The sequence below is a fragment of the Sparus aurata genome, chromosome 4 (genome assembly GCF_900880675.1).
Source record: "Sparus aurata chromosome 4, fSpaAur1.1, whole genome shotgun sequence".
NCBI lineage: Eukaryota > Metazoa > Chordata > Actinopteri > Spariformes > Sparidae > Sparus > Sparus aurata.
In genome coordinates this window covers 35432654-35504742 of record NC_044190.1, presented here as the reverse complement: position 1 = coordinate 35504742, position 72089 = coordinate 35432654, and the positions used below count along the sequence as shown (strand labels likewise).

Below are 72089 nucleotides of genomic sequence, written 5' to 3'. Positions count from 1 at the left end.
GTATTATCATGTTTTGGGGAAATGCATCAAAGTAACACGACCACTGATGGAAAAAATAGTCTGGATTGTTGTGCGGGTTTAATTTTCCTGCTCAACATCTTGTGTCATTTCAGACCTGAATGTAGAATTTTGTCTTGGGTTGGGACGCACTGACACTTTCATCCCACTCCCGATTTAGTTTCATGGCTCTGTTTTGAGCAGGTGCAAAGAAAAAATGAAAAGAAAATAGTTCTGGTAACACACACATGCAGGACAATATAATACATCTCTGTGCATGTACACTGTCTCTGTGTAGGAGGGGGTGACCAGAGGGTTCAGTGGCCTTCTGTTTATCTGCTTATATGTTGGAGCTTCGATCCCAGCTGAGATACACTTCACAGTCTGTTCAGTAAATGTCATGAAAAAGCCTTTTGTGGTTTTGCCTTTCAACGGGCGAAAAGACAAAGTGCAGTTCTGCGCCACACAATTATTGTTCTGGCCGAAAACAAAAGATAAAGGGCAGATTAATAAACCTCAGCGGAAGTGCTGTCACCGTAGAGGCTAATTAATCTGCCCTTTATCTTTTCATGTACAGTATTTGAACTTGTTAACAGGGTTGAGGACATTATCATCCTGATGACAAGCAACATGCTGTTATTTAGTCTTACTGCACTCTATTTGTGAAGCGATAACATGAAGCAAAATTTAGAAGCCCAACAAAGTCTAACTCATCATATTCAGCTGCTTGGTCAGTGGCTTTAAGCTTCAAACTATGATGCTCTAACTACATCTCCAGCATCTGATTTGGTCAAGTTAGCAGTGTGACGTTCACAACGTCGTTAGACTCTCAAAATATAGGTTCCTCAGTTAGGTCTGCAACAATACGTTATTCACAATGTCCAGTTATACTTGCTTTGAATGTTATTACCATTGTCAAACACTTGGGGTTTGGTCAGGTTTCTACTTGATTAAAAGAACACAGGTTAGAAAAAGATCATTATTTGGGTCAAAGTAACAAAAGTGACATATGTCATGTTACATACGTGAAATTGACATCACTTATGTCATTTACCTATGTTCACTTTGCTGATATTGCAGGAATTAAAAACAAATCACTCTTGACTCTGAGTCATAAATGGAATGCAAACTCTAGTCTCTGGAGAGAAAGTCCTATTAATAACCCATCCAACTCCCATGTTACCTCCTGACCCTCCTCTAGCGTTACTTCAAGAAGTAACACAAGAGGGGGGTAACTATAGGAGTAAAACTAGAATAGCACTCAGTAGAGCGCATAATTCAATCAAGCCTAAGCCAATATCAAACTCAACAGCTCTGTATCACTCTGAATTTAAAACCACCCAGAACTGCTTAACCATCGTTTAAGCTCAACAGATCTAGGACCAGAATCAAGTTGCACTCACCCGTGTAATCCTGCTGACAAACCAACCAAAAACAAAACAATGACAAAGCTGAAAGAAAACATGTATATTCGGTTGAGACTCGAACAAATGTTACATCAAGATTTAAATCGTGTTGCGATGAAATGAAATGAAAATTGTGAGTCAAAAATAATCATTCCCACCAATCGCAATGTGATTTTTTTCTTGCCGTAATTTTGCATCTCTAGTTACGACTAGAACATTTTATTATTTCAACATATCTTATGGATCATGCCCGTTTGATGAGGTTGACAAACAATCGGTTGGTTGGATGGTTAAAACAAGGTGTCCTGGGAATACCGGCCAGAATATCCATCAAATCGCTGCTGATATTCATGTTCTCCAGAGGGTAATTATGAATGTTTTCTGTTACCTCTCTGACCTTCGGAACCACTTTCAGGTCAGAATTTCCCCTCGGCTAACACTGAGTAAACTAAAGGCTGGATTTATGGTTTGGAGACTGAATCCTAATGATTCTGGTGAAACTAACACTTTTTACTATTTTTTTTAGCCCGACCATCAGGCCGAAGGTTCTGCTTGTGAACACGAAATATAAAAAAATCTAATGTCAATAATAATCCCCATAGCCTTTTCATATTAATTCACAGCAAGGTCACAGCAGACGTGTAATGCTTCCAGAATAGTAACATTTGCAGAACATATATATTTACTTTATCCTGTAATTCAGTAAGGATGTGACCGATGGAGCAGATATCACATTATTACTATCTAATGGTTGTGGTTGCTGTGGCTTTAAGCTTTATTCAAACTGTTAAAGAGCATCAACCCTGGTCCCTAAAATCTTAACAAACATGGTCTTGTGTTGCCAGGCAACAGACAAATGTATCAATGGATTTAAGCATACCCAGACACACTATTATAAATGGAGGGACTTGTTTGGCATGACATCAGCTCAGTCACGACGGTTCCCAGTGCTGTATCCTTAAGTTCTCTCCTTAAGCAGAGCAGGCAGAGCGAAAATGTATTGCAAATAGGGTGTTATGTAGTGTGCTCATCTCTCTGTTTACACCTCAGGCGACACAACATTTTGCTTTTTAGTGTGCGACTGCAGTAAACATGTTCACTCGACCCAGTTTTGCCATCCAATACTTGTTGATAGATGTAAGAGGTGGCATAAGGTGCCGAAATAATCTGGACGTGTTAAGAACGGGTCGAGCAACTCGGTGACCGGTGTGGGAGAACGGTCAGGATTCTTTTGTCCTCTGAAGTTATGTGCCGTGCTTTCATTAAGCGCTTCTGTTCCTTTTCTTCACTTGTCCCAGTAAATCTAATTTGACCGACTGTGATCGTTACAGAAGACTCGTGAAAACAGTCAGAGGCAGGGTCGGGACCTAATGAAAAAAAAAAGGATTTGTACTGGCATTTTCCCACTCCAGACACAAGTTAACATCTAAATAACACACGGATACACTCTGCAAAACACAGAAGTTCAAGTTCAATCTGCTTTTCATACAGCGGAGCATTCAGTAAGATTTCCTGGCCGAGCAAGAGGCTTGAAACGTAATGTTGTGATGTTTAGCACCCCGTGCAGTTTAGCAGTCGTGCAGAAAGCCAGTGAGGGCAGAGAGGCTGAGTGAGTCAATAAGTAGCAGCCTGGATTCAAGAGGTAGAATTTATTTGTCATATATGATAAGAATCTAACATTATGCTGCATATAGTGCCCTAAAATCATCTGTGGAATAACTTCATAATGCTTCTTTCTTTTGGGCCTCTGTTGTCAGATTGGATCAGGTTATAATTTGCCATAATTGCCGACGACCTGGGGTTTAAAATAACCCCAGCCTGGAGAGACATCCTGTTTCACTGTGTTATTCATGAACTTACCTACACACAAGAGGAAATGTGGATAAAACCATGAGTTGTAATCTACCGTATATTGTTACCACCAAATACAGCTTCCAGAGCACATGCAGCTAAATAATTACTATGTGGATGACTTCAAGTGGAGATTGAAAATAAGATTATATATTACCCGGGACAGGTGTGAAATGCAATTACCAAACCTTGCCTTGCACATACAAGACAATACATAATATACAGACCTGTACTTACCATTTACAGCATACTGTCAGACAATACCATTGTGTATGTTAAAGGTTTTCAGTTACAATTCAGTAGTTGATGAAGACATTGTTGTTGTTTTTTTGAGTGTCCTTACGTTGTTTTGAGGTGCGCGTGTGACTTAACGCTGCAATCCAATTCATAAAATAAACTACTGAAAGTGAAAGGTGAAGCAAACATAAGCAATATTAGCTGACTAGAGTGCATGGAGAGTGACTTTGGATCACCAATGGACTTCAGACCGGGACTGATAACAGCTACCGATGTCACTTAGATGACAAAGGATGGAGGTGATTTACAGCGGCTGTGACCAGGACTTTGAGTCTAGGAATGTGAATACGCGGCAAGTGGTGACAGGAGAGGCATGAAATGTGGGAGAGGTGCAAGAGAGATGGTCAGGCATCATCAGGAGAGAAAACAGTGTGTAGAGCCAGATTATTAAATATGTTACTCTGTGTATTTAGGACTTATTCCAACCAACCAAAGTTGAATGTGGAAAGACGAACCGCCACTGTTTTGGGGAATTTTATTTAGTTTATGTCAAGTTTAAATCTAGCAGGCTTTGTGATGAGGCAGTTAAGGTAAAACAGAGAAACTTAAGTTAATACAGTGTGCAATTGTATGGTTTGGCTGTTTAACAAAGAAAATATGCGTGAAAATACTTCCTTCCGTGACATTTTATGAGATCTCCAAGCAGAACAGCAGAATAAAGTGGTATTCAGAGACAGGACAGGCTAAGGCTAGCTGGTTAGCATGCTAAGTTTGTTGACATCTCTACAAAACAATAAATAGAGGTCTTTGACAAAGTGTCAACACTGTTTGTTTCTTCACATTCTTGACAATGTTTGTTTGTTGAATGTTTTAATGACAATGTTAGCCATATCGCTCGTATTTTGACTTCCTTTGACCAACTTTTCCTTCGTCCTGTTTAAAAGTCATGATGACTTACTGCTGTGAGTGGTTTAACATCACCATGATTTGATAGCTACAAGTGGACATCCTACTACGAAAGCAGATAGTTTGTCCACATTGTCGGAGTGTTTCGCAGATGCCTTCAGCGGGAACATTATACATTGTGGCAGAAATGTTCATAAGAAAAACATTTAGCTTCGACTCTGATTAAAAAGTAACCCAGACTTTACATTTCCCTGAGAGTGTATCTGCTGTTGCACATTAGTCACAGAGAAAAACACGATATTTCAGGAGAAACCAAATTGCTTCTCAGGATAATTGATCTGTCACTTTTCAGACAGCAGTCCTAACATTTGATTTAAGACTCAGAGTTGTGGTGAATGAGAGCTGCAGCTGTACCGTGTTGACAAAAACAAAGCTGACTAGAAAAGACTTGTAATTTCATTCAAACTATGCAGAATCATCCGTCCCTGTAAGAAGAGCACTGCAGTCATACGGTCCCTTTCAAGTATGCATTCATTGGCTTTTATAACTTTTTATCATTCACACTAAGAAGGCATCTATTTACCTACAGTGCAGTGAAGAGAAAAAGCAGGGGCCGGTGAAGCAATGGAAATGAGGTTTCCATAAACACTGCTCACAGTGAACTATTTATTGGCTGAGGAGGAAGGTATGAGCACGGTGTTCAGAGGTGCACACTGTGGGCGCAAGGTCCTACAAATACCATGTCATCAATCCAGAATAGATGAGTTCAACAGCTGTGAGAAAACTTAAGCAACTAATAATGTGATGACATGCTCGCATCGGATTTTGATATAATAGACCCAGAGGGACGCTTCGTCAGATATCAACGTTTCCCCAGCCTTGCTACTGCAAAATCAGCTGTTAACCCTTAACAGTGTTACTTTTGTGAATATAAATTATTTTCATACGTTTATCGATATCAATGAATAATAAGCTCGTGCTCAGCTGCTTCCCGAAATTAACAATAACCCATCTTGTCGCCGATGTGCTGCCATTTCCCCGCAGCAGATGGACGGTGAGCCCAGGGAGAGCCAGTGAAGCATGCAGGAGTCGGGCCTCATGATACAGTAGAACATGCAGTAGCGAGAAAGAGGAGCAGAGAGCGAACAGAGAGGGCTCGGGCTCAGCACGTGTTCTTGCTATTCTCCGCTCCAGATGTGCGGCTTTGCTCTTTCAGCATTTTTTTTTTTTACCTAAATCCTGCGTATTAGAAAAAAACAAGGATTCCATTTGTTCTCCGCACATAAAAACGTCTGTTTATCACCACTGTTCAGCTCGTAATGTAAGCTTGGCTCATGAGGCAGCCATTCATGCATTCATCATTGGGTTTTTTTTTTGAATGTTTACATTTCCTTTCTGTCTGTTCCTCACTGTTGGGGAAAAGCTACCAGCTTGTAGTTCATTTTATTTTTATGACCTTTAGCTTTTTCCTCAAGTCTTGTGCTAACTTTCCAGAGTTTGTACATCCACAATGTTATATAGTGCATTGCTCTGCGGAGACGTGAAGCACGATTAGATGAGATAAAATCATGCTAGATGGAGCGAGATGAGACTGAATGACACAAACAGAGATATAATAAATGTTAACGAGATTATCGTTGATTAGATGAATTTAAGTGACATTAAATTAGATCAAGTGAATACTTGTGAGAGCAGTGTTCACAGACCAGAGGTTGCAATGTGTGACCGAAATTGTTGCGATTCTATTAATGCTTTTTCAGAGTAATAATTCGTCAGATTACATTCCTGGTTCATACATCTACAGTTATCGGTGGTAAATGTAAAGAGAAAATTGATTTCTGGGTACTAAACACGCAGGAAGTATCACTTTTCCTGAAAAAACATCATTATGATTGTGAAATATTAATTTGCAAAATGTTGTCGGCATATAACACTGATAGTATCATGTGTTTTCGTCAGCATCGAGTCTTGGAAGTTTGTGGAGTTGTACAGAATGTGTCCAGCATATTGTGCCGCCTAACGTTAGCTAGCTAGCTTAAGCAACATCAACATTAGCTTTTAAATAGTAAAGCAAACAAGTGTGATGTGAGAGGGATCACTCACAGCGACGAGCCAGCAGAGAATTACCACCTGATTGCTGCTTTCCCCCCTCAGGTCTGCAGAGCTCTTTAGCTTCTTTTAGCTCATTGTTTTGGTATAATTGCATGTATCTTTATCTTTACTCTTGCAGAATACAAGCAGCCCAGCAGCAAACAATATCAGCAAAAGAGCCAGTTATGTCCCTCAGGGGTTTGAGGAGACTTATTAAGATGCATTGTAATCATTGATCAGTGTCTATGTTAACTTGTAAGACAGATACGTTGCGTTTTCCTGTGATTTCTTCACAATAAAGCTGCGAGAGATTTAGCTGTCAAGAGTGACGCTGGATCACATGCATGCATCGTCTCCTATGAATCCATCTGCGTCAGTTGGCTATCTGAATTCAGCACAGGAATGGCGGACCACGCCAGTAATCAAATGACCACAAATAGTGTAATAAATCGTGTTTTTTTTTGATGAAATCCTTTTAATGGTTGAAGCAGCTTCATGGTTCCAATCTGATGTTTGATTAAAATAAAATGTATGCATCATTAAATTAAAGCCAATCAAATGCAGATATCAGCATTTTAACCTGAGGATGTCCAGGTAACGAATTAATCAACAGGGATCATCTAACTTTCCGTCAACATGCCAGGATGTCCTACAGGACCGCCTTCGTGTAAACTGGCATCCTGATTGTCTTTGTTAATTGAACACCTCTTTACAAGCCAGCAGAGCCGAGCTCAGCCTCCATCAAACCGACCACATCACAACAGAAACTTCTCGCGAAGGATCAAATGAGTGATGTAACGTGACAATAAAAGACACTGCCCACCCCTTGTTTTTCCTCGCTGGCCTACTTTTTGTCAAACGGCACCGAGGGAGACTAGAGGTAGTGTTGCAGTAATTCAAGCTCTTATCCACGAGTGAGGAGGGGAAGAGGAAACACTTTGAACTCAGCAGGAACAGCAAACAGATGCTAATGAACATGATGTTCTAGTACAGGCCCCTGGCAACAGGATTAAAACAATTTAAAGGGAAGTGAAGAAGGGAAGATACTCACATGAGCGAGGATGAACACTGACAACACTGTACCGGTGATGACTCACACTGAGGCTGGTTAGTGTAGCCATCAAAATAGTTTTCCTTATTAACTGCTTTCATCAACAGCGATCCACTTCCAGTTACTATTAGATGTTTTTTTCCACAATTTAAAAATGAAATAGACGTCAGAGTATTTCTGCAAGCAATAATACTTCTGAGGTCAGGCAGTGAATACAGGATAAATCAAAAATGAAGCTTCGGGTTTCAGGTCACTCCAACTTTTCAAGCGCTTAATGACCTTTTTTTTTCTTCTCTCTCTCCATGCATTTCCAACTAGGACTAATCTAATGAGTTTCAAATGGTCTTTTATCTCAAGCCTTGAGAAATAAATGGAAAATATTAAGTTGTAACATCATGATGTCAGATGTGAATTTTATGTTTGATTTAATCTGTGCACGGCCCTGAGGAAAGAATCACACTTTCTTTTTTTTTCCACCTTGTTTTTCCTGACATGATGTCAAGTGTCAGAGTTTTTTGTCTATCGTTACAGTGAGTCGACCACCGCGGTCCCCGTAACAGGAGAGCCAGGTGTAATTGGTTATTTGCCCAGCGCAGTTTATCTGCGATGGACTGTGATGGATGCCACAGTGAAAGATGAGGCATGAACAAAAAAAAAAAAAAATTACATATACGGAGACAGCCAGCCAGCTAGTCGTGGTACAAAAGGTTGGAAAATGTCATGAGCTGCGTCTCGGTGTGGCAATAACAAGCAGTAGCATGGCACAAAACAGAGGCATGAATAATGTATTTACATTTACGCACACATGCCCCTCACACACACACACACACACGTTCACACACACAAGAACAAATCACGTCAAATAAATGCTTGATTATAATGTATGAAATGTTTCTGATCAGTCAGCTGAAAAACTAATTTCATTTTCTCATTAGAAGTCTCTGCCTGAGGCTCATTCTCATGTCAGTGTTTATTACTCTGAAAACAGAAAATTAAAATCATCAGCTTGGTCGGAATCAGAGCTGTGAATCACTATTTATGACTGAGGGAGAGACAGAGAGGCAGAGGAAAAATATTAAAGACTGGACAACAATTGAAGGAACCCATCTCATTTTACTGAGGCGGAGGATTTATTGCCCACATGACCTTTTCCTTCTCCAGAGATTTGTTGCTACGCAGTCGTCCATCATGTTTCTAATTTGGCATAAGGTACAGGAGGTTAAAGAAGAGTTTCTATTAAGTCAGTAATATTTTGGCAAGTTAACAGAAGGGTTTTAATGATGAATTGATAACAGTAAGAGTAAGAGGCATTTTTACGACCAGCGAAAATATTTCCATTTTTGTCCAGAGAGACTTTCAAATGCAGTTCTATGTTTGTACATCACATATTTTAGTTTAGCCTCAGCCACTATAAACACAACCAATCCACCTCTGGTGACTGTGTAACTGTAACATATCGGCAGGGGAGTAGACTCATTGCAAGAAAAAATATACTAGTTTATAAATCCCAAAGCAGGATGGGAACAGAATGTTTGAGAATATCAGAGCTGCTGCAAGTGATTAATTTTTATTAAAATAAGTGTTAAATTGCTTTTAATTCCAATGTTGGTGTTATAGGGTGTTTGGTCAGTAACGCATGTCTCGCCTCCCTGCGCTCATGCAGTAAAAGAGAATGTTTTTCTAGTTTCCCTGCTCACTTTATCCAATCAGGATAGAGAACTCCACAAAGAGGTCCTCTCTTTAAATAATGCCGACACCTCAGCTTGGAGGGAATTCAACGCAATATCTACGATTGATTAAATATGTAATATCATATGTGAAGTGAAGTGAAGAGGTCTCTCATAATGACCAACCTACATAAAACCCGACCAGCCAACTCACCATAGTAAACTGTCGGCGTTAAGCGTTCTGCAAAACACGGATACGTTAAAATTCAAATGTAACAACACTGACTTAACTGCAAAGCCAGAGACCACTGAGAGAGTTTTATCATTTGTCAATGTGTAAATATTTTTAAGACGTCGTGACATTTCCAGCCATGGTTTCTACAAGCAACATCATTTAGATGAGCTCTGAGACATTTTCCAGCTGTACTAACGGCAAAAAAGGATATTTTTGACGACACGTCATGATAATTTCCAGTAGTGTTTGTGGTGACAGAACCACGAAAGCCAATCATGATCTTTTGTCCAACACTAAGCAATTGGTTGTTGTGCCTGAACCTAACCAGACCTTAAATACAGCATTGTCAGAACATAAGATTGAAAAGTGAACGGAAAGAAACCAAGTATTTGTCTTTCCTTATCTTAACCAAGTCATGTTTTTCTGGGCCCAAACCTAACCAAACTGTGCGATGAAGGTCCGGTACATGTGTCACTGTTATTGAGAATGTGTTGAGCAAAGGCCACAGGTTGAATTCATGTTTATAGTCACAAACAAAGGTATTTTAAGCCAAAAAAACGATAATTTCCTAACCCTAACCAGCTGGTTTCTGTGCCTAAACCTAACCAGACCTTAAGCAAAGCATTGTGATCCTAAAGAAACTTAAAGTTGCATACATAGCCAAAAATCGGCATTGTGGAAGCCTTTTCAGCTAAACCTGCAACTTTCAGCATTGTTTAGTAGCTATTTTCGATGAAAAAACTCTGTAACACATACAAAGTTAGCAACCAGGTAATTAACCTTACCATGTAACAGCTACAGGGTCATGTGGTTTCAACAGCAGATGGTAGAGACCAAAATAGAGCTAAAAACAAAGTGAATGTTGGACCTAAATTGATCTGTGGCTTGAAAAACAATATTTCTTCATGTCAGCTCAGTGAGTAAATTAGCAACCACCTGCTATAATGGGCCAGTGTTGTGTTTACAACTTCAAGCTAAAGAAGCTAATCAATGTGTAAAAATAGGCCTAGGTGTCACCTTTTAAAAAGCCTGACATGTATCATTTTCTATCTGTTTCTCATAAATTCACCTGGCAGCAAACCTTGGCTTATGTTTTTATTCCCTCCCCTTGGATCTCAGTTCAGTGTAAGACAGTCTCCAGTCTCCATCTTGTGCCAAACGGCGTGCCGCAGTGGTGTGAACTTCTGTAACAGTTTCAGCACACATTCGACAGGCATATGGTGTCTTCTTTTATGGCTCTCAGATTTTTCTCCAGACACCGCAAGCCTCCCAAATAATTTTGATCTGATTAAATAAAGATCAAGCCATGTGTTCCTCCCAAGGGGGTTGATTAATCAGAGTGTTTGTTTTTTAACAAGGTTTGTCTGACCTTACACATGAAAACACAGGCTGTACATGTGCACTTCATATGACTAAATAAATATCAGGCTACATTTATTTTACAGAGTAAAGCTGAACCTGATTTAACTAACACCAAACACTTCCTCTCCCTGTTGTTTATCTTATTCTGTTCTGCAAAAGTGACATTTACGCAATGAATCAAATGAACCGGTCATGAATCAACTTAGTTCTGTCTCAGTTACTGTAGTTAAAAGAATCAGGTTTGTCTCCATGAAGCGATTGTTACACTCACTAACGACTGCTAATGTCTTGGACTTGAAGGCACAGTGTGTAACTTGGGGCGTCTCTCAATCAAAACAATGAAAACCGAAGACCTAGTTTGATGACATGCGTTGCATCAGGTTGTCTACATTGTTAAAAACACACCACTGCCTGTGAAGAACTATCTCAGAAATGTTCATGGACGAGGTAATGTATTCAAGTCTTATCATATTCATGTTTAGGCTCTTCCTCAGACTTCAATCCTCAAATTCTGATGTATCATCTCATGTCTTCCTGGAAGTCATAGCAACAGGCAGCTACACGAAAGACACTGTTACCTTTACTAAAATTTCGCATTCCTCTGGGTTTGAACATTGCTGGAAAATCTTTGATAAGATAAGAACACAAATCATCAAAATACACAATAAAGGTCAACTTAATGTAGCACCATAAGCACCTACTTGTCTTGCACTACTTACCACTTCTACCTCCGCCATCTTGTGCAATTATCCTGTGCAATAATACTATTTTATTTTCTTACATATTCTTATTCGTACACTGAGTCTGTTTAATTCAAACACTGTAGTTATTTATGTATCAAACCTTCAACAGGGCAATACTCTGACACTTTATTTAAATGTATATAATGCCCATTTATTGCCTCCTGTATCTAATGCACATAGAGTATAGTCCTTTCTATATTGTATCATTTCTCTTTTATCTTAATCTTTTTTTGTAATTTTTTTTTTTGTATTTTCAAGTCTTGTACTTATTGTATGTCTGTATGTCTGTCGACCTGCTACTGTCACAAGTGAATTTCCCCGATGTGGGATGAATAACAGTCTAAAGTTGTGGGATGTGGAAATGTTACATTTTCTATTTTTAACAATTGGTAATGTGGAACTGTTACATACTATATCGTAAATGTATAAATGTTACATATTCTATTTTTAATCATTTTTATGTGGATTTGTTACATATTATATCTTTACCTATCTAATGTGGAATCTTTATATCTACATCTTAAACTATTGGAAATGTGGAAATGTTACATAGTAAGTCTTTAATGTATGAATGTTACATATTCTATTTTTAATCATTTTTATGTGGAAATGTTACATATAGATCTTTAACTATCTAATGTGGAATTTTAACATCTACATTTTTAACTATTGTTAATTTGGAAATGTTACATACTATATCTTTAATTATTTTTCGATGTGAACAATTGATCTACATCTTTAACGTGGAAATGTTGTCTAAAAAGTCTGTCTGGCGTATCTGTATAGCCGACTGTCACCTCATGTGCAGTGTTACTGACTTACTGAAGCAAAGCACAAGTTGTACTCATATTAGACAAACATCTGGTCCGAGTCAGTCTGCTTTAATCGTCAACTTTTGAGCTTTTTATTTTCATTTCTTTATTATCTCATCAACCAAACAAAAGGTCAGTGGAATGTAAATCCACACAGGTATAAACACGTGGAGGATCACAGCGTTTCTGCCAGCCTTGATCATTTTTAATCTAATAATGTTGGTCTCTTCTGATGAAATACAAAATAAAGTCGAGGGTGAATGCCTAAAATATTTCAGCTATGTCTGTCAATATTTATAGCCTTGACTTGTCAGCCACAGGATTTTCTTTCACAGATTCCCGAGGCGTGAGCCAACACTATATGCTCGCGACTCTTTAAGACTCCGATTTGTTGTGGGGGTCTTTGTATCTAGGTGCAGCCAGCCAAACCTTTGCTATAAACAGACTTTATTCCACATCACAGAAACATGTGTCCTGACCTTTCCACCAAGACCTTTCATTTATTTTCTAATACAGTTTCCCTTGTGAGTTACACTGTTCTCATAGTCATAGAAAAGGTCAAAGCAAGCACTCATGTCTGATGTCTGCCCGCTGAATTAGCTGTATCACCTTTAATTTCTCCGGAATCAGACCTCACCACACTGCCCCGCTCTCGTTTGATTGTATGTTCAGTATTCATGCTGTATGAAGCACGGGGGGCTGTGCATATGAATGTGAAAATACGCTGGCAAAATATCTTAGTTTAATACTTGCAGAGGGTCTGCCCGGATTAAGCTGTGATGTGTTAAAAGCTCACAAATATCAGGACATTTGTATTCTTGCAGTGAGTGGGCACCAGAAGCAGTCGTTTCTGTTTCACTCTTAGACATAAAGGGACTGCAGAGAGGTGCGTCTCACCCTTCTACAAATTTAAAATACAGAAACACAGCCATTGGTATCATACCCTGAAAAAAACAAAACAAATGAGGGCTGTGATTTTCCATTAATCAACCATGGCACAGCAAGCTCATTTGTATTGTTACGGAGTGAAATTCAGAATTTAGGACATTGTGAAGAAATGACCCCTTTATGCATGAGAACAGCCTCGGAGAGAGGAGGCGGGGGGTGGGGCCCTGTCAGAGCCGCGTTGATCGATGATGCTGCCTCAGATTATGAACACAGAATTAGCACATTAGGACTTGTATGATAAATAGACCGACCACCAGCCAGTCCCCAAATCACCTCAAAGAGCAGCGATCGGGCAATTTGACTACACCCGCGGCTTCAGCTGATCTCAGGCAGACAGCGTGTGTTTGCATAGACCCTCTAGTTAATCTCCTGATGGTAACCCAACTGTCCATAGTGTCAAGTCGGGCAACACTGGAACCAAACTGTGAGGACTGGTCCAACTGCGTGTAATAATACTGTCAATTTCTGGTTTTAGTGGCAACATTTTGCAGCAAGATAATTTCACTGAAATGGAAAATCACCACAAGTTAGAGGATTTGCTCATCGGGACAACATTTACCAACAGTGAACCATCTTGACTGTGCTGATCTTTTAGGTAATGGGCAGCCAGAGATTATAAACATGACAGAAGATAGGTCATTGTCTACTTTTATTTAACCCTTCTCTATTGGAGTATAAACCTCTCTGCAAGAAGAATGATATACGGAGAGTTATGTGACAGAAGGTGGTGGTAGCCAACACATTTGTCCCTGTAAGCTTATTCTGCCATTAGCAACCAAGCTAATGGACATGTCTGCCCCCCTCAACCCCTCAAAATATGAAAACTAATGTCCTGCGATTCTAAAGTGAAATATATAACAATGTCGAGCATGTCTGAATATTAGGGAGGATGTGTGTCCTCGGTTTCTACGATCTGCAGCACAGCAGTGTAACATCATCGCAGCATTCAAGCTTCCCATCCTGGGCACCACGTCAGAGGAACATGGCCGCCGTGTGAACAGGGTCAATGGGGGAGTAAACAGAAACACTGTGTCTCAATTCAGGGTCTGCATCCTTCGAAGGACCCGGTCTTTGCGGTCTTCGAAGGCGAGTCCTTCGGAGAGACCTTGTTATCCACGTCAGCCATTGTTAAATGGGACGGTCTAGCCTTTGGAGCATTTCCTGGTTGCGTCACCACATGTTTTACCCTTACGTCACGATTTCTGCCGCCCAGGCCGGCGACAGTGACAATCTACGCCACGCGTTGTCGCCATTTTCTCTCTTTCTTTCTGCTTTTTGGGGCGCGCAAAGAATCTTGGGATATGCGAGGCCAAGAAGGATAGTAGCGGTGCATTCTCCAAAAACAGGGAAAAGGAGGCCAAATTTGTGGGCTGCATTTGGAGGAGCCTTTGGATTGGGACAGCCTTAATAGTAATGATGTAATTGGCCTTCAAATGCTGCCTCCTAAGGATGCAGACCCTGAATTGAGACACAGAAAGTGTGACTGGTGCTATCACTTCCCAGCTGGTTAGTGTATTAGCTGCTTTAGCGTTCGAGCTACAGTGTGGTGGCCCTTTTACTGTTGAGGTGGTGAGAGAAATGGGTCACTTATCTCACAAGCTTACAAGGTAATTGACAATACTTTTACTGAGTTGCTGTTAATTTAGCTCAAAGTGCTTCACAACTATGACTTGGGCACATTGTTTCCCCTTTTTTAGCCTCATTAGAGTTCCTCTCGGGGCTCTGCGGAATTGGTTTGATTGACATCTCACTCGCCTAATTTTTAGCGTTACTACACTCATCAACCTAAACACAGATCCCATCAGCCAGAATCCGACAGTGAAAACCTCTATGTGGCAGGAAACAGTTAACATATCATTATGTCAAAAACAACATTAAAGTCTCACTTTATACAGACACAGTTAAGCCCGTGGAGATCTTTTTCCAAACATCTCTCAATCAACAGTTCAACATTTGTTCAGCGGAGTTTCCACACAGTATGTGACTGTGTTTCGCTGTAGCTACAATACTGTTTACTTCCTCGAGTTAATGAGCCACAACAACTGAAGTTTGTCTGACATGATTGGATGAATCGAGTCTCTCTGGGCCGCCGTCGACAGTGTTGCTGCGGTAAGCTCGCCCAAGACACGCACACATCCTCGCAGCAAACACCGAAAAATGTTTTATGAGAGGAGATGGGACGACTTCACAGTGCACGGTGAGGTTAATGACTGACGGGGACACCGGCTGGAAAATAAGTCATTTGTGACCTTTAATCAGTGAGATCTGAAATGATTTGAAGATTCAGAAATGCTCAATCCTGCTTGTATCGGTAATGACATTAACACATTTTCCCCCAAATGACAAACACAGTTGTAATTAAGCTCTGTATTAATTCAGAAAATGTGAAAGTTCTCGATCGCTCTTTGTCAAATTGAGTTTTTTATTGATACTTTCAGCCAAGTGGTGCAATATTTAAACTGTTACACATCTCCAGTGTTTTCCACTCAGGTGCTCAAATTTAAAAATGTGCATAAAAACATGGCGAAGGTTTAAGACTCACATCAGATTCAGATTATTAGTCATTATGTATGTAGAACATGTCACCTCCGCCTAGAAACATGGGAAAACTGTTTCACCACGCAGCTTCCTGGTGTCACTACCAGATCTGAGTAGCACATGCCAGAGTGCTTACGCCATCGTGGACAGCCAGGTATGGCAACACCACTAGGACACATGCAGAACTGCAGTAAAAGTGGATATTTTGTTAAATTAGATTATTATAGAGTGCTGCAGGGATGACATATTTTTTAAGGCTAACCCTGGAAGTTATCCTAGTTCCTTCAACAAAAATCCAGTTGGCTTTTTCCATTGAAGAAACTAAACTCTCTATTAAACAAAAGTTTATGACATGTTTTCTTAACAGATGAACGCCACTTTTGAAGCGTAAATGAAATTGCGGATGTAAAAAGCTAATCTTAGGCGATATATTACAATACAGATGTTTGGATTTTCTGTCTTATTCATTGGCGTAAAACAAAAACCTGAAATTATACTATATATATGTTATAATGTATTGAGATGGGCTCCAACTTGTATGATCTAAACAAGTGCAAAAGTCAAAATTTCTTGAAAAAAGATGGATGCAATCATTTCAAAAGTACGCAACAAGAATTTACCTCACACAAGATCAGCTTCAGTCCATATTTGTTGGCATTTATCCTCTCAAAAACATTTTCACTGCAGTCAAAAGTGTTCTGTTTGCTTGGTCGGTGCACACAAAGGGACGCTCACACCTCGAATAACACCAGAATAAGTCGTATTTAACCACAACAACACAAAATCTATTTCAGCACTGACTCTTTTGAAGTAAATGACTTGAGTTGTTGCAAATGTCAGTGTGAAAGAACGTCGATTGGTGAATGCAGAACAAATGATCGGTTTGGAAGCAGATGCAGACGAATGACTTTATTCAAACTGAGGATTTTGTTCAAGGATTCTCTCTTTCTCAGGGCAATGATGTCATAACACATGACAAAAGTTACTCAGATCTTCATTTAGAGAAAAAAAAATAAAGTAAATAAATGTCTTCTCTGTCTGGATGCTGAGAATGTGTCAATATTTTAAATATTTCAGCTGCATATAGAAAATTCTGACCTGTAGTGAAACTCTGAAGTGCATCCATGTCAATGTGTGTGTGTGAGTGTCTGTGTGTGTTTCTGTGTGTGTACAAAAACACTGGTCCACATAATAAGCATTAGGGTTGCCCGGCCTTTCAGGACTAAAAGGACTGTAGGTGAGAATGTGCTGAGGGTAAGTGCAGACCCCTGGCACCCAGCAAGACCCCGGCTCTGCTCTGTTCCTCCCCTTTAGCTGGCCCCTTCTCTCTCTGCAGGCACTGAACAAAGAGAGGACCCAAACAATGGATCACTCTGAGAGCTGAATGGCTTTGCGGGTCAAGCACTAACCCCCCCCCTCCCCTCTTTGACAGAAACACAACCCACACTTGTTCTGCTGAAGAGAGGCTGACCCTCCCGGCGAAGAAATAATGAACGCTGCCTGGGCATTAAACTGATAAAACTACTGGGACTGGAATCAGTTTGGCAGACAAATCACCTCTAATGGCGTGAGGCTGGAGCCTGTCTTCTGTCCTGTCTCTCCCCTCTTCATTACAAGCCTACTGTACACTGTCCAGGCATCCACGCAGCCATGCTAAGCTGCTCAGCAGAGTTCATAGCTCAGGACGTGACCTTACAGAGCAGCTGTCCTCTCTCTCTCTCTCTCCCTCTCTCTCCTCAGCATTGCTCATTTTTCCATGTTATTTTTTGCGTTTTTTTTAGTTCAAGGTTGCTCAAATGGTGTCGCCAACGAGGAGGCCAACTGAAAACGTGTTGGAGAGTTATTTGTTAGGCAAATCGACTGATCAACTGCCACCGGAGCGCCTGTTTATAAATAATAAAAAAAAAAAAACCCAGACGATGAAATCTCTCAAAGCATCAAGGTCCAGCCCGGAAGATTTGCATCTTTCATAGTCAAATTGGTTAAAAATACGTGTGCAAATCACCTGGAGCTTTTTATTATACCGGGCTCCCCCCTTCCCCCGGAGCTTCGCAGCGTTTTTGAAAATGCAGGTAATGTCGCACAGGTTTACAAATCACATCGCAGGAACAAGAAGATCTGATTTCTCGACTCCTTTTCCCCGTGTTTGTCTGACACAAATTCTGTCACTTAATAGCTGCAGACGCACCATCTGGTACTGTGCGGTTAAGGAATTATTATAATGTTATGAATTATGCCAAAATGCAATTAGATCCAGGTCTGTTCGTAGTCAGCTGAAGGTACGATAAGTAAAACTTAATTATCCCCATGGGGACAATGGGTAAGATCATCATCATTCACCGATCCCTCCCCCCTCGTCTTCGTCCTCCACTTTAACTTTGTCTCTTCTCTGACCGCTGTTTAATAGCCGCGTTGTATATGTCCTGTCCGTTTTGTATATGGCCCGCCGTGACACTTCTGCGCCGCTCAAACGGTGGTTGTTTTTTTTTTTTTTTACAGCTCCCACGTCTGCATGGGCAGCTGAGGTCTGGAGGCATGCAAGCTGTTCGGTCTTTCACCTTCGCTCGCGGCCCCTCCCCCAGGTCAGCGGCCATACATTAGATCAAGCGAGGCCTCACGGGGTCGAGGAACCGGTGCCAATCACAGCACAATGCAGCATAAAGCCGGGGTGGGCGGACACTAAGAGCCTCTCTGAAGCAATGTCAGATTTATTTCTATCCTCTATTTCAGTCTGTTTGTTTTCATCGCTCGCTGTTGTTGATTGTTATCAATTTTCCTCATACGGCACGTAGCTGAGATCATTGTTTATCATCAGTTTTCCTGGCTGCGAATGATTATTTCACATTTTTCTGTACAGTTGGATTAAATTTAATTATTTACGTGCACTAAAAAAATCTACTATTCATAATATGAATGGGGTAGAGAAGAAATTGATACACCGTGTCGCCGGAGATGTGAAGCCAAGCGTCGCAGACTTAATAAACTGCTTTCAACAGGCCGAAGCATTAAAAAGCAGTAAAGCCGAAATAATTTAGTTGACTGATAGATCAGTAAATTGTTAGAAAAATGATCCTCAAACCTACTTTTTCGACATTTTCGCTGTCCAGTCGCTGTTTAGACAACAAAATAAATCACCTAAACGCATCGTCTAGCTTGAGCGCTACATAACATTGAAATACAATATTAGACCTGAGATTCTTAAATATACGTTAAACATTATTCAAAGTAAGCATGTCTTTTCTGTCTGGCCCCCTAGTGGCAAAGACATGTGCCAAGGATGTCTACGCCTCCATCCCGCTAACGCTTTTAGCTTAGCAGCTACTGTGACGATGTCAGCCTTAAATGGGCTTTAAATAACGTCTTTTCAAATCAATTTAAGATCTTGTGGCTCCTGGGACTAAGTAAGCTTATGTCTGTTTTTATTTTAAAGAAGCCCCCGTGTACTTCAGTTGTTTAGGAGAATGCTATCTCGCTGTTTTGCCGCGCAGCTCCAGAAATGTCCAATGACCATGAAAAGTCACCGCGACTGAATTTTCCATTTTGGGTGAACTGTTCCTTAAGTACCCTTTTTTTGATAATGCTTCTGTACTTGGACTTGCTCTACTTGTAATGCTGGAGTTGCACTTGTGGAGTATTTTCACATCACCATTACAGCACTTAACCAAAGATACTGAGTATTTATTCTCCCCCTGCAGGAAACTGAAGATTTCTCCGTCACAACAAGCACTTTGAATAAATCTAATTAATATTGATGAGTATTTTACCACCACCTTCTGATATTTTTAACAGACTATTACCGAAGACAATAACTGGCAGGTTACTTTATTAAAGAATGAACAGTTGGTTGCAGCTCTAAAAATAATAACCGTCTAAAGCCGACATGTGCAGTGTAAAGACCAGAGTCTACACCTGCAGCTGCATGCACTTCATACAGCAGCGGTGCAGTGTGAGGAGCCTCTATGGCTCATTTGCCTCTGCTTCTGCACCCTGAGAATTGACTGTGTAAAAAAAAAAATCATCCTCAGCTTGAATCTATTATCACCTGATCCGGTACCGTCTCAGCTCTGCCAGGCACCTCGCACACTGAACGGCTCACGTTTAACCCTTTCCCCGTCCCTCCGCGGGACGGCATTCCACCTCCCCGACTGGTATCATGAGTAAATGTTTTCCTTCGCCCTCTCCAATGAGTCATTTTTGGTGTCTAACTTGTCTCTAACCTTTTCCTACCCCCCTTTTGTTTGGCTTTTGTTTGGCAACAGCTGTTATCATGGATTTTTTTTTTCTCTTTTTTTTCTTCTTCTTCTTTTTTTCTTTTTTTTTTTTTTTTTTTTTTGGTCAGCTGTGATTGCTCCGGGCAAAACAGGAGCAGATGGTGTTTTGCTATGCATGAATGGAGCGTTAGAGGAGTTGGACTGAATAGGCCAAGTTTTGAATGGTGTCTACACAGCACCTGCCTCTTGTAGCAGCAGGGACATCCTAGTGGCATGATCTGTCTTGGCTTCACCGACCGTCGTGCGCGATGAAAGAAAAGGAACAGAGGGGGGGAACCTCGTTGGGTACCGTCCATATTTATTGATTTTCCTGCAAGTCGTGGCATAATGTGGTGTACAGTCAGTTTGAGTTAATTGGATGTGACACAGCGTGCATGTGTAATCTATCACTCCAGTCTCCTGGTACACTTTATCAGTTTTGTTGCCATAGAAACGTGTTGGCTCTGTAATAGCCTATATTAACAGGCTAAGTAAGTTGCAATAAAAGGCAATTTCAGAGTTGGGATCCTCTGCTGAACACAAAGCCCATAAAATACTGACGAAGTAAATCAGACAGTGGCAGTTTGGGGGAGGTGAGAGTGGAGGGAGAGAGAAAGGATTTTTTATATTTTTTAACCAAACAAGTCCAAATAAAAAGAGACTGCTATCGTTTCCCAGCAATGCGGGGACATCTGTCAACCTCTGGGGCATGATGATCTGTCACAATAAAGAAAGCTCTCTCAAATCACTGACAGCTTGCTGTGCATTTTCTTTTTTCTTTTTTCTCTTTTGGTCAGAGCCACTGACTGTATAACTCAACAGTGACTAAACGCTCCAGATGCATTTGGTCGGCTAAATACTAACGGGGCACAATAACACACTGAGTAAAAAAAAACAAAGTAATCTGAAACAAACCAGCCTCTCCAACTGCTTCCAATAAACAGTTTTTCTTTGGGCTTTAGATGTTTATTCCGTGACCTTTCGCGATGTTGACGGCGGATGATGCCGGTTAGCTCATCTGCTCTCATGCTAGCTTGTGCTTGATTGCACATTACACACTCGAATTTATATAAAAGGGAAACATCCTGCTATGTAAGCAATCTAATGACTGTTGAGTTACTCCAAAAGCAATAAAGGGCAGGTAGTTTAGTCTCATCATGACTAACATCGAGTCTGCAGCTGTTCTCCCTCCGTCGACTGTGTTGCGAAATTCAGACGCTGTGTTTTAACACTGAATAACAGCGGGCTCAGTCCTCTGATTATGATTGTGATTGTCAATCATTTACAGGAAATACTGTTATTTATAGCACTTAACATCCGCGCCCCGTCCTCCGGCGTTTATCAAACGCCTCCTTCTTCGCGGCGGTTGGTGTTTTCTGTGTGTGCGCATCAGGAGCTGTGGTGGTGTGGCGGCTCGCAGAGGTCAAGCGAGCTGGCAGATCGGACCAGCCATCACACAATTCAACAAAAGGAGGGGGATAAGCCTAATGGCTGAATCGCCGCGTCACCAAGGAAACATCATCGCTCAGAGATCCAGGGGTGGAAAGTGGTGTGCATGTGTGAGTCTGCATGTGAGCGTGTGCGTGCATGTGGCTGTGAAAGAAAAAAGATGGCGGAGGAGAAGTGGAGTGCGTCTGTGCAGAGCAACACGTGTATTTATTGAAGGTATTGTTATCCTGATAATTCATCACGAGTAGGGTCTAATTTCTGTGTTTATTAGGATTCATTTGCTAACCCGGCTCATCCAATGAATGAGAAGCAGGATTCAGATATTTCAATGTGATTATCTGAAAGGTCGTGCGGGGCCAGCACAATATTTATACTGGCCCTCCCTGAATATACTATCAACTTTGCTCTGAGGCATCGTCTATAGCGCTCCTTTAGTCTGGCGGGTCAAAAGTTCCCTAAACAAACGTTGCCATTGGTCAGGGATGTCAACAGTCCAGCCAGCCAGCGGAGCAGCCAGCAGCCCCCCAAACAAAGGTCACTATTCATCTCAGAGGTCAATAGTTCTCTCCACGAAGCTCATCATCGCGAGGTCAAGAATTCCTTGAACGTGGTGAGCCATTTGACTGGAGGCCTAGTTCCTCCTTGTAAACAAGTCCTGGCATTGGACTTGGAAGGTCAACTGTGTCTGTGCTTCCCTGGACCAGGTTTCCTCAAGAGAAAAATGAACAAAAAAAACACGTCTGTTTTGTTTTTCCAAAGGCGACAAAGTTTTAGAGTCAGAGCGAGCGTGCAGAGCGGGCCCGGTCCGTCGTCTGCGACCCGGGTCCTGACTGTGAGGTTGGCTGCAGCGTGGGTCTGATGGTCAGATGGTCAGTGTCAGCAGGGCCTTTTGTTACGCTGGCATTGTATCTGTGCGCTGAACGGGAAAACAACAAAAGGGCCAAATAAATAATTAAAATACAGAATCCCCTCAGCTTCCACATCTGACTCCTTAGTCATCGTCGGCACAGCGCCCGAGCAACTGACCTCAGTGGGGAGGGGGAGGACAATTAGGTCACCTCATGATTGCATTACTCAAATGACATATTAATGTCATAGTGCCCTTCATGCATTTCTCCAGCGATGATGAGGACGGAGAGATATTGATTGCTTTCATGCCTCTGTGACTGTATCGCGTTGCGCTATGATGAAAATTATTTATCTTGCAGCTGCAACAAAAGAAAATATTACTCATCCACCTGCTCAAATTAAACCAAAGCCCATCACAGGAGGAGCGGCGCATTATGTATTACAGCGTGTCACGGTGAATCATGTGTGTGAGTGCAGCAGTGTTTTGAAAATATCTGTAACCTTTTTATTGCAGAGTCCCATAACTCCAGCCCTGGCTGTGAGATATTTGTACACACAGTGACCGCAGTACTGAGGGGTTATGGAATAACAAGGAGCTCCATGCATTATTAATGGGCTCTGCTGTGAATCTGTTCAGAATAATAACGGCGATTTCCCAGAGCCTCATTACTGTGTGTTTTTAAAGCATGTGTTTGGTATCCATGGACACCCGCTCTCACATTCTCCTCTTCTCCCCCCCGTGTTAAGATTCAGGTCATGCACGGCACTTGCTGTTTTTAATTTTCATTTCATCATAAGCACTTTAAGACTGTTGCCAGCGCTTATTTGCAGTTTTTGCTGCAGACCTCTTCACTCGGGCTTCTGACAGGACAGATGCTCGCAATTAATCACGGCAGAGAAATGGGCATCGTTTCCATTCCGAGCTGAAGAGTCGATCACCGCGGCGGCAGCAGCAGCAGCAGCAGCAGCAGCAGCAGCAGTGACGGCAGGGCCTCGGCACAAATTACAAACGCTTTAGCTACAACTAACTAATTGAAAACAAAACCAAAATGTAAGAAATTCTATCAAGCTGCTATCACAGAAGCACAGGAGCAGATTCTCTCCCCTAATTTGTAACAAACAGTAACTCGTGTTTAAAACGTCTCAGCTGCCTTTGGAATAATAATAATAATAATAAAAAAAAAAAAAAACAGGCCTTTCTCTGGGCCAGTGGATTCACTGGCTATTGTGAAGATATGATAATTATTGTTTGCCTGCCTTCCCTCCCCCGCTCGCCATATTATTCAAGGGAGCTCAGCAAACCCCTGGGGATGTCTTGGAAATGAAGCGATTTTGAAGGGAGTAAGAAAGAGGCAGAATCCAATGCACTGGTGTGTGAGAAGGGGACTGTTATTGAGACAAGTACCAGTTACATGCTGACCTTGTCCAGTATCAACACTGTTTTCTTTTTTTTTTCTTTTTGTACACACAGTTACAATGGACTTCCATTCAAATCACTGAGAAACAGCACACACTATAATAACGCCAACATGAATGCTCATAGACCCCTGCCATCTTTTCTTTTTTCCCCCTTATAGAATTACTCCATAGAAAACATACAAATTTATTCTCCAATTTCTCATAAAGAGCTGAGCGCTATGAATATTTATCAGTGTATCTAGTTTCCCGAACAAAGAAGACGTGGAGAAATAACCTCGTGGAAAATTATGGCTGGCATAAATTTGAAATAATGCGATTCCTTCAAATAAATATTTGTGATTGATAGTTTAATTTTGAACAGAGACACAAAGAAATATATAATACTTCATACAAAATTATGGCTACTATCATATTAGTGATGGAATGTCTCTGGATTCGTCGTCATGGCCGAGCAAAAAAAAAAAAAAAAAAGAAGAAAAAAACTCAAACATTAAATTACTTTTCCTATCGTGAGCTGCAAAACAACTTTCCAAGAAGTCCATGTCGACAGGTTTTTTTTGTTTTTTTTTCTTCAAAAGCGGTTGATTTGTAAGCAAAATACAAATAAAATTAAATCGCTGCTATCGTAACTCATAAAAAAGTATAAAAGAGCAGAAATGCACTATGTGATATAGCAATCCACAGGTCGTTTAACAATGTTTTAATTAAAGCCTCACATATTAAAACTTTACAACAGGTGATATGAAAAATGTACAACATTTTCTTTTTTTTTCCTCCGCAGGGACTTCTGTACAGCTGGCAAAAATACCTCCGATGCCTTTTTCACTTGGCTTTTGGCAGTGCAACAAACTGGCTCTGCTTGTGTTACTGTTTTTTTTTCTCCCCGTTTTTAAAACAATGACGGTATCAAGGAGCAGAGTAAAAATACATCAATCCCCAAACCATCTGCCTTGATCCGGAAATTTGTATTTACCATAAAATATCCCCTTTGTTACACAAAATAAAAACATAATTTAATCGTTAAACATCTGAAGTAAGAACAAATAGATTAAAGAAGAAGTTTTTTTTGGAGGGGGTGGGGTGGTGGTGGTGGTGGTGGGGGGGCGCCAGTTACACACTTTTGGGCAAAAAATCATCTGGAGGGTCGATTACTGAATAAAGGAGGCTTCGTCTCTCCCCACTCTACAAAACATGTACAGCAGATTACAGCTACAGTTCGAGGATGTGATGACATAAATGATTTATGGCAGTCTCTGTCTCAGTCTGTTCAGTCGTTCATCCAGAGATCTTTTATTTTCAGTTCCCCGTATTCCCCCTCGTGACATTGTCTGCGTTTGCGACATGGCTGCAGCGTGTTCAAATATCACTGGGCGCTCCGACGTGATGATTCGATCAGCCATTTCCTCCATGCCATTGTTGAACAGTCACATCTGTGAGAACGATGGGTGAAAGAGAAAGGTTGGAGTAAAGAAAGTCTCGCTATATACTGGCCAGTGTGGGAACAAAGACTGATGTGTGGGTTTACTGGTTTCCAGCAAGGATCCTGTGAGTCACTCAGTCCAGGCGAGAGCTGATAGAAATCCTTTTTCTTGAAAACGCATTCAAAATGTCCTTCTGCTGCGCTGAACTGACCACTCAGGTCTCATAAATAAAGCTTTATTGTTAAATAAAACAGTGAAAGACACACGTCTTTCAACGTGTTGTGTGCCCAGTCAGTTTTAATTGACAACTGAAAGACCTCACAAACAAACAAATAAACAATCACTGGGTGTTCACCCTAACAGGCTTCTGTTGCAGCTACGCCGCCGACAGAAATAACCCAGTTAACACGTTAACCCCCTGTACACGCGTGTGCATATCCGTCTATAACAATGGACAAGTTCTTTGTATAACATTCTAATTCTTACACACTTCTTAAGTGCAACTTAGAAAAGCAACGTGGAATGATGCTTTTATTCTATTCCTGTTCTTTGAGATAGGATTTCCATTTGGCTCAGTAGATGCTGACCTGGGACAGGACCTGGGCATGGGCCTGGATTTGGGAGGGGTGTGGTTGCTGCTGTGGGGCCGACTGGGGGCTGCCGAGGGACCCGGAGCCTCCCACTGAATGTGGTGTACCAGGAGAGTGCTGGGGTGGAGAACACTGGGACTGGTGCTGCTGCTGCTGCTGCTGCTGTTGTTGTTGCTGCTGGAGATGTTGAATCTGCTGCTGATGCAGCTGATGCTGCATCTGCATGTGCTGCAGCTGCATCTGCTGTTGCTGCTGCTGTTGTTGTTGCTGCTGCTGCTGATGCTGCTGCTGATGCTGATGCTGATGCTGCTGCTGCTGTTGCTGCTGCTGCTGCTGCTGCTGCATGTGGTGCTGCTGCAGCTGTTGCTGGAGGTGGTGTTGGAAATGCTGATGCTGCATCTGCTGCTGGATTTGCTGGTGATGCATCTGCTGCTGCTGCATCTGATGGTGCTGGAGGTGCTGCTGCATCTGCTGCTGCTGCTGGAGCTGCTGCATGGCATGCTGCTGCACCGGTTGCATGGGAGGGCTCATCTGAGACACCGCTGTGGACTGGGCACCTGCCACCATGCCCCCTCCGGCACCCATCTGGCCGAGCATCTGCGGGGGCATCCCGGAGGACATGTTCGGGTGGGAGACCGTAACCGAGGTCACGATCTGATTCCCTCCTAGTCTCATCTGCAGAGGTTTTGGGGCAATGGCCCGTGGGAGGGCTTGTTGGAGGGCCTGGGCAGCTGCTGACATGGAGGGGTGCTGGTTGAGGGGTGAAGGCAGCACAAGGCCTGGGGACAGACTGGTGGAGGCCAGGGTCTGCTGTACCGAGCGGATAGTCTGGGCCTCAGCTGATTCTGCTGCAGCCTGGAAGGAGAAAAACACCAAAACAAAAAGTTTTTTTTCCCTCTGACTACAAGTTTCCTCGATAGTTCCTATACCTCAAATTCCTTCAGTTATTTCTGTCATTGCAAAAGAGCTCTCTGCAAATTCACAGTTAATACATTACAAATTCAATTCACTTTTCAGTCAAATTCACACATTTGTCAGGTGAAAAGAAGAAACAGTTTCTCACCTTGGAAACCAGGCTGGCGCGGTACGCAGCGAGGGCTTTTAAATATTCTTTCTTTGCAGCTTCTGTTTTGCTTTTGTAAACCTGTGATGACACAAAGGTATGTGTGAATAGACAAATAAAACTTCTCTTTAATTAGCGATAATTTCAGACCAAAGGCAATATGGAGTGCATTACACAGTTCTCATACTATATATACACATTTGCGTCCTTCTTAAATCTGAATCTCTGACCAGCTAACTTTCTGTAATGATGAAACTTTGTAGTACCTGCTTCTGCTCCTCTCCCAGGCCGTCCCACATGGAGGCCACAATCTTGGACACCTCTCCGAAGGTGGCGTTGGGATTCTGACCCTTAATAGCAGCCTGGGTGTCTCTGAAGAACAGGGCGTAGGCTGACACTGGCTTCTGAGGCTCATTGGGATCCTTCTTCTTCTTCTTCTTTGGAGTCTTGGGCTTCTTTGCGGGATCTATGGGGGCGGGTCGCTTTTCACCAATGACCTGCAACGATTGAGATAAAGAAATTGAGAAAAACGTCTTCTACAACCGCAGGTCGTTTATTAACTGAACGACTTCTAACTTTGCTCACCCGGTTGCCTTCTTCCTGGTCGTCCTCGTTGATGGAGCTGGAGGGAGACGGCGTGGCCGACTTGCTGGCGGGCGGTGACGGGGAAGTGTGGGTGATGTTGGGCCCGGCCATGTTTAGGCTCAACTGTGCGTTGAGTTGGGATTGGTTGATGGTGGTCAGCTGATTCCTTGATAACATCCCGTTGGGGCTGTTCATGCTGATGATGGACTTCATCACCATGGCCGGGTTGGGTGGGTACTGGCGCAGATGGCCTGGACCGACATTCTGCAGAAGGAATCGATACAAAAGCTTGTTAAGAAAATAACAATCAAACATAATATATCATTGATCCCTTTCCCTCTGCTGTCACGCTTCGCTTCAGGCAGGGGTGGGCGAGCTGATGATTTTGATCACGTCCGTTCCTGAAAGCATCTACAATCTAGTCTTCGGGCGTATTGTAGAAAACACAATATTTAACGTCCCCTTGCTGCTGTTTCCAAACTTGACAGACCTTCACTGACCAGCAGTGAAATGCTTCGTAAACACACCAATAGAGCGACGTAGCCAACTAGATGGTTATGCTGTTTGGATGAATTACCTCACACGGCTCTTCCTTGGGCAACTTCTCATTCAGCGTGAGATATACCTAGCACTGATACATCTTGCAGACATTGGCATGAATTACGTTGGAAAGATTGGGAAGACGTTGGTGAAACATCGACCAAATGCTCGACAACGGCCTGACAAATAGATGTTACGTTGGAAAGAGCGGTTTGCTAAGTGGGAAGACGTAGGCGAGATGTCAGCATTTGGTCCATGTCCCAATTTGCAAACGCTCCCTAGACCACATACTTACAAAGCAACTTGAACTAGTCCGGCCTCTGTTTGCAAAATATATCAGTATCCTTAATGCAATATTTGTTTCAATGGTGCAAGAAGACCGCAGTTTAGATGGTGGACATAAATCATGACATTATTCTTTGCAACATCGCTCGACCCTACCTTGAGGTGCTGCCTGCATAGACTTGCGCCTCATTCCTCCATCTCAAAGACATCTCTGTATTCGCTGAGACACTCTACTGCCCAGTGCACAAAGCTCAAGAGGCTGTATCTCTTTACCAAAGAGGAAATCGGGTCATTGGATTCTGTGGATTGTTATGTGGCAGATCACATGTCACAATGTCCTGGGTCTTAAATGTCTCTATTACAGGCCATGATAAATTATCTTGACACCCGAGAAGCCAAATTTATAAGACCGTAATAGATGGCCACACAGCTCAGTTGATTCATTTCAGAACTCTATTGTATGGAAATCTGTGACACAGCTTTTGACTGCCCGGTCCCTGGAGGGGGAACAGTGGACTCACTTCCCTGCACTGTGGCACATAACTTCAAATGCCACAATAAAAAGACTGAGCAGCGGTTTGCATGCATGCAGCTACATGTCAGTTTAGTTTGAGGCGGCCACAAGCCTATATGCTTTGGTGTAACATTACTGTAAGGTTATTACTCTGTGAAAGAGGCACCTTTCATAGATCATGTTTGACTGCCAAATAGTGGGAGAAAAAAAAGCCAAAAACTTCTATATAATCAACTCCATAAATCAACTGGCTGAAGGAATGAAGCTTAAGAGCTTTGGACAGGTCCCCTCCCTCCCGCTATCGAGGGTATAATGTAATAACATTTTCAAAATCTCTTTCACTTTTTTCCTGGTTGAAGCATTTGGTTCTTGAAAGAGTCTCAGAGAGGGGTTGCAGGTAACATGTTTGCATTGATTGTGCCGAGGATGAAATTACAAGGACTGCCAGCTCCCCAGAGGTAAGACTGATCAGAGAGCCAGCAGAGCTGACATGGAACAGAGGAGGGGGGACGTGAGCGCAACAGAAAAGGTGATTTGTTCTCCCTGGGCACATCCATCTGGTATTCAGCAGCACAAACCCAATCTCTCCCAACATCAACACATCATAAACCCACACACCTGGCTTTATTGAAAGAACCTTATGAATGCCCGTCTTCAAAAACAATATTGTAACACCGTTTCAAACAGAAACATATTGGATCTACAATCCATTTCTTTCTCATATGCCACGTCTACTGCTTATCATAAATACAATCTGAGCAGTGAGAGCGGCTTTATATTTACATGTGCGAGGACGATTGTGCAAAAGGCTGGTGGGGGGGGGGAGGGAATTGAAGATGTATTGATGCGATTCTTTAAATGTGGGAGCTTTTCACTTTTTTTTTGCAAATAAAAGCTGCAATAAACAAGCCAGTGACCAAACGACTGTGATTTACATATCTGCGGCCCGCCATGTTCCGAGTGCCATTGTCATCTTCATTACTGCGAACACGATGGCTCGCAGTTTGCACTCTGCTCGCTGCGAACATCAAAGACGCGCACACTGAGCTCATTAGTCGTGGCCATCTGTATAATAACACTTTTGCTCGATCCCAATGATGCAGTTTTGACTTAGAGCAGCGGCCCATTCTGCCATTTGTTTGGAATATGGTGATTTCTTTCTAAATAGCCTTTGGATGTTGTGCATTTAAGAAAAAAAAATGAAAGAAAAAAAAAAAAACACACACTGATGACCACAGTTAAACACTCGATGATATCACATTCAACAGCCTGCTAAATGTCTTATTTTTATGACACAATACAGCCATAACCGGGGCAGAAGCAAATTTGTTTTTCTTTCACTCCCGTGTTCACAAAAGAGCGGCGGCGGTTATGTCAGCGAAGCGCCGCCATTAGCACGACTGATTTGAATGAAAAAGATAACAGCTAATAACACGCTAGTGAAAGAAATCATCTTAACAGTCGCCTTGATTGTGAGTATGAATCCGGTGCGAGGGTGTTTATTTATGTTCCTCTGCCTTTCGCATTTGCATTTTGATTGCAGCATTGTCAGCAGTCACAGCAGAGATCCGACTAGATATTTTGATAGTCATCGTAAATCTGCAAATAAGTCCTTATCTTGAGTGCACAGTGGCCAGATGTGCCCTCCTCAGGTCGGCGCGTCGAGGTGCCGCCTGTGTTCGCACGTCAGACGAGAAGCTGAAATCTACGTCACGATCAATAAAGGTTTTTTTATTTTTTTTTTTTTATTTAATGGAAAATTCATTTTTTTATTATTCCCCATTGTGTTGCTTTGAACGTGAGAGCTGAAAGGTGGCGACAACATCGTTCCCTCAACAGTATGCTGCAAACAGGGGGAAAAAAAAAAAAAAGCTTGTTTTCGACATTAACGTTGGCCTCATCTACACTTAACACAGCAAACACTCCACACAGAGCCACGCAACATGTTCTGAAAAACCAGCAGATGAGGGGGGGGAAAAAAAATACAAAAATACCACTGCCAATGTTGTGAAACCCTTTCCACAATAAACGCGCGGCCAATAAACACAGCAGCTGGACTCTAAATGCAACATTATGCATTCGCTATGTGATAAAAATCTCAACACTGATGTCAGTGAAAAGCAGGATCCAGTCTGTTCTAAGAGATATTGGAAATCAGAATTTGGGCAGAATGTATGAACAGTGGCACCATGTACTGAGCTGTAACAGGCTGAAAAGAATGTTAACAAGTTCAATTTCCATTCAATCAATGCCAGAGCTCTTGGAAATGTTCCATGGCAGGAGAGGGGTAAAATCATCTATATGGTAATTATAAGGATGAATCCCCCAGTAACTTTCGCCAGCATGAAAGGTCAGTCCTATTAAAGATAGTTTATCAGTGCTCTGCACATATTCCTTTACTCGCCTTCTAAACGGGCACATCATTTTATTTTTTTTTCCTCCACTTTCAGCAACCTGCTGAAAGTCTGTGCTTAAGCCAAATGAGAAAAATGGAATTCTGAATGCCGGTAAAGGCTATAATAGCATGAAGATAAATTGTTTTTCTTTCCTCTGCCCTGTCTCAGTCAAACACACTTCTCTGTCATTCTCGCTCTGTGGTGTGCAAACTCAGTCCATCTTTCTCCCCCAACCTCTAACCCACACTTAAAAACAAATCTCTCCCTCCCCCCTCCCGCTCGGACTGAGAGGCCAGTGGGTTCCCTCCCCTCGGTCCCGTACAGCCACTGACCCATACCCCCTTTTCCACCATTCCTCCTGATGCATTATGGGTATTTAAAACTTGTCCAACATGACATCATTTCATTTTGAGAGCTGCCTGAGAAAAGTAAATTACAGAATCAATCATGCAGAAGGTCAAGCTGAGACTTCATTACAAGTATTGCATGCCTGCATGAATATCTTTCATTTCTGACTGACCCAATATGTCACAATAGCTGTCTGTCGAGGGAGAGAGAGAGAGAAAAAAAAAAGAAACGGAGCGGGGGAAAAAAAAAAATCCACTCTCTTAAATTGATGTACAACTCATGTCAGTGCTTCTTGGCTTGGAAGGGAGATAAGAGGGAAGTGTAGAAAAACATGCTTTCTGCTACAGTGCGCACATTTTCCATTTAATTCAGGATATAGAGGTTTTTTTGACCGGTCAAAAACTGAGGCTATTATACTCTGTGGCAATCTACACAACATCAAGGCATATCAATTCATGTGAACAACAAACTACAAATAGCTTTCTCGGCCTCGCTTTCATCTTGCATGATGCATGCGCTTGCAAACACCCCGCGTGGTGTGAGATGTTAGCGCGTCTTTGCTGCTTGTACAGCCGATGGTATGTGAAACAGCTAGATGGTAATGAAAAATATATAATGCATCACCACGTAGGGGTAAATGTGATAGGACAGCGGGGCTCATATCTCCTAAATATTGATTTTAACATCTAATCCAACTAGTTGACTCCTGTCGGTTTCCAATCCAATCACAGGGGACATTTCAGTGCATGCTTACATGTGTCAAGAAAAAAAAGCTAAAATGTGGTGAAGGCACCAGGTGTTTTTTGAAATAGAACCCAGAGACCCTCGCTGTGCAGCGGGGAGAAAATCGAGAAGAAATTGTGAATAAAGCAATACTGGCAGCTCTAACTCCAGTACTATTTGGCACTATTGAGATTCAATCACAAATCAGGAGGACACATGCTGGGAGACAAAAATGAGAGTCAGAAGCTTGTTAGGAGAGCAGATTAAATAAATAATGACTTCAGATTCAGGGCTTGCCAGGCACATTGCAGCTGAGAGAAAAAATGTATTTTCTCTTTGTAGAAGCCCGGCGTCTGTGGCCAATTTGCGAGACATACGCTGAACGTTATGGGGGAGAGGAATTAGCAGAACACTTGGCGATGTGATGACATGGAAGAAGCTTTTTTTTTTTTTTTTTTTTTTTTTTTGAAAATAGCCCAGGTATATTCACTGGCTCGCTTTCTCACCAAGTTGTGATAACAGACATGCTTTCGCGCGCACTAAATATTCTCCAGCAGTCGGCTCGTATACAGAAAAGAAAACCAAAGACGAGTGTTTGGGAAATATGAGCACGGAGGCTTGATGAAAAATGTAATTGCAGAAGTGCACGGTTTATTTGTTTGCCCCTGCAGCCATAACAAATAACACGGAATGTAATCATGTATATAAGGTTGTCATTCCTTTATCAGTGCGCTGACAAAATGACAAAACACCTCTCTTAGGGCCTCCGTAAATCACTGTCTCTGTATGGAAACACTGCGAACAGCGCCGCTACTTATCTCGTTTATAAGTTGCGTTCGCCTAAAAAAGCCGCAGATGAATAGAGTTTCTATAGGCACAAGACTTTTGTGGATCAATCCCATTTGCAGGAAAAAATGAAGGGCCAACCGCGAGCCGTCCCCGGCCGTACAATGTGCGATGACTGATAAGGAGTGAGTGGTGTGCCGACGACAATGCCACGAGGCAAGGAGCAGAAACCCACATTCTCTCCCTCCGTTTTTTTAATAGAGTCTCGGCACAATCAGAGACATGAGCCATGCAAATGGCGTTAAAGAGGAATAATGTTTGAGAATCAAATCTAATCCTCCAGCAAGTCGTGAGAACAGTCAGGAATGTAATTGTGTCAAGGTTCCGTTTCTTCCAGATGTAGAAAGCTTAACTGACCATGAAATGAAAATTCTTTAGGCAAAAGCCTTCTGGGGGCTCACTTACTGTATGCGGGCGGAGATATTTTAAAAGCCGCAATTATTTTACATGCCAGAAGCAGAGAAGCAGGAAAAAAAAAGAGCTGTAAAATTTTATGGCCTCTTTCTCATATGGAATGTAAATAAATATCGATACTATCAGTGATGGGCGGGCGGGCGGGGGCGAGTCTGAAACACATTTCATTTATTCACTCAGTTATAATGACCTTGTCTTAATGGAATGTGATCCGCGGTACACAAAGCAAAACTCAACATCATCATCATCTCTCCCGCTCGTGCCTTTGTCCTTTCCTTTTCTTCTCCCCCCAAATGAATCTTCCATTTCTTCTTTTTTTTGTAATAGGTCTGTAAGACAACTAGTCAGCCAGTGACATTTCCATTTTTCCTCCTCAATGCTCCTATGATTGTGGCATTTTGAAAATGCCTTTCCACCCCGAGACAACAATCTAACAATCTATAGCACATAACAGCATCAACATAGAGAGACTGATTACTTTGTGTGCCGTTTGCACCAGAGGAAAGAAAAGGACCGAGCTAAAAATATATCCGTCCAGTCCTTCCCTCCCGGTAAGGGTAACCTCTCTGTGGCACAAAGACAAAGCTGATCCTGAACTTCCAAACAAAGCGCGCGTCTTTTCCTGAAGACCTCGTGTGACATTGGACAGAAGCATGCCTCAGCATTTGCAGCACACACACACACACACAAAAAGAGAGGCTTCTGGAGGCAACATGAATTAAATATGAGCATGTGAAAACTGTGGCACTTTTGGGTCCCATTTTCACCGTCCTTCTGGGGCTGAATACGCTTTGTACTCTAACACCTGTGATCTATTCACATCTGCTCACCTTACAGGGGGGGGGGGGGGGGGGGGGGGGGATCATCCGCACTCTGATTTAGAAAAAAAAAAAAACATAATATCATGACATTTACTCAATGCGATCATATACCTCCCGCGTTGTAAACAAGGCCAGATGCTGGGCCAGATGCACTGACAACAGGAGGCGGACAAAAACGCTGAAGGTGACATTACAGGTTCAGTAAAAGGGGCTCATTTAAGGACTGTATGCTTCTGATATTAGAGGTCTCCGGTAGTATGCATTCATGAATCATGTCCTTTGGTTTGGGCGCACCACCGTAAACCACATCTGGAGCTGCAGCTACAAGTAGCACACGTACTGGAGGAGTGCTTCTGTAGGATTAGTGTTTGTTGACATTACTCTAGTTGCAGAAAATAAAATGGATTTCTTCCGATTCTTGATTTACTAGCGCTGTATATGCTTCGCGGTGCTCACCACAGGTTGGCCGTTGTTGACAGGCATCCCTTCCTGGTCCATCATGTTGCGTGAGATGGTAATAGAGGGCAGATCCAGGCTCTGAGGCGGGAATTGAGGGATTAAGGGACCCCTGTGTGGGACTGGAGGCTCTGGCATGACTGGATAAGGTGAGTCCACTTCCGACAGACCCATGCCGGACTCCGTCTCAGGTGGAGGTGTGATGGGGGGAATCTCGAACTCCTCGTCTCCCAAGCTGGGCGTATGAAAAGTCTGCGAAAGGAGGAGAAGAAGGAAGAAGTCATGAAATCCGGGCAACACAAAACAGCCGGCGAGCGTTCGCTGAGGTAAGCCTTATCTCACATGCCGGAAGGAAACCTTCGGGGATTAAATCAGACAACTTTGTTTAAGAGAGGGAGTGTTTTTTTTTTTTTTTTTAGCGGAGTGGTAATACACTTGTCTGTAAGTGCACTAAGATGTAACATTTCCTAAACCTATTAAAGTCCACTTTGAGGGAAAAAAGAAGGGAAAAGGCGAGCGCGGAAGAAGAAGAAGTAGAAGAAGAAGAAGAAGAAGACGTCAAAAGCAAAAATATCAAGCAGCAATCACGGGAGAGAGAGAGGATACATGATAAAAGCCCTTAATCTTGAGGATGGAAGATGTTGGGTTGAAGTGCAGTGAAAATACACGTCACAGGGAGATGGGTTTAAAGAACATTTTCAAAGATTATTACGCTTGGCCAGAAGTGTTTCTTTTTGTTCCCCTTGCCTGCACCCTTAAATCTGCTCATCAAACAGCCTAATCCTTCTGCCTTTCGAATTAAAGCTTTTGGTCACACTTAATTTGCTTATGCGCCTTCTTGGAGATGGGACTGTTCACCTACTTGGGTCTTGTTTTCATCTGCACATTGCATTAAAGCTACCCTCTGGAAAGCCAATATATTCATATGCTCACAATGACCACGCCGCGGGCCCGCATACATGCGGCCGAACACAGGGCCGAAAAACAGCGTGCTATCCGAGGCGCTGGGTTTGGCTGCCGCCGCTGCTAAGTTACCGAGAGACCTCTTCAAAAGCGCGGGTCTCCTGCTAAAAGTGACACGATTTTAACTGCTAGCACTTGGCATGCTGCTTGAATGCACAGCAGCATGAAGCTACAAATCAGGTTAAACTCTCAGCATTATTGGGTTTGTTGAACAGCATGTGAAATGAAACCAAAAAAAAATGTTTTTAAAAATGGAGCCAGCTCTCTTCAAAAAGCTAAAGTGGAAACACAAAAAGTAAGAGCTCCAAGCTTGATCTCAGACACTGACTGTCTTGGCCTTGGGTCACTTTTAAAGTTTGAAACCTGGCTCGAGTGACCTCGTCAACTAGTCGAGACTTCATGCAATCCTGACAACCTCAAAATAATTGGCTTGGAGGGAGTAAAAAGGCATTTATAGCAATTGGAAGAGGCACCCATGAATCTCCTGCAGGCTGATTTTTCACCTTTTTTTTTTACACACCTGCGTTTCATTTTCAACGGGATTGTGAGTCCTGGAGACGATCGTGCCGCACTTTTGTCGGATAAACCCGTCTCCTTTGAAAGGGGAGCTGGTTTTTATCACCCTCTCTGTTCGATCACGCTTGACAAACATGACAACATTAGAGCTTTTCGTTATGGGTAAAGCATCATCTCATGGCTTCAAACTCTTACCCCAACAGAGGTTTGAAGTTCTGCTCACCTCAAACTGTGTTTTAGGTCAAAACTCTCTAAAACTCTTCGGTTTCTGCGTATCTGTGGTGACATGTAAAACAGAGGAATAAGGGAAAGATGATGCTCATTCATGCTTTGCATATTGACCATGAGCACCTGAAACAACAACTGCCAACTTCCAACTAATTTCAGTTCGGTTAGCACTGCTAGGCCGCGTGCCAGAAACCTCTCTTATTTCCGCCTTTTATGAAACTGACCGAATCGCCTCCTTACTAGAGTTGTGTTGTCACTCGATCTCAACTTCACTACTGAAGAAATGATTCTCATCAGCTAAGGTATCGGTACTGGTACCAAAAACTACTGATACAGAAGCCATACAGAAATGTGTTACATTACTATGAATAAATGATTAGTTAGCTACTAGTGTTTGTGTTTTGAAGGTGTTGTTGCCAAAGGAGAAGAAGCTCAGAATGTTCTTCTCTGGTATTTGATGCATTGCTGATATAGACTGTATCACCAACTACTGGCCCGGCCAGCATGTTTGAGTGTTTGTATTCTGAAAGTGTACCTACGTCGTTGTTTTTGTTCGATGAAGGGTGAAAACATCCACTCAGAAATACATCTATGTTAGGGCAAGAGTTGCACGGCTGCCAGCAGAGCCAACTCTAGTCAACAGCAAAGCTAACCAGGCATGTCTTCCCTGTCTTCGTCTTTGTGTCTCCGGTAGAGGATAGAATAACAGAAGGGAGACAACGGAGAGAATATGCCAACACAGCCCCTTGATTAGGGAGTATTAATGTTCCCCGTGCTTGCTTTAGCACACAGACACTTGAAACTAATTCATTGCCTACTCAGGGCAGCTGTCTTGACAAGCACTGATGAATTCCAGTGGCAGAGGAAGCTAATAGAGTTTTCATCTCCCCCTTTCCTTTCTCTCTTCCTGCTCCCTACCAATGTTTCACTTTTCAGTGCTTGTTTCACAGCTAGAGAATCAGTTCTCCTTTCACAAGGAGCTAAGGTCATATTCATCACAGCCCCGGCCTCTGGCTCGCAGAGTGCCGAATAAATCACCAGCACCTTCAGTAGGAGCCATTTACTCCGAGTCCTCTGCTGTCATAGCATGCTTCAGTCCACTCAAAAAAAAAAAAAAACAACAAAAAAAACGCTGGAACTGAGTTCACAATAAGGCCTGTTCGGCGGCATGTGACACCGGCGTTCACAGAAAACAAATACTAAACGAAACCGTCGCGAGTCACGGACAGAACGTTCCAGCAGCACGTGGGAAAGATCGAGGACTGTTCTTCATCACGGCCTTCATTCATCTCGTTCTCCCGTGGAGCGGGGTCAACCTCCACGCCAGCCTTGAGATCTACGGTCTCATCTGTATCATATCATGTGCTGTCTGAAAAACAGTGGCACACTATCATAATCTCTCTGAGGGGAAAAAAGTAGCGGTGCTGTCATGCTCTCGCCTCGTCCGGTACAGTCAGATACACTGCAGGCCGTGTTACTCCGGCCACATTTATCCACATAAGCCCCTTGCAGGAATGCTTCTGAGGAAGGAAACATATCACTTGCATTCTCCTGCTCTTGCTCCACCACGGGCACTATTTGCTGATGTAAGTAGGTTTCCTTTGGTGTTACACTGTGCAAGGTAAACCAGGGCAGAACTATATAGGCCAACTTGGATCCTATAGGCTGGCGCGGTGTGGCCTGGATTACAGAGCCAACCCAGAGATTTGAGATGTCAAAGGAGAGGGTTGGCTGAGGTGAGCTCCACTTTTGTGGGAGTACTGCACAAGCATGACTTTGACCTTTAAGCAAAACACAGACATGTACTTGGACGAGAGGAATGCTAGTGTTTAGTGCCTGATAAACAGAGTGGAAGCAGAGGATAGGAAGAGAAAGAAATGACTGTGGGGGAGGGATGACGGGACGAGATGAGTATCAAAGATTGTGCTTGTGTGCATTGCCTCTCTTTGTTAATGATGATACGAATTAACATCTGCACCACGGGCACTGATAATGGAGACATGGCGTTTGTGTCTCATTTGTGGGGTATGGAAGATGTCAGCTGTCGGCCAAGAAAAGGGCCTTCTCCCCGGGGAGGAGGTGCCAGATTTTACTGGAACCCACAGAGTGTTACAGTGTTGCACACTGTCTAGTGTCATTTCACATAAAGCCAGTCTAATTCTGCACCAGGAGCAGCTTAGGGGGCTCTGATCGGAGATTAAGAGATGCACAATCCACTTTCTTTGCATCACCAGCCTGATTATCCATTTAAATTGTTCTGAACGGCTCAGCAGAGCCAAGTGCCAAGCCAGATGCTGGCTTGGGATGTGCAGGCATGTTACATGTTAAAGGGCGGGCAACAGAGAGAGGGGGGAGAGTGGAGTGTGTGTGTGTGTGTGTGTCTTTTCCATTGGCAGCCACAGGGTCCAGTGGTATGAGGGCAGAGCCAGGGCTTGTAACAGAGAGGCCTGATGCACCCGACATGATCATCCTGAGCCGATGTGTGGGAAATCTCCATGTCTTAGTGGCTATTAGAGGTGGTAAACCTGGACCAAACTGCACTGTGCTGCCAATGTTTCTTAATTGTATTCAGCCCGAGAACAATGTCTGAGGTTCAGCCACTATGTCGGCATACAAATATATCACTAATAATCCAAATGACCTGATTATGCACCACAGTACACTGCAGAGCAACGCTTCGAGTTAAATGCTAACTTCACGATGCTAACCTGCTCACAACAACAATGCTAACTTCTAATGATATTTCATTTGTATCACCATCTTAGTTAGCTTGTTAGCATGCTAACGTTTGAAAATCGGCACAAAATACAAAGTAAGGCTGATGCTCAGGAGAATCACGTTACCCTCGCAGGTAAATAGTCATAAACCAAAGTATTGAATATGTTAAAATGCCGACTTGATGGTGTGGCTGGATGAAAAGTCACGGAGTTCATCAAAGTAATCATGGTACAATCCTCCCAATAATTGAACAGACATTTCTTTATGAGATCACAAATGAGATCAGGGAATCACAAAAGTTAAAATCACCTGGGAACCATGACTATTTGTACGAAATGTTGTGCCAATCCATCCAGCAGATAATAGCGATATTTCAAGGGCAGGGATAAGGGAAAACTTTCATTTTACTACTGATACATGCACCAAACTTAATTATCATGACACAGCTCAAAAAACTAAAATGTCACCCTCATTGTGGCGCGAGAGGAAAAGTCAGAGGATCACCAACTTTCTTTGGCTTCATGTTTTGGGGAACAAAAATATCTATACAAAAATGTACAACAAAGTGTTTCAGTGAATTGTCCCTTTTCTTTCCCGGTGTTTTATCCCTGTGCTGTTCTTTAAACATCAGGACAAAGAGCAAGCAAAAGCTTTTCAGGCAATATTCCCAGTCCTTCAATAAACGTAGTAATGCAATTCACAGATGCAATAACCAAGACTTGTTAAAGGCAGCAGCATGCAATTACTGCATATAATAGGCCTCAGAATCAATACAGGCAGGACTGAGGATCCAGTTTCAAATATCTAGACAGGCAGAGTGCAGCTACTCAAATGACAACATCAACCATGGCACCCCTAATCAACATTATTTCAAATTTGGATCATTTGTAGTCCATTTCTACATATTTATAGTTCATTACACGTCTCTAATTTAATTGGGAAAGTAAAGTGATACATCTGAGTGGAACACAATCTCAGAGTACAGTATCCCTTTCCCTGAGGGAAGCAGTCAAGCTTTCCCTGCTAGGATGTACGCTTTACCAGGCACACCAAGGTCATCTTATCTCATCCTCTAAGTGCATAAGGTAAATGATACATCGGCCATCTAAACAGCAAACACAGGTCTGCTGGTCTAATGTACAAGCAATCTGCCTCATAGACAGTACGTACCCTGTGCAATTGTTTTAATAAACAGTATGTCTTGTGCAGACAGATAGTAGCCGGATGTAAACAGGTTTATATTGCGCTTTAAAGCATTGTGGCAATGTTTATAGTGCAGAGACAGCGACTTGTCCAGCAACAAGTGTCTCCACACACTGTAATACTGCATATAATAAGTAAAAGTGTAGTCTTCTTATTTCAAAAGACAGAAATAACACATTGTTTTTGTATATTTTGCTGTGAAAGACTTACTTGGCCTGGTGGTGGTAGCGGCTAATGCTAATGTTAGCAAAATATATTATATTATTGTTGTATCATACTTGTGTAACAGCAAAGCGGACAGGAAGTTAGCTAAAACAACGACAACACCTACACAAGCTTTAAATCAAACCAATCAATCACTTTCTTCATTTAAAACACAACAGGTGTTTGGAAGAAAAAGTCATTCAAGCTATCAAATTTCACCTTGCTGAAGCTAGCTGAAGCTAAGTGCTGATGCTAACTTACATAACCCTACTGTCTTAGGAACAACATGGAAGTCACAAAACTACTGGGAGAAACAACAAACAACAAATGTGTTACAGTAAGTGATTTGTTTCTTAGGGAGATACATTTTGAAGTTTGTTAAAAGAGAAAAACATTCAGAGAATTCATTTGTGTCATGCTAGCTTGTAGCTTTGCTAACAACTGAAGCTTTCTACACAGAAACAGGCATTTTGTTCATCATTTTAAATAAGAACTCAAAGCTAATAACAACCGTCACATTCCTAGTTTGAGAACCATGTGTCGCCAAAAAGAAAAGTACAAGTGAGTCTTCAAAAAGTACATTAAAGGCGCATATTTTATTGCAGTAACCGCCTGGTTTGATTTGAAAACAATAGCTAACCACATGTGGCGGCATAAATTTAGCCTCGCTGTCAAAGTTAGCTGTACATAAGGGAGACTTCCTTTCCCACTGTGCCCTCAGCCCAAGCCAGACACATTAAGTAGATTAATATAGCATTACAGCAGAGATAGTGTGAAACCTCACCACTCAATGTGGAAGTCACATTAATCTTCCTTTAGCTCAGGTTGCAACAAACAATACTTTAGACACTCCATCGCTTGAAAGGAGGAAAGAAAAAAAATCTATACTTAAGACTTCGTCCCTCTCTCCTAAGCACAATACCATCTGTGCCCTAACACTGGAAACAGTTGTTCCTTTTGATAAAATGCAAATGAGCAGCGCTGTTTCTTTCTTCCTTTTTCTCTCAAGGAGCTACCCCCAGCCCATCCCCCGCCTCCCCATCCCCTGACTGCCACAGTGGGCCCTCACAGCTGGGGGGCTGAAGGCTCTCCAAGCAGCTTGTGTCGGCGTGGCCCCCCGCTGCAGTGAGGCCCCCAGCACCCCGGTGGATACAGAGGATGCGCCCACTCAGCGCCAATGTAGGGGAAAATTAAACTTCTTCCATAACACTCTCTGAAGCCACTTTATGAACACGAGGTCACACACCGACCGAGCGTCGATGTCACAGTCGCATCCCGACGGCCCCCGAAGTGACACAGAACGACAACGCGGAGGTCAACGGTGACATCTCTCGCAGTATTTCAGCGCCAGTGTAAATGTCGCTTTGTTGTGGGGGTTTTTTTTTGAAGCCGGATCAATCTCCCCCCGCTAAACTGGATGAGATTGGCCCGTTTGAACCACAGAGGATGACGGGTATTTTTGGTGCACTTGTCTCTAATGACAGGGCAGCGGAGTGGGTGGAGGGGGAATGGAGCGGGTAAATTTAGCACACTGTTAGGACTACTATGGCTCAGAGTGTCGGTTATATACCCTCAGAGAAACAACTATTCCCTTTCTCTTCCTTTTAATGCGACTGTACAGTGCACAGAGTTATTCCAGCAGCGCCGCTGACTCAAATTGCTGATGACATCTCACTTTTTTTTTTTTTTTTTTTGGAGGCGCCGGCAGATAGAGTGGCACCGAAAGTGACAGAACTATAGGATCTCTTTGGGCTCCTTCATTATATCTCAGAAAAGAGGAAGAAAACAGGTGTTTATATCCTCAGCTATCTGGGATAGCACTTCATCTTACAGAGCGCAGTCAAGGCAGTCAGATCGCATCAACGTCAGCGCTCAGAAGTTACTATACGGCAATATAGGCTGAGCCCGGCTTGTCTCTCTGCGAGCTTATTGTCTTGAGCGGGTCTCAAGACAAGGCGGCATTCCAGGCAATAATAATAATAATGTTGCATATGACAAAGATGGAGGAACTGAAATAGGAATTAATCATTCTGGATGTTTCAGGGGATTTTCTTTTTTTTTTTTTCGGTGTGAAATGTAGAGCTTATGTTTTTATTGGCTGTTACTGTTTCCAGCCGTCCACCTACATTTCCTTAAATAATGAAGACACCTGGGAGAGGGCTCAACAGAAATACAAATACACTGAGGTATTACTAGTAATGGAAGGTAACTAAGTACATTTACCCAAGTACTGTACTTAATTACAACTTTTAAGGGACTTGTACTTGACTCGAGTATTTTATTTTTCTGCTGCTTCACTAAATTCGAAGGCAAATATTGTACTTTTTACTCCACTGTCTTTATTTGATAACTTGAGATACACATTATTTTTGCATAAGAGCCAAAGCAGCACATTATCTATCAAACACTGATTCTGATAATCAGAATAATGCTGAATGTGAGACTCGATGATTGATCAGGTTTGACGATGCGAAAGCTCACAAAGCCAATGCCAACTCACCACCAAGTACACAGCTTACATACAAGAACTATATGTATGGGAGACTCACAAAAGTAATACATTGACACAGTATCTTTACTTAAGTATGACTTTTGGCTACTTTTACACAAAACTGGGTGTTACCAAGTACCAAGAGGACGATCTTCTCCACTGTACTTGCCTGCATTTGTATCAGACAGTATGTTTGCATCCGGTTGAATTTCCATTTGCGCAAGAGGTAATTTTAATATGTAACAAACAAAAAAAAAAAAGAAGTAAAGCATACTCACATCACCAGCAGCGAGCAGGGCACCGTTGGCCTCCGCCATGTTCATGTAGTTGTTGTTATTCTGGAACTGCAAATGAAGACAGACAAAAAAAACACAATGAGCCGACCGGTGTCCAGATAATATCCAACTCCGGCTCTCTCCTTCCTCTTTTCATAACGGACACCTGTCACTCACACAGATAAGTCACACTCCTGGCGCGCTCACTGTGTACACATCGAGTTAACCCCCTTTTCTTCTGCCACCCTGCCATTATTTCGCGACATGACGAGAGGCATGCGAGAGGCGTCGGAGGGTTCAAAAACCCCGGGGTAATGAGAATCTGGTCCGGCTATTCAGCTCTTATGGGATGGCAATTAAGGATATGTTTGCATCACAAAAGCCAAGTATCAAGATGCGGTGGCAGGTTATTAACTTCAAATAATCTAAGGGAGAGGGAGTGATACTGAGGGGAAATAAGGAGGTGGAGGAGTGTTTTTAATATAGATGGAGTGCGTTTCTTGGTTGATGGGAGCTTTTTTTTTTTTTTTTACTATTTATTTCACCAAGAAGAATCTGATCGTGGCATTTTTGGATCCATTGTGTTGCGCTGATAAAAGTGTACCCTACTCCGAGCTGATACCAGCGGTAATAAGCAGTGATGAAGCGCACAATGTAAGGACACATGAGTGTTTACAGACAGCTGATAGGCCATTAAAACCCTGTACTTTGGGAAGAAATAACATGTTTTCACAACACAACCCCGCCTCCCTCCCCACCCGCCACACAACCCACACATAGCCTGCTGGCAAAATGGCAGCCACTTCCCTTTCTTTGGAGACACAACCATGCTGACAGGTAGGAACAATGGGACATAGAATGAAGAATTATGGGCTAGCAGCTGGGCCCAGGAGCACAATGCACCTCTCTGTGAGTGAGGAGTGCAAAAAAAAAAAAAAAAAAGAAGAAAACCCAGCCTACACGGCACGGAGGAGAAAGAATCACAGCGCGGTTCGCGTCTTCACGAGGTTCCACTGAGAACACATTTTCAACAAAGCTCCGCAGTAATCTCTTTTGTGTGTTTATTACAAAGTCACTCTCTTAAAACATTATAAGAGATGAGGAAGTCCAATAGAAAGAGAGAGAGAGAGAGAGAGGGAAAAAAATGGCTTCTTATCTGAGCAGAAAGCCAAACAATAGTGGAAACAAATTAAGATCAGAGCGAACTGAGAAGTGCATTAATATATTTTCTAGCCTTTTGTGTTTTTTTTCTCCCCCCTTCTCCTTTCTCTTCTGAGTGGTTAGTATGCGAATGTAATTACCGAAAGAAACTGCTGCTAATCAACTGCGAATGGTATCCATTAATTAGTCTATGCCCTGGAGAGAGAGCGGGGAATCAGCTGCAATGTTAACAGTGTTACGCACCAACGACAAGGAGAGCCACAAGCCCTGCTGGCAGTTGCCGAAGCAGGTGGTTCTGTTCTGGTCCGGGCCTCCGGTGCCGTCTTACCTGGAGCTGCCCCACTAAACTACATCTGACTCGAGCGCCGGGGGTTTACATGTTTGCACAAATGCACATGCAGACGTACAAAAGACACACACACACGTGCTTCAAGTGAGGAACATCTGTCGATAGCGAGCGCCCCTTCATTTCCCAGCTGTGTGTAACTTTGAGACATGACATGGCTGGGTTACATCAGCCACTCGGCTGGTAATTAACCTTATGCTGGGCTTATCTAGGAAGTGTTACTCCGTCCCCGTTCTTCTTTCAGATAACAAATTGAAGTCTCTGAGATATCCCTCTCTATCCAAGCACTAGAACATTGTTCTGATTGTGGGTGGAGATACGGCTCTGTGCAGTGCTGTGTCTGTATTTTTTTATTTTTTATTTTCCTCTTTTCTATCCATGTATCTCTGGATGGGTTTTAAAGAGTGAACACACAATTGCTCTTCGTTGTAAACACTTTGCCGAGACTCCCGCAGGAATACAGACAGGTCTGAAATCTTCATGCTACTTTTAATATAGATGCTCGTACACTCTCCCCCGCCTGTTGCACGGAGGAAAACAAGCCGAGAAATGTTTCTCTAAGCCGAGTAGCTTCGTCTCCGCTTCCGTTTCAACTTCTCGGTGGAGTTGTTAGTCTCGCAATTTTCGAGGCTCGATTGCACGCCACTTTGCATGCGACTGATTTATGTGGATGACAACTTCACTTTGCGTGTAGATCCTTACAAACCAGGAACTACAAGCAAACACCGCACAGAGGCATCATTGAATTAAAGAGTGTAAAGCACAGACATTAGCTTCATTAGTGAGAAACAAAATCAAGTTCAGTCCGACTGCTAATTAGTGGTGTGAAACTCCCTTGGCTCCGTCCCTGTGAGTCATCTTTTATTGTGCTTCCAGGGCCCTTTAAGAGCAGCTCCTCATCTCCTCAGAGAACTGTGACTAACATCCCAAGAAACGTCCCCAGCCGCCGGTATCAATCTCCACCATTGCAGGCCGTACCATGCGGTGGCACAGCCTCAGTGGACGGCCGGAGCAGTGAGTGGAGATTATTATTGTTATTCCCAATTCATTTTTTTTTTTTTTCTTTCCTTTTGGGGTGCGGGTTGGGGGGGGCGGGGGGGAGGCATCCGGCGCTCATGTTCGCGGCAGTGCCGATTGAGTCAAGTGCCAGATGAAATTAAGTGTGATTGGAGGGACCGCGCAGCTGACGGTAAGGGATCGCGCTAAAATGGGTCAGCGCAGACAATGAAGGCTCTGTAATTAAAATGATGTGACGAGCTAGTCAAAAGCTGGGGCGGGCCGCGCGAGGGGCTAAACCACCGCGTGTTGTGCAATTTGAAATCACAAAATGGAAATCAGCGGGGTTGAATCGCCCGATTTTAGCGAAATAAATGTTCCTGAAACACGTCGACCGGGCCTGAAATGTCTACAGCAGAACAGCTCAAGCAATGGTTTTACACAAATCTCAAGAAACCGACGTCTGACTTCTCCACATTGCCAAAAAAGCAGCCGTGTACTTCTAGGGACCCGGAGGGGAGCCATAGAAAAGAGTGATTTAAAATAGCTGTGGGTAGGAGGCTTTTATTAACAGAGTGGATTCATGGTTAAAGGTGCTCTGTAATATGAGTCGCTCTAAGAGCCAGACATGGCTACATGGCAGAGCAAACACTGGGCACTCAGTGTTTTTATTTCTCCTTCTGCACCAGCAGCACATTTCTTCAATAACTGTTTAACAGGAGAGAATTAAGAGCTTACATGGACCCTGATCCCGACGTGAAAAGACTCCAGTGTCTGCATGATTGCAGGCAGACTGGAAACCAAGCAGCCTCGCAGTGAATGGGATGAATATGAATTTCTAAGGTTTTTTTTTTTCTGTAAAATGCACAGTGCTGCCTTTTGTTTATAATATTCATGGGTTCTTTGGGCCCATTGTGCGAGCATCAGTAACTCATTATCAGACCAAATAGTCACAATCAGATTTTAAACAAGAAGATCAGCATGCACACTGCAACGCCAGAGTTATTTTTTGATGTTTTCCCCCTCCTTTCAAATCCCAGTGCAGGAATATTTGTATGAGAGAGTGTCCGGTGGGAAATAAGGTGTTTTACAGCTATTATAGCAAACAAAATTATTTCAACCTCAGGGCGAATGCAATATTGCACCAACATGACCCCGTCTCACCCCTCCCCCCCATATGATGGAGTAACCACACAGATCCTATCAGTAAACATGAACTGGACGACCAAGATCCACAGAAAAACACGCCTGAAGAGCCTCTGATAGCACAGCTGCCATCTCTGCATGCATACAAATGCAAAGTAAACACGTGGCTGTAGCTTCCCCCCCGAATACTGCTTTGTCAACGGTGATTAGATGATTAAGAGTGACGGGGCAAGATGGGAGGTGACAGAGCCTTTCATCATAAAAAAAAGAATGAAAATTAGATTTGCATGGTTAAAAAGACCAACAACAAAAAAATCTCCCTCAGCAGACTGTTCCTCGGTTTTAAAGCCCGATCAAAAAGTCACAATATCTGTGCTGTCTGTCAGCAGGTAACCCAATTGGGCACATTCTTTCTCCCCTCTGCAAACCACCAAACTAATTCAATCAAGAGCCCGGGCCTTTCCAGAAACATATCAACTGCTGACAAGCGATTTTACAGTTCAGCTTGAGCTCAGTAATCACAGCCTAGCATGTGTTCTCTGGAACATGACACTTGCGCTAATATGTTCTCCAGTGGTCTCCATAAAAGACAGCAAAGCAAAAAAAAAAAAAACACCAGAGTAAAAAAAGCTCAACCTCCAATCCGGAGAGAAACGCGCTGTAATTTGCAATGTATTATTTTATGCAATTTCCTTTTTGCCAGCTCGAGACGCTCGTTCTGTGAAAAAGGGGGGAGTTTGAAAAACTCAAAAAAGTGCAGCACTGTTTCCTTTCCCGTCGCCTCTGGATGAAAGTTATCTTTCCGATTCTCGAGGTCCTGGCTCACCAAACACATGCTCATTTACAACCCAATTCGGCACAAACACGCCGCAGCTGCCACTCTGGTTATCGCAAGTCCTATTCACGCCCAGCAGGCCGCCGCGCAACCAGCGCCGGGCTGACATCTATGGATATATTTCCTCCTATGTGTGCAGCAGTCAATTTGTAAAGCGACTCCACAACACAGCATGTCCACACAGTCGGCTCGCAACCTGTGTTCTGATCTGCAGGCCGAATCGATTGGTAATTCAGTTTAAAGCTAAAATCATTACTCCCCCAGCCCAGCACTGTCTTCCACCATTAGTGCTGCAAGTCCTCAACTGCACAAGGTGGAATCGAGGGGAAGTTCATTGTGAGCGTCTCACTCTTCCACCGCCTCTCAGCGGGAGGAATATTGCAGCAGTGCAGAGGATCCGGCGTGAGAAAAAGTCGAGGTCTTATCTGGGATCTGAATCAAGCTGATGACAGTTTTGTTCAGGCTGTGCGCTGATTATCTGGTCTTTCGCACCACGCTGACCACTGAGGCCTGCACTACGTGTTAGCACAGCTTGCTTCGGTAAACAAAGACCTGGAGGAAGAGTTTGAACTCTTGCGGAGTGAGGTTTTACGAGGACGACCGGGGGGGAATCGGCTACCTCTCTCTTGAGCTTCGTCAAAGTCGGGGTTTGAAATTTGGACGCGTAACGACCGAAAGATGTCATCGTAGAGGTCTCTCAAAATAAGCGAGCGCGACATCACGGATGGAGGTTGCCATGGGCGAAACCCAAATGCAGAGAGCCTCCGTTCTGCGAGATTCTGTCACGGGCTATGAAACCAAGTTTGCATATCCAACCAAAATGACAAGCTTAACTATCAAAATAAAAGGGGGGAAAAAAACGTTAAGCGATTTCACAGCTCGGCAAATATGTATTATGTGTTTTCAAGCTTCCCCGTCATTACGGCGGCGTTGAAAGACAGTAAAAGGCGAGCCGCAGTCGGCGTGTTCAGCATATTCCTCGGGGCTACATTTATATGCAGCACAGATGCGGTGCACAAGAGTGATAACATGGAGACACAAACAGACCGGGGTGAACACAGCATTTGTAATATCGCTGCATTTCTTTTAAAAGTGTTTGAGCATGAGATTAGCTGAGTTTACCACATTGGTACATTATTTCAGGCAGGAGAAGCTGTCATTCACAGGGAAGGAACTGTGCCCACACACACACTGCGTTGACACTGAATGAGTAAGAACACAATGCAAAGTCATTCTGGGATATTCAGCTCTGTGTAGAAATGTAATAATGAGTCTACCGATTTAAAAACCAGAATCACAGCTATGCTAACAGCTAAGAGTCCGTGCAGCGGTGCTTTGAGCTAAATGCTAACATGCTAATCATAGCTATAATGCCTGCTTACCATGGGAAATCCATCCAATAGGAGTGGGAATTTAGCTTTTTATAATGGTGGACTCACCAACCAACTGAGGCTGCTGTTGTGATTGAGACACTTCCCTTCCCTAATTACTAACGATCAAGATTTAAAAAAAAAAAAGGGTCTCAGTCACCAGGCTTCATGTTCAGTGAACACACTGACAACATAGTAACACATTACCACCATAAATTTTGCAGCACAAGCCACATCCAACCCCAACGCCACACAATGGAACTAAAATACACCGAGGCTCACCATAGCTATGTTTTTCTCTCTGAGGCCTTTACACTTGCAAATGCTGCCAACACAAAGATGGTCTCAGCGTTTGTCATAATGGACCCGTATGCCTGAGCCCTGAAGTCTAAATACTATGCGGGTCAACATCCAACATCCCGTTTTTTTTTTTGTTGTTTTTTTTCTTACTCTCCGTCGAGTCCGCTCTGTACTCTCAAGAGCAAATCCTAAAAGAAAGCACGAGCTAAATGGGGTTCCATCTTTGATCTGGCGGGGTGCAAAGCCACTGGCCCACAGCCACAAAGGAGCTTAGGCGATGGAGAGGGCCTTCAGAAACATGGTGTAGCTTTCTCACAATGGCCGCCGTTGCATGGACACGCAGCTCTTGAGGAAGCAACATGAGAAAGGCTTGGCTCGGCGGTGTTGTCTTTGCTTTTACCGCTAAGCCACGTCTCAAGGCTGTTTACTCTCGGCAGCTTTGAAGCAACTCCAACTCAAGATGGTATCAGAGGTGTGGATTTTAACCGAGCTCACGGGGCTCTGCGCCGCCGTTCTTTCTCCACCGAGCGAGAGGTTGCAGTGGGGTTGAGGAAGCTAATAACAAAAAAAATGACACGGTTAAATGTCATACAGGAGAACAGCAGCGCTCTGCCACTGGAAATTGGTTTGTTTTTTGGCGGCGCTAATGGCGCTGCTCCTCCCGGTTTCGCAGGATGTGCTGTGAGCTCTGGTACTTGGATTCACATAAAGCTCCATTGAAAGCTTCTGGGAGTTGAGTCCTCTCTTATTGCTCTAGCAGCACAGGCGCATTTTTCTATTCCCCGCGCACCGTTACTGGCTAATACACTCATTATAACCGGCTTTGGGAATGTGCACAGTCAAGAGCTTTTTAGTGATGGGCTCGACACAATTCTCTATTCCTTGTGTAGTGATGGCAGAAAAATGGGGGGGGGGGGGGGGATGTTTTTGTTTCGTGCCCGGACGAAAACGGGGGAAGATAACAGGCGTTTAGGGAAAAAAAAGCGACAACATCAAGATTTTTAAATCAGTAAAGGATACTAATGCATGATAAATCATCCTTTTGGACACGCTTTGATATCTGATACTTATAAACATAAACTGTCTGCAAAATGCTAAATAGTCATGAAACTATCAAAACTCCTCAAGAAACCCTTAAAAAAAACAGTCACATAAATGTTATTTCCTCGTCTTTTTCCAGTCCAGTTATAGATTTTAAACCTCTGCGTGTGTACTGTGACAATACTTTCCGAGTCCGTGTGTGTAACTTGTGTCTTTTCTGTTATTCCTGCCATAAGCCCGCAGTAAGCACAAACCGAACCAGTTGTCCAATCTCTATAAATCTGAAAAACACAAACTGCTGAGCGGTGACTCATATATCAGTCTATTATATACTACAGGGCTGACTGTATTAAACAAATGGCTGGGCCTGCAGCTGGAAAAGAGAGGCAATATAGAGAGAGCAGAGGTTATTGTCTAATTTAAATCTTGGCAGCTTTCCCAGAGCTGTACCACATTCCAATTTGTGGCTGTGTTGCTTGGCGCTACTGACAGAGGTCCGGCTGCAAATACTCGCGGGCTCCTCTCCAGAAATGTGTCTCCAAACTGACAATCAACAAGTTGGCAGAGATTAACAGAACGACTGGGGCATATTAGGTGAAATAATGAAAATGCACACATGTAAAGATATTGTGCCCTTCCCTACACGTGCCTTTTCCCTCCCCCCTCCCCCTCCTCCTCCTCCTCCTCCTCCGTCTGTGGTTGCAATAATGCATCTATAATCATTATGACTTGATGTGCAACAACAAAGGCTCGTAAAGAAAGCCAGTGCATTGCCTCTGTAATGTCTCCGAGTCCCGTAATGAAATAGCAGATGGAAAAAACATCTGTGAACACATAGTAGTTAAAGAATGGTTGAGCGGGCTCTTAGAAGCAATTAGCTATTTCAAGCTTTCCCTCCTTGGCGTACCATTGTCCGTTCATCTGGTAGATTGACAGCGCACCAGGACATCATTAGCGAACCTGACGGCTGTTGAGTCGCCGACATTGTTTTCCTTATGACAGCCACCATCAGGCTAAGAGCCGCGCTAATGTTTTTAACAGTATTTAAACTCAAAATGTCACGTTAACATTTCCCTTGCTCGGAAAAAAAGCAATGCGAGATTAAGATACCGGCTTTGAAATAATTACAAACACCGAAGCTTCAACTTTGATTCCATATCATCGCGGCTGACATTTCAAGAGATCGGGAACAAAGACGCCACTACACATCTTTCAGTCGTGATGATGAAAAAAAAACTGGGTTCTTTCCTTTCCTAAAATGACAGGTTGGAGATCAGAGGGAGGCAAAGACCTGGAGGTCTGCTGTCGCTTTTCTTTTCTTTTTTTTTATGTTGAGGAGAACAAGGTAAGTTAGCAAAGTGTTTAAACAAGAGGGGGGGAACAAAAAAAAACAGGAAAAAGGCTCTATGCAAAAAATCCTTTCTGTTGACATTTGTCAGCGTGTGGCCAATCAAATGCAGCCATTTTTCTCTCGGTTGAATTTCCCTATTCATCAGCCATCAGTCAAACTCTTGAGAATGCAGTTACGTAATCACATACACAGACGTACATATACGCTACTGCACAAACGCTCGGGGTTGACCTTAGTTCTGACATGTTCCTCTGACGTTTACTACACATGAAAACATACAATAACCCGGAATCTGTCTCTCCTAACAATTGATAATAATCCTATACCTTGTATTGTACCCACCCCCCCTTTACAGCCATATCGATTTCCTCCTTTGACCAGAGCTCCCTCGTCTAGCACTTTTATCCCATTTCTCCAGTGCAGGAGGCTTAAAAAAAGAAAAAAAGAAGAAGGGGGTCACTGACATTTTCTGTATCTGAGACTTGACCTCTATTTTAGGACCATGCTGTGACTTTCTCCCACTGAAATAAATGAGAGCGGTGCACAGTCTGCTCCGCTCTCACACCTTCCCTCGCACTTGCTCTCCCATCATTCTTCATTTGTCTCCATTAGGGGTCATGTTTAACCTCCCTCACCGACACTCTGCCAGCGTATATAGTTTGCAGAGGGCGTCAGAGCACGTGACGACGTAGGCCCCAATATCCTAAACACAGGGAACAAGTAAATGCATTTTAAATGCCTAAAATACGCGTAAAAAGGGGTTTTCCTTTTCGGGTTATTAAACTCCCGGAAGACGAAACGTCACCGATTCAATAAATCGATATATAAACAAACCCTGTGAAGGGTTTTAAACAGGCGGGATGGTGCTGGAGATACTGACGGCAGGTTTAAGTCGGAGGGAGAAACAGAATTCCCACTGTCAACTTGTCATCAGCTAATTTACCTGGAGCCAGAGGGGGAGATTCACTGGACACATAGGGCGAGTTAATCTCTTCATTCATCTTCACTAAAGAGATCGACCCAATTAGCTTGCCACATTGACTGACAGCCCTTGTGTTTGCTTTTCTCTCCCTCGACTTCCCCCCCCGTTCTTAAATCAGGAGTTATGTGGTTCACGCTGGCTCTGGCTGAAGGCCTCGAGAATCATTCGAGGGGGTACTGTACAACAGTGAAATAATCATGATGTCTTTATTCAAATCTGCCGAGTCTGAAATATTCACCGCCGCAATTTGCTGTGACTGATTAGCCAATGGAAGGGGCTGCTTGGGGATAGCTCTCCAGAGCTCTGTAATTGAGCGGATTTGACTTGGGAGACGTTTTTTTTTTTTTTTCCCTTCTTCTGTTGATAACTACACACATTCGCCCCCTTTTTTTTATTTTTATAACGTCCTTTTCTTTTTTTACCCTCCCCTAGGATCAGAATTATGACGCTTGCAGAAACAGCAGCGTGTAGGACAGTCTATACTGCGATCCGCTTTGATTCCGTATCGTGTTTTCATCAGATGATTTAACCCAAGAGTCTCTGGCTGCAGTCCAGAGACGAGTCACAGTTAAGTTGGCCAGGTCGCCGCAGAGCTGTCAGATCCGGAAAACTCAAAAGATCGGGGACGACAAATGCCCAGAGGACTGCCGGCGTGGCCTCTGACATCCTACAGTACACACAATATAGAGAACGCTGATGCAGATGTACGTGTGCCACTCCAAGATATGAAGGTACGCCGCAAAATATGACATGAATTTCATCATTTGGCCTCTTTTTGAATTCTTTGCTAGTAGTTTTTTTAGCCTATAACCAAAGCTTCCCATTCTGCTGAAGATATTTTAGTTTGTGCTCACCATATGCGGTCTTGTTTGAAAAGTGAGATCATGTAATAACTGAAACAAGATACACCACAGTCTCCCTCTTACAGATCAATAGTTAAACATCATTGCACGATTTAATACACTCAGCTGGTTTGTCTGGTTCGATATTAGCAGTGGCTACGGTTAGCAAATGTTAGCTAGATTCAGCGAGACTTGTTGTTTGTCTCCGATTCCGACTAAATAACTGCACGGGAATCGCTTCAGATGTGCGAGGCATCATTTAACGATATAGATAAATGCCGGGCGACGGTATTTTGACGAAAAGTGTGGCTATACTGCTTAGCTGACAGTCAAATGTGGAGGGATTGCGAGGCTTAAATGGGATGATAAACAGTGCGCCGAAAGGGGTAAGCCATCAAATAATGTCTAATAATGAGCTGTTTCATTATAATCCTGTATGGGTAATTAAGAGATTAATATGTCAATGCCGGCTCTGGCAGGTTCCTGCAGCCAGGAAGAGGGGGCTGTGTTTACCACAGTCCGTGTGCCACAATGCTCCGACAACAGCCTTCTTTCACACCAAATCTCATTTATATTGTACGGGGAAAGAAAGAGAGATGCTGTTATTCTTCTCCAAAAAACACACCACTAATGCTCTGGGGCACGATTTGTCATTGTTATTCAGTGCTCGCTCACCTACACTTAAAACATGATCCTTCTGGATTTTAATTAAGCACCGAGGTACCTCCCAGGGGGTTCTGGCTTGGCAAAGGAAACTACTTTGATTTATGTACTACTTTGTTGTTCCCGCTTGAAGCTTGCCCGTTATGAGAGGCCGCGGTGATGAATGAACGAACCAAACCGGGCAATTATTCTTGTTTGTTAATTAGTTCCCTTTAGGAATGCGATTCTTCGGGAAAATATCAATAACCACCGACAGTAAAGCCCGAACGTGAGCCGTCTGTTTACGTGTCGTCTGCCCGCCTCGCTGCAATCAAAACACGAACCGCTGATTATGTTCGGGAGTGAGTAATCGCGCTGTGGAGCTGGCTGCGTGTCGATACGCGCTCGGCTAAATTTGGTTGCGATTCACAGTTAAATCAACAACAAAAAAAGATGACGGGCATGTGCAGCAGTGGGATAATACTTCTATTCAGTAGCACAAATCGCTGCTTATACTCAAATCTAAATACGAGACCAATTTGAAGAACGCAGACTTTGTATTCATTGACAGTTGATGGCTTTTACATGACTATTTATTGGCAGACATGTCAGTTTAACACGATCCTTGAGCAGAATTGGACACATCTGTCAATTATCAGTGTACCTGTCAGATATAGTTGTCTGTTTTTAAAGCACATATGATGTAACGATCAGAAACATCAACGGACAAGGCAAAATGACAAACTTCCTGAAAAGCACAAGTACTACACAGTGACTGGTGAGAAGAAACGGGATAATAAGTGTATTCCAGGCGCTGTTCACGTGAACTCTAACATCCCCAGACGTCAGATATACTCGTCAGCCAAAGATAACACCGTTTCACTTCCTTCTACATAGGTATTACTTATTCAGTAATCGTATAGCGTGAACAGCTGCCAGTTTTTTCCAATATGAGACCTAAAGTATCGGCAGGAGTGTAATCCAGACTGCCCAGGTGTACAACATGCAGCTGTTTTTAATAACAGGCCACATGCCCTGCAATAACAGATGACAAATAATCACAAGTGATGTAATATCGCTCAATCATTTCTTTTTTTTCTTTCTTATGCAGTCCGGTTTCTAAGGCGCTGTAGCTGCTGATTGGGTTACAGCGTCGGGACCGAAGTTTCTTTCACTTTTTTATTCATTTAGTTTCCTCCGTCAGCTGATTGGTCTCGATGTAAAACCGCTCTCTCTCTCTCTCTGACAGCTTTATCTTTAGCCTGCTGTGCCGCAGATCCGCGCTGACAAATCAAAGCGGCAGCCGAGGACGCGTTACGTGACGGGAGTGAGAAAGTGGGAGATGCTCAGCCACCTCCGCGACACAGCGGTGGTTACAGACGCAGACGTCGTGCGAGGTCTGCTCTCCTAGACGCGTATCAGAAGCTAATGGAGTCCCGAAACCACAGGGGTGCCCGCGGGATCGCTACGGTTAGCTCGTGGAACTGGTGAAGGTCACCACTGCTGAGCTGAGCAGCCACAAGCCCTCATAAAACCATGCAGCGTATCATTATTTTCAAAGTGTTTCATTATGGACGGTTAACCTTGGCTAACTCCGACCTAACACTTTAATCAGCTGCCTGTAATGCCTTTGAAACAGTGTAATCATTCTGCTTCTCTCCTTGTTTATCAGCGGGACGGACACAAATGTAGAGGAGGAGAAAAAAAAAAAGACAGAGAGAGAGAGAGAGAGAGCTCCCTTTTCCCCTCGGCCGTGCAGGTATTTGAAAAGTTACACCGTGTGTAAGAACCTCCAAAGATGAGGAACTAGATCGGTTTCCTTGGAAGGAATGTCATTTGAAAGAATCGTCAGTCAGTGGCAGTCCAGGGAGGGGAACCCTGCCAACGCGGAGGCCTCACAGACCTTGATCTTGTTTCTACTTCTGCCATACCACGAGGAGACCGCACACTATGACCGCGTGCGAGAGTCGGCGAGCCAGCAGAAACACACACATCACAATAAACAAGGACATGCTGTGAATGAGCCCCTGCTTCAACTCCCTGAAAATATCAGAAGTCGGCTCAAGAATTTCATGGACCCCATTCACGATCCCGGTGGAGGTTTCAGGGACTGGACCTGTATTATGTGGCTGGAGCTTTTTTTTCTGAGGCCGTGTCCATTGTTCCTTTTGATCACGGGAACTGAATAAAAAACTAGACAGGATTCATGAATACTGCATGATTTCTCATCTCGCTGGAAATCTGACAGAAAGGATCCTCAAAGCGTTTTTCGGCAACATGTTGAGAGCTTTTGCACATTCAAATGAAGATGATTGTTGGGCAATTATAGCCAAAAGGGTGATGTAAGAGTGATGTAATGAGTCAACGGTGATTTTTCTTTCTCTTCGGGAACATCTTTCATTCTTCTTCCCCGCAGTCCTGGCAACTAAAGCATTAAAACATAAAATTTTATGGCGGCGTTCGGGCAACTCAGAGCTCTCGTTTGAGGGTTCAGGGGGAAGATTGTGATCTTGGTTCAATATTGAAATAGGTCAGGGCGTCCTGTCCCAAGGTTTGCACAGTCTGAACAAAAGGTCTTGGTGTAAAAAAATGTTAAAAATAGACAGAGAGAGACAAACCAACAGCCCGATTGTTGTTTAATTGCTTTGCAGAAGGCTCTAATCACATGACGTCTGTTCTCTGAGATGGATTCAAACACATTTAAATGAACAGGCATAAAGGGCAAACATATTCCTCCTCAGAACAGCTGCCTCATTCATCACAGCACAGCGAGCCAATCCTCCATCAGCGCGCCGCATTGAGATCCTGACATCACTCGAGCCGAGCATGAATTATAGTAAAACAAAGTATTCATGTCGGGGAATATTCTCTCAGTCTAATGCATTTATATAGAAGATCCAATCAAACTGTGGCACGGTGGGATGGCAGTTTTCCAATTCTAGGAGACTATTAAAGCTCATTTAGGGGGTGAAGTAGGTTTATAGGCTGCCGTCTCATTGCTGTGGCAGTAACCGCCACAAACAGACTTTATATTTGAGGAGCGTTTGACGACCACATCTCACTTGAGAATACTCAGCCGGCATGTAGCAGCATGGACAGAACAGTGAGCAAGACCGGTTATTTTACCTGTAAGAAGCAATTAAATCACCATATGTTCAGTATATTAGCTTTAAAGGGGCACTGTGTAGTTTCGGAGAAGATATTCTCCAAATGTGTTATATCTACAATGCTAATGAGGTGATACAAACTCGGAAGTATTTTTTTGTCAATAACTGAATAAACAAGCTGTTCTCAGGGGGAAAATAACACTGGTTGAAGATATAAAAAGGTGGCAGGGTCCGCCAAATATAAACAAAACAAAAACCGTATGAAACAAAGTTGCGCTTTAAGGTTAGTTTGTTTGTTCAGCCACGCAAACAAAGAGAGTCCGGCTAAAACGTCTGAGCTAAAACTTCAGAATTGCACCTTTAAGGTGACGCAACACGTTTTTTGTTTTACGCTTCAACAGGTTGTATTTTTATAATCAGTCTCCAGACCAGTTTGCTGCGACATGCCGTCTAGTTGACCGTTCAAATAAAACTTCTTTATTTACCCTCGCTGTTTAAGCTCTCTGCCCAACGGGTCCGAGGGATATTTGCACACCTGCTGCTATTGTCAGGCCTTTTAGTGCAACCTGGTAACACGCTGCATTATGGGAATGTGTGATGTAGCTGGGGAGGGAGGGAGGGAGGGGTGAGAAGGGGCTGGATTAATCACGCTGCGTAACATGTAATACTACACGCACCTGCCGCCCGGTACGAGGATAATGAGGAAGAAAGTTACAGTCAGCCGGTGATACATCAACACAGCGGAGCGGTGACTAATATTTCTGAGTGGGCTGCTTTCAGTTTGGACGGTCACAGCTAAATTAGAGGACAGAAAAGGAAAATCCCACGCACGGACAATAATTCTTGTTCGGCTGACAGGATTAATTAACGTGCTGCAGGAACAACATCTAAATATCGAAAAAATGTGATATCCTGCGTTTGGCACGACTGCAAGCCGACGCATGAGTGAACCGTGAACAGCTGCAAGAAATGAGTGTAATATACAGAGATAGAAGCGCTGAGTTCGACTTGTCCAGCCCGGGAAATATTACCCACAACTGTGAGAGACATTCGTCAGTGGCCTGTGCTCCTTGAAAAGAGCTTAGGAGAACGGAGGGGGGGGGGGGGGGGGGGGGGGGTTTAAGTCGAGCATGTCAAGTTAAAAGGGAAACAGCTGAATGTTTTGATGCAGCCTGTGAGCCCATTAAGAGAATTGGACATCAGATCTATGAAACATGGAATGGCTGCCTCTCTGGAAAAGCTTTAAAAAATGAATGTGTCTTAACAGCGAGGCTAACCACCAAAGGGACACAACACTTATTGAATCAGCCAACCAGAAGTGATTGACTGGTCCTTTTGAAAACTGCTTAATTCACTGTAAAAGCAGTTTTCTTCCTGAGGAACGGAGAGTTGTTTTTTTTTTTCCCCCCCTTTTCCTTTTAATAAGTCAGAGAAGGTTGAGGCTGTCGGAGATGTAGCGAGCCAAAACCAGTTTATCATGGCGGAAAAATATCGGGTCTGAGAGGAAAGGGGGACCGCAGTATGACTTGACACGCAGTATGTATGAGAAGACGACTTCAAACGCCTTTAGGTTAATTTAAACTTTGACCTTACACGATAAACTAACCCAAACAGGACATTTAGCATTGTTCCTGTCAGTGATATATATACACACACAGCTTAGCAAAACTCTAGGAACTGAAGTGCTTCAGGTGCTTGACTCGAGCTGAATCTCTTAAGATCATCAAACCCTAAAACTAAAACTCAACCCCCGCGCTGACCTCGGCGGTGTAATCTTCTCCTCTTCTCCGGGGAGTGCAGATAAGGTTAACAACTTTCTCAAAGAGGAGTCCAGTCGCAGCGTGTGAACTATGACTCGGAGACGGCTTCGCTTTTGTAGCTTTTCACGCATCTACTTGCAAAAAAAACACCAAAAAAACCCCAAAACATTCCAGTTTAAATAGGTTTGTGTAGTGTGTAGTGTGGTTGGCTTTTATACTATGGATGGTTCAATCTGCATCAAAACAAATGAAACGTTTAAATTACCACTGTCATGATTCATTTGCATTGTAATGACGCGTCAAATAATGAGATGTTTTAGAGAAAAGTTGAAACAAGGCAAGGAGCAATTTTCATCGGAGCACTCATCGCATTCCAGACTCTCTGGTGTGTATCTGATGATCAGAAATTGGCAATAAAATAGTTATTAAAAGCAATCAGAAGAGAAGAACTAATGTTCCTTTACAGGATATTATAATTAAATATACACAAACACTATACGCGACTACGACTGAACAGAAACCATCGCCTCTGTGATGACTTTGGGTGTCAAAATAAAACAGCTTCTCCTCAGGCATTTCCGTGGGTTTTGATGGATGGCGTAGTGATGTTGTGCACATGATCAAAATCCAATAACAAATGCGGCTCTCTTGCGGATTCATCCTCTTTGTATCACTGAAAGAGACGTCTTTGAAACAGCCGTGTAGCTGCAAATAGTCCAGAGAAGGGAAGGTTGTATGTGTTCAGCTCAGCGGCGCTGCCAGGGCTGAAGCTCAAGGAGGAACATGGAATGATGCTCACATTGTCGGAACTGTGTAAAGCGTGTCGACACGCAAGCATATGTTATTATGTACATATTATACATGAGCTCCAGTCTGTACCTGGTAATGAGATCTCAACCCTAACTCGGTACAACAAGATGTTTCGTCTACAGCCGTGTCAGAAGGGCCCGTGATGCACAGCGAGTCCACAACCCACAAGGTAAAAAAACAACTTTAGGACACAAACTTAATACGTTTACTAGCAAACACGTTGACTAGAAATACTGAAAAGTGGGGTTTGATTTCATGAACACAGAGGCATTATAACTCAAAGTCAGAAAACAGGGCCCGCGATGCACAGCGAGTCCACAACCCACCACTTAAAAACAACTTAAGGACACGAGGTCTCGCCTAAATGAACCCCGCCGAGTAATGTATGGGGAGATGTAATGAAGTGGATTTATGAGCGGCGATGGCAGCATCACAGAAGGTCTTTTTACGAGCGCTGATCTGGGTAATGGTCTATGTCTGTCCAAGATTTCGGAGCCTTTGTCGCAGCCACCTCGTAAACAAAACCCACAGGTTCGGACTTATTCGTCCAGATGATCAGATTTATACCACCAACGTAGAAGCAAATTCAGAAAAGAGGGGCGGGGGGGGGGGGCGCCGTACGTCAACGCCTCAATGTGATCAACAACAAGAAGAAAAAGATAGTGACGGCTGCGATGATGTGGCGCCACAGGAATCAGAAACCGTCAGGCTCACGGTTTAATACGAGACCGTTGCAGCTCTCTAAAGAGGCAATCACTGCAAACCCTTGAGAAGTCTGTTTTCATTAACATTTATAGAGTTTCCACCACTCTGTCTCTTACTGCCAACGCGTCGGCGAGGGATCATCGCACCTATCCTCGGCAGAAGACGTGTAAAGACATCGCAGGCGAAGCGGACGTTAACATCTGCCCCTCGGTGCGGACGACGTGGCGGCGCGGCCAGTCGTTCTCACGGGCGGCGGGCGAAAACTCCAAAGTGCAGCGCGTCGTCTTTCGGAGCAGGCGGGGACCTAAAAATAACGCTTCTCTAATCTCGGTGGGAAAATTAGGTGTTTAATAAATCTGTTTGAACTACATCTCCCGACAAGCCACGATTAAAAGACTCGGCGAAAGAAAAAAAAACTAAAAACGAACCACATCAGCTACATTCACAACGTTTAACGCGCACCTTGAAGTCACATCCATCAACTGCTGAGGCTGACAAAGCAGACGGCCCTGTGAGGTTACACCCCAACCTCCCCCCAACACACACACACACATTTAAAGCTGTGTTTGGATATGTTTAGAATGTGTGTGATGAAATGGCACCAGCTGTGTACACTGGAGAGATGCACAAGGCCCCCTGGTTGAGCAGAGCGTTAACCCCTTCCCTCCCCGTTTGAAGCAGCAGAGACAGCAAAGACAAAAGAGGCAACACAATCAGAGGTTATTGCCCCGGGGGAGGGGGAGGTTGTTGCTGTAGAAGTACAGTAATTCACTAAAAAGTTCCTTCCCTTGGTTCTTTAAATCTTTATTGGTTTTTTTTTTTAAGTTTCCTTACATATGCACGGGGTCAGTAGGGCCCAGATGAACCGTGAGCTGGCTCCTGTGGCACCTCGACTACACTTTACAGGCTCAATAAAGTCCACTATTAATTGCAGCTGCAGCCCGTCATCGTCATGTCAACTCTTACAGTCTGAACACGTCCTACTCCACAGTCTTTCATAGCATAGTTGAGAGGATATAATACAAAGTAAATAAACTCTCAGGGGGTGCTTTATCTGCGTTCAGATTTTAAAAGAAAAAGGAACACAGAATGTGTGCAGCACTTGGAGGATTTGTCTTCTTATTATGAAGGACTGAAAGTTGTAATTGCTTCAATTCAAGGCTGGAGGTGGTTTGAGTCTGACAACACACGCTGGTTAGCATGGTAACAGGAAGTGCGGTTTAATAAGTTACCAGACACACCTCGTCGGGAACACAACAGAAGAGCAATCGGTTTCCAACACAACCGATGAAACTGTGCGCCTTTTGTTTTAATGAAAAGGTCAGTCGGTCATAATTACAACCGCGATCCGAACACAACACGAGCAGTTTTCCACAACAGCACTAAAAGTAAAGTTGGTTCCCTCCCTGATGAGTTGGGCTGTGTGCATCCTGTGACCTGCAGCTCTCGTATCATAAATACAAAATCTTATTCTGCGGACACATTTTTGATGCATGAATTTTCGAATCTGGTTCGGGAATGGCGAACTACCAATCGCAAGTAAATACACTGGAAGGCTACTGTACAAAAGAACTACAGACTGACAATGAGAAATAATGGCTTTGATTTCATGAACATCAGAGAAATAACTTACCACAAAAGTTGCACCTTCCCTGACATCAGAACTCAAGTCATCCCACAGAACGACTTGAGTTTGCACCTTTTCAATCTGCAGTACGTGCTGTTTGTCTACAGCGCCAATAAAATACTCTGATGTATGTTCAGTTCCAGACTACAAAGAATTATGACGTCTCAGTGGTGCTGGTATTAGTTCTGCAAATAAACCTCGAGTGTTAGCACCAGTGCAGGTGAAGAGTTTTGTATTAACATCTGTTGGTAATTTCAGCCTGCCTGCGCCTGGAGGTAATGAAAGCCCACATTAACTGGATACTGTATCTGAACATTATTAAACCTTAAGAGAAAGAAAAAATGGACCAGATGGCCATAAATATGGGCATAACACTGGGTCCCTTTAATGAAACCCTTAAAGTCAATTACATTTGACTTTTACAAATAAAAAAATAAATAAAAAAAATCCAAATCCAAACTGCTGCTGGTCTTTGGTTGGTGTCGTGAACGTAAAACACGTTACTTTAATTCTCCTGCAGCACCAAAACTGGACAAATGACAACTTGATGCGCACATTTGTTGGATTATTTACAGTTTTCCAAACTTTTAAAAGGCAGAACACGCATTTTAAAGACTACAACCAGGTGTTTTTCTTAAAAGGAGAGCCGGTGAACTAAGAGTCGTTATCACAGATGCATTGAAAAACAATGCACCCTGAAGTAACAACCAATCAATGACAAAACTAGAGGGGCCCCGGCGCGTTCGCCCTTGAGCACAGCTGATCCGTGTTCGACCTCAAGTCAAGGTAGTTTAGGAGAAACGGACCCCTCTGTGACAGCCCCGTCGCCCCCCCACGCCAACGCTCCACGTTTAAAAGACTCGCAGAAACAAACCTCAGCGGAGAGAGTGCTGATCCAGAGTCTGTGTTTAATTTCTGCGAGAATTACGGCGAGTGATTCTTCTTGCTACATTTACTTTATGAGCATTATTCAGCTGTGTGAAGTTTTGGGGCATGTTTCTCTTCGGCACCGCTAAGTTTCTCCTTCATCTCGGAGCCAAAAAAGAACCAGGGCGGCTTCATTAGTCATGACTGCACTACCTAATTAAGTTTGTGCCACTCGTTTGGATCTTTCTGTAAAATTAAAAAGAAAAAGAAACTGTGATGTGTCAAAGTGCCTCTGGGCCGCTCTGTCTCTGTTGTCGTTAAAATTCAACATTTCCCGTGCCAGCGTTTTGAGACGGTATTGCCTGCGATTTCAAAATACAAGAAAAAGAAATCTGTGAATCCACTGAAAGTTTTTTTTATCAAAAAAGGTGCTGTGACAGCTTATAAATAGATTAAAAGAAGTGATGCTTCAGTTCTGTGCGACTTGTGAGAGCGCCACGTCTTCTTGGGATGACAAATCGCTCGGCACCGCGCTACCTTTCAGCGTGCCGATCCAAATAAACTGGGGAGGATTATTTGAAAGATGCCTGCAAAAGAGCCTATTTGTTCGCCATGGAAAGGCATTGTAATTAGCATGAAATGCATGCTTTGTACTCTCCCTCTCTCTCTCTCTCTAACGTAACGGGTGGAGATACTGGATAAGCACCTTCTCGCCACCCTCCCTCCCTCCCTCTCGCTAACTCGCTCGCTGCCTCCTTTCGCATTGTGGCCAATTACTGTTACAGATGGAAAATTTCACTTGACCTGGGGAATTTACGAGCAGGAATAAAAGAAAGAAGGAAGAAAAAAAAAAAAAGACGTGCTCGAACTCTTACGCCGATTCAAAGCAACGCAGTTAAAACATTTCTCGGGGCTGATGAAGACATGATGAAATTGGGCACATATGACAACTTGGCCACATGACAAAAGAGCTGATGAAACAGCGAGACAAACCTGGTAACTGTTTTTGAGCAGCATCAGATTTGCGAAAAAAAAAAAAAAAAAGAAAAAAGGGGGGCAAACAGAGAGCTTGCACTACAGGGCTGAATAATTTGGGTGGGGGTTGTGTGAGTGAGTGAGAGAGAGGGGAGGGGAGGGTGAGGGGATGCAGGGGGGGGGGGGGGGGGGGGAGAGGCCACCATTGTTTAAACTTTATCAAAACAGCACGGCTGCAGTTGTGTCACCGGTCCGTCACAAAGATGTTCCCCCCCCCTTCAGAGTCGAGCTCCTGAAGGATCACAGGCTCGAATAGCTGGAGTGTTACATCACTGACAAACCGTCGCTAACTATCATCTGTGTTTTACATAACCTCTGCCCCCTTCGTTTCGAGAGCTAATAAAACTTGTAATGCCTCAGCAATGTTCCCCCCTTTTTCACAACCCAGGAGCCGGGGCCTGCTCCAGTACAGATGTGGGGAGGAGAATATAAAAAAAAAAACAGCTTGTGAACAACACAGAAGAAAAAAAGCTGCTGTGTTTGTGTGACAGCACGAGTGGGGTCAAAGATAAAACGCACAACACAGAGACAAACGCTGACAACGAATCCACGCCGAGGAGACTTAAGGCGTGCATGTTTTTGTGCGTGAAGTTCGAGAATTGCTCATCAGCATCAGAGTTCACCTCCCAGCGCTTAAAGGGGCTCCTCTTTAAAAAAAAAAGTTGTGATGTGACACAGCAGCTCGTCCAACACGCCATGTTGTGTTCTTCCTGCAGACACGGCTGCATCATGAAACAGGAGCAAGAGTTTGTCTGACACACTGGGATCTCAGCCACCCATCATGATACTGTAGAGTGTGCGTGTGCGTGTGTGTGTGATGTGCTGATATCAAGGATCCATCACTGATTGTTTAGGATGAACAGTGTACACCGTGCAGCCCAACAGCGCCCATTGATGACTGTGGATCACATCACTCCGGTGAGAGTTCAGCAGCGCAGCTTTCGAGCCTCTGGACAGAAAAAGTAACTACACCTGCTGTCTCCTGATTTAATTCCCATTACTAATACACAACAACAAAGTTCCAGGCAGGCAGGCAGTCAAGGGGAGGGAGGGTTAATTAAAGCAACTCTAGAGAGGCAGTAATGAGCACCGGGGAGGGCAACTACGAGAACGAACATGCAGTTTTAATTCTCTTTACCTTGTTGAAGTTGTAGTAGCCCAAACAGTGGGCGAAATCCAGGTTCGGCGGTTCCCCTGGAATAGAATTCCCACCAGCAGACGGATAAAACCTTACATCCATGGTGCGTGTTGTGTGATAGAGAGATACGGAGAGGGAGAGAAGGAGCCGCGCAGCTGCTCTGCCCGGAGATCAGTGCGTTTTTTTCCGCCGTTTACAAATCCAAAAGCGCACGGAGAAGAGAGGCGGAGAGCTGACCCGAGCTTTCTTTCAGTCGGGGGGCTGAGTGAGAGGACTGCGGTGAGCGGACACACAAACACACACACACACACAAACAAAAAAAAAAAAAAAGAAAGGCTTCGGGTAAAAGTTTTGGTATTCCTCTCCTACACCTGGATCAGCCGCTTCATTTCTGAGGTTGGACCGAGCCGAGTGCGCTGTCCCTGTGAGAGCCCAGGCATTCACACACAGCTGCTGCCGCCGCCGCCGCTGTATACAAAGAAGCCACGAGACCGGCGACTGAGCCTGAGCGTGGGTCCACCTCCTTTTCTCCTCCCGCTTCACATGCGGGAACACGGCAACATGTACAAAACTGCAATACAAAATAAAACAAAGTGGCGGAACGGCGAAGAAGTCCGCGCGTCAGAGCGCAGCGCGCACCCAGGGTTCGTGTCCGCGTCCCTCCTTCGCGTCTCCTCGAGAGAAGTTTATTCTTTTTTTTTTTTTCTTTTTTTTAAATTCTCCACCAACTTTTTCCAGAAAAGAAACTAGCGGGTGAAGCAGTTTGAGTAAGAAGCAGCCAGCGGAGCCATCTGCTGAGAGAAAAAAAAGCACAGGGCGATCGGAGGAGGGTTTGTAGAGGAAGGAAGAAGAAAAAAAAAGACCCAAAACAAACAAGCAGAACGCAACAGTCCACAGATGGTGCAATTAGTGGATGTGATGTAGTACACCGGGTGTACGAGTCCAGCCCTCGGCTCTGCCTGTCGTAGTGATGAACAAGGCGAAATGTGTGAACAAGCCAGCCACTCCCCAAACACAGCAGGCCACTCCCATGCAAACACCGCAGTTAAGCTCCATGTGACATGTTGAAATATGATCGTCAATTACAATTACAGGAGGCTCGTTTTCATGTTTGGGTTTTTTTAAATAATCGTATGTGTCATATTAACCCCTTTAAAGTTCCACAGCTGCATCTCTGTGTTGGTTTCGGTGGCACTAAAAGTGAAGCCTGTCGATGTTAAAGGTGCATTATGTAGTTTCTGAGGAAGAAAAGTGGAGACACGTGTTCACTGACTGAACAAACACAAATTCGTACTGTTTTACTTTGTTTACATGTGGCGGACCCTGCCACATTTCTAGCTTCAAACAGTGTTTTCCTCTGAGAACAACTTGTGTATTCAGTAATGGGACATAAAAAGTATATTCCTGATTTTGTATTATTGTAATTGTAATTATTAAAATCAATATCACCTAAACTAGACAATGGCCCCTTTAATGGCTGACAGTTACTCCCGTGTCTTTTGCCTCGTGACTTATTACACATACTGTGAAAGTTTATACACACAGAAGTGTGACTTTACATTTTAATTCCTTTTCCACTCAGGTCATCGATGGAGCCATTTCCAGAAAATGCCATCTTTTGAATTTCATAGTGTTTGATCTGTCTTTTATTCTGAAAATCTCATCTGGCTTTATTCACATTTCACCACTGGAATAATGTTTTCTTTCATGTTTGTTCACCCACTCTTGCCCTCAGTAAGAACTGTCTGACGCCAGTTTTCTTAGTGGCCAAATCGTGTAATTACATCATAACGTGATGCACTTCAGCCCAAGAAGACTTATCCGTAAGTTTACATCGTGAAAGAAGCGTCTGTAAAACGGTGGATTGTTTTTTTAGCATTGTAAATAAGGGGAAAAACCAATTAGCTAGCTAGTGTTTAATTATTGCTTGCTGTTCTTCTTTCTTCCTGCTAAACTTCACTGAGGTCTTGTCTTCCCTTTGGCCTCGTCATCTATCTTCAGCATCAGCTACCCTTCCTCTTTTATTTGCGGTATTTATGATTTCACTGGTCGCACAACACTGTTCTCTACAGTAGAACAGTGTAATCGTTCAGATGCACTTCATTCAGCTCTTCGTTTAAAATACGATTTGTTAAGTTATCGCATACTTGTGTTCAGATTGCAGGGACTTTCTGACCATCAAGTTCAACCACAGCCCAGATCTCCTCTGGAATAATGTTCAGATGCAATAATAATGGTCAATTTAGTAATAGTGAAAAAATGAGGGAGAAAAGAAAAATATTGTGTGAGAAAGTAGCCTACTTTGGCTAATGAGAGGGGCGGAGGTTGTAGCACTGGGGAAACAATACACCCTGTGTAGCTGCCCTGACTCTAGTACATCAAACTATTTTTTTTTTTAACATTCAATGATCTCATGCGTCTGGTTTATCGGTCCTTTGACAAAAAATGCAATTAGTATGTTTGACAGTGTCTTAGAAGAAAATCCCTGACAATCCCAAAGTGCACTTGTTTGGGTTTTATAATCCAGATAATAAATGTTTCATCAAGTGTAGGCAAGAAATAATCAATGAAATGTAACTTTATCATTGTGTTTGATGATTGCAGTGACGATTCAGTGAGGCTGGTTTCATTCCTGCTCAAATATGTGCGTATCCAATCACAACTCATCATCTATGGAAATACAGAATAACCCTCATGTATCTCCGACTGCCTGACACAACCACGATGTTGTTTTACTGCACAAAAGAAGCGTTGCTGTGTGCATACAGCTTGTGCACAGTTCTCCGTGTACCCTTCTCAGTTTTCTGAGTCAGCAACAAGAAAATATTGTGCAAGTGTGACTTTTAGGTGGCGGCTGGAAGCTGTTATTTCCAGACAACCAGATCAGATGTATTATTTTTTTGAGAAGAAGTACTTCACAGCACTGTTGGGGGGGGTGGGGGGGGGGAGAGAATGGGTGCACACGAGGGATCCATAGAAAACCCACCGACTGTAAGAGCGTCTCATCAGGTTTATGGGCAGCCGTAACGTACAGATAAAAAAGTAAAAATAGTTTATTGTTTACTGTCGAAGCATTTCAGAGGTTTGAGTTAAAAGAAAGAAAGAGAAGAGCAGAGGCGGTAAATCTGGTTGCAATAAAAAATATTGACATGATGTTATATTGAATATGTCACCACTTACTGAAGAGTTATAGGAAACAGAACCCAGAAACGAGATGTGTTTTTATTGGAAACTGTGCTCATATTAAATAGAACATCTCTTTGTGCTGTCATGTCGGATTTTCTGTGCTGTTTCAACATCAGACATGACGAATAGCTAATTAATGGAAAAGTGATAATCCAGTGTAATCAAATTCTATATATAGCGTCGCCCTTTTCACCGCAGACGTTCTAACTAAGCGTAGCTGCAAAAGCACAGGTGTAATTAATAACATTAATGATGGCTGTGTTAAATTAAAGTGTCCCAGTAAGCCATTTCAGTCCGACAGCGCCGCACAGTTCCAATACCCTGGAACATACACACCTGAATGGAACACAGCCATAATTAATGCTATTAATTACGCCTGCGATTTTCTCGCTACGACACGTCGACATGTCAGAAAAGGATTATTATCGTGACCTTCTGCGCTGGGAATTTTCTAACATGAGCTGTCATGTCCGTTTCTGAAATAGTCAGAATCCAGAATTTTAACAAAAAAGGAGAGAGATGAACTAAATAACGCTCGCTGTACTCCTGGCTGTGAGGTAAACACACAAAGAGTCTTTTCATTCACCTGTCACACTCAAAGCTCTCCACAGTGGAGAGGGGAGGTCGGAATAATCATGAAAATCAATGTTATCTGTCGGCCATGAGAACACACACGCAAAGCTCTGCTGCAATGTCTTATTTGTTTGCGAATGTCAGATTTTTCTTTATTTACCATCAAATCACTTCTTTGGCAATATGTTGAAATGTATTTTTCTGCATCCTAATACATACATATACATGACATATATATATTTATAGTGTTTAATAGTATTTAATCATAAGGATTCTACCATTCCATGATGTTACAGCATCAGTGTCTCTTCTTATTCATTGTCTGTTGGGAGTTTGAGGATCTGTAGCATAAAAAAAGAAGCTGTTTTTAATTGGATGCAGTGTTATTACAGAAAACGTTCCTCTTTTCTGCTCTGTATCAGAATTACACTGTGTGGTCAAAGGTGCACATGTTTAAGAATGACAAATTCATATCCCGAGGAAATAATAGAGGTGTATATATCATCAGAGCAACCGCTAACTGCTGCTAGCTGCCGTTAGCACGCTATCTCGCAGTTCGGTATGGGAGCTCAGAGAAGGTAGCGTTAGCGTTGAGGACCTCGAGTGCAACATTTTTGAAGCAGGACAAGTTGGAGCTAGCTGGTTAGCATGCTAACTTGAGTAGATATCTCTGCGCCACATCAGGAAGTCAAATTCTTGCATATTGCAGCTTTAAAATGTGACGTGTAACTGTAAACCTTGACCACTTTGTTTTCGGTGAGTTTTCTGTTCGCACAAAATGAAATAAAAAGGTTCAGATTGTAAACGTCTCATAAATGTCTCTTTTTACAGTTACAGTTTGAAGCGACTGCAGCCAGATTCTTTTCTAAATAGCTTGAGTGAGTATTCGTATTGTACTCTCCAATGACAACATAATTATCCAATGATCTGTTGTTATTTCTACCTGTTATCAATATATTAATGTTTATATTCTGATATCCTTAAAAAAGACTTTTGCAACTGGTTTTAAAATACACTCGGCCTGCAGCTAAGTTAGCAGCACCCTTCTTCTTTATTAAATACATCTGTATCTTACTCAACTCTGGGAATCATGACAGAAAGTCTGTGGATGTAAAACAGAATATAGGTCACATCTCATGTTTGTAAACCTGTGAATCTCATGCTTGACAATTGCATTTCACACAATGACTATAAAAGCAATCACATACACTACATATGCACGTTCGTCTTTCCTATGAGGGTGCATTTAAGCACTTGTTATGGGACAGAGGGAAACTCTGTGCAAGTGGGATGTGTGCTGGCATATAATATACGCAAGCTTAATCAATGACATACAGCGCTAAACTCTGCTGTGCTGCGCCGGAGGAGATAATCCTCATTTGAACGCTCTCCAGTGCTCGCTTAGAGATGGTCAACAATCCACGATAGTCGCCAAGAAAATCTACTTTGTAATTATGTACACACTGATGCATAAATGCAAAAAAAACACGTTTTTTTCGTCATGTTCTCGTTTGATAGTGGCTTTTGCATGCATAACGAAGCAATGCCTTCACATACTACTCACGCCGATACGCCCACCCCAATCAAATCTCATTCACTCCTGCACGTACAGACACATAGAAAAAAAAAAAAAAAAAAAAACCCACGCAGTCTCCCACACACCGCATATCAGATAAGCGAGCTCCCTCCACATCCCCAATCCAGCCGAGTTATTGGATGTTTGGTTTTCAATACAACACGAGTGTGTGTGTGTGTCGGTTTGCTGTTTGTTATTTATTCCTGTTTTTAATGTTGTTTGGCTGTGCAGCTGGGGAGCGGAATTAATTTCTTTTCTGATGGTTGGGTATCAGTGTCTCAGCCAGATGAATTATGCTTTTCTACCATATGTCATTTCCTCTCAGCCTGGCAACACTGGAACCATTTGGTAACGTGAAAACAAATTATCTTCTGCTGGCTCCTGCTCGGATTCAATAAGAGCGGTGCAGAGCAATTATAATGGAGGTACAAAAGAGTGATAAATGCTAAAAAATAATTAATTAACCTAGTCTTTATTTACTGTAAGATCCCCCTCTGTATTAAGCGTGTGAGGCCGTCACAACGTGCGACACCTCCACAAAGAGCTGCAGTCTGACGTTCGTCGCTGAAGTTACACCGAAGACAATTAAACAGTCTCACGTTTGATAATTTAAATCATGTTGATTTGATGCTCGTGCACTTGTCATGCTCGGAGCTATTATGATTACTATCACCGTCCCCCTGTGGAGAAAATATGCATGCTACAGCTTAATGAGTTCAATCATCGAGACAGTTCCCGTGCATACATGAAAAATACTTCATTTATCAGCACCTCATATAAGACGAACATACAGGAGGGGATTAAATTAACACGTGGTTGTTGCGCACTATTTATTCTCCATGGCCGCTGTATCAATAGGATGATGCAAAAGTGTGCTTGCAGTGCTGTTACACCATTCAAGCATGGACATACTGAAAGCAGCTGAAGTGGTGAAAAGTGCCAAAAGAAGTGGGAAAAAAAGTCCTAATTTTAAGCCCGAGTGCAGAGCAAAGTATCAAGTGAAGCTCGAGCCCTCCGAGAGGAGCTGAAATCATTAAAGTGTGATAACTGTAGCTGCAAATGTCAGCGTGTAATCACTGATAGCAGATGAACTCTCAGTTAAACAATAAGAGATCAAAGCGGCGGGCATGTAGCCGCTGAAAGTAGTGCTACTGTCGGATGGGGAGAGATGAAAGCAGTGGAAATGTCAGTTGAATATCACTCCGACTAGTTCGAAGTGTCAGGTGGTGTGTGAGCATTAACATCAAGTTCAAATGACAGTTGGTTTTAGAGTAGAGAATGT

The 72089-nt window shown here is 43.1% G+C and overlaps 1 protein-coding gene across 1 annotated transcript; it reads right to left on the bottom strand.

The window, feature by feature from the left end:
* Window positions 1-23760: 23760 nt before the first annotated feature.
* tox3 (TOX high mobility group box family member 3) lies at window positions 23761-66469 on the bottom strand. The gene is made up of 7 exons (XM_030415436.1): window positions 65473-66469; window positions 43415-43480; window positions 34814-35065; window positions 27471-27734; window positions 27152-27382; window positions 26886-26966; window positions 23761-26677 (listed from the first exon to the last, which is right to left on the bottom strand). Exons 1-7 carry the CDS (start codon window positions 65572-65574, stop codon window positions 25805-25807), a joined length of 1869 nt encoding a protein of 622 aa, XP_030271296.1. The 5' UTR covers window positions 65575-66469; the 3' UTR covers window positions 23761-25804.
* Between the last annotated feature and the right edge of the window lie 5620 nt (window positions 66470-72089).

Bases quoted from the DNA above. Each gene is read 5' to 3' on its own strand.
- tox3 (XM_030415436.1), bottom strand. From the start codon at position 65,574: ATGGATGTAAGGTTTTATCCGTCTGCTGGTGGGAATTCTATTCCAGGG. The intron at 35,066-43,414 runs GTGAGTATGCTT...CTCCTTTCGCAG, and splicing joins CCCTGCTCGCTGCTGGTGAT to ACTTTTCATACGCCCAGCTT. The intron at 26,967-27,151 runs GTACTACAAAGT...GTGTCATCACAG, and splicing joins TGGGAGAGGAGCAGAAGCAG to GTTTACAAAAGCAAAACAGA.